The sequence below is a fragment of the Epargyreus clarus genome, unplaced genomic scaffold (assembly GCF_041222505.1).
Source record: "Epargyreus clarus isolate Ecla_fem2 unplaced genomic scaffold, WU_Ecla_fem_2.2 ptg000006l, whole genome shotgun sequence".
Lineage (NCBI taxonomy): Eukaryota > Metazoa > Arthropoda > Insecta > Lepidoptera > Hesperiidae > Epargyreus > Epargyreus clarus.
In genome coordinates this window covers 7,115,610-7,187,698 of record NW_027332214.1, presented here as the reverse complement: position 1 = coordinate 7,187,698, position 72,089 = coordinate 7,115,610, and the positions used below count along the sequence as shown (strand labels likewise).

The 72,089-nt window shown below is 37.6% G+C and overlaps 1 protein-coding gene across 1 annotated transcript; it reads right to left on the bottom strand.

The window, feature by feature from the left end:
* Window positions 1-36,118: 36,118 nt before the first annotated feature.
* On the bottom strand, window positions 36,119-66,970 carry LOC140742558 (uncharacterized). Its single transcript, XM_073073461.1, has 3 exons — window positions 65,132-66,970; window positions 62,693-65,021; window positions 36,119-36,207 (listed from the first exon to the last, which is right to left on the bottom strand). The coding sequence occupies exons 1-3, from the start codon at window positions 66,968-66,970 to the stop codon at window positions 36,119-36,121; spliced, it is 4,257 nt and encodes a 1,418-aa protein (XP_072929562.1).
* Window positions 66,971-72,089: the final 5,119 nt, after the last annotated feature.

Sequence of the window (72,089 nt, the reverse complement as noted above, 5' to 3'; positions counted from 1 at the left end):
AAATATAGATCTTTCTTTTCATATTTTTGTAGCCTTGAGGGCCCGATCTTCATGATAAAATCATAACCATAAACATTTATGTTCCTAGAACATTTTTTTTTCTTCGTGGAAATAAAAGTGGGCGTTATTCTATAAATCCTGAGTTCTTGCAATCTCCCGGAGTCAAACTACGGGCACGTGCTTCTATCAGCGACTGCATTTGACTGCCGACTTTATATAGTTGAAGTAATACAGCTCCTCTGATGGTTAGTGGTGAACATATAGAACCCTACCACCATTCGTACATACATTGTAACATTTAAACGTACCTGTTACAGTTAAATTGAACAATTGTAAAAACAATTGTATAGAGACAGCACAACTTCTTTTTTAATTATTAGCTATGTACCTATTCTAGTATATTTTTGTACTAGTATCTATTATTAGGTGCTATAGTGTATATCTAAACATATATAACTCAAAAGTGACTGACTGACATAGTGATCTATCAATGCACAGCCCAAACCACTGGACGGATCGGGCTGAAATTTGGCATGCAGGAAGATGTTATGACGTACGCATCCGCTAAGAAAGGATTTTGATCAATTCTACCCCCAAGGGGATAAAATATGATGAAAATATTACTTCGTAACGCGAGCGAAGCCGCGGGCAATAGCTCGTTACATACAAAGTGCATATAGCATTTTGTAAAACATTCATGTATCTTTCTACTTCTATTTTTCAATATATAGAGCAGTGACAGATGAATAGACTAGAAGACATAGAAATAGGGTTCAATTTTTACTTTTTGGATACGGAACCCTAAAAAGCAAGGAACGTTATTTCTAAGAGCAGCGCTTCTTCTATGCTTTATCACGTTATAAAAGTGGTTGTTAAACTATATATCTTCTGAGTCTACCTCGCATGCCCTACGAGTTCAAACTGTATGAACGTGCTTCCATCAGAGATCTCATCTCTTGTATGTACTGTTTTGTTTTTTATCTTTATGTATACCTGCTGCTGGCAATTTTTTACCGCTGCCTGCTGACCTGGCAATTTTTTACCGCTTCAAAATCTATTTATCAAATATATTTCATATAAAATATAGCCTATGTTACTCGTGGATATTGTAGCTATCGAATGGTGAAAGATTTTTTAAAATCGGTCCAGTAGTTTTTGAGCCTATTCATTACAATCAAACAAACAAACAAAGTTTTCCTCTTTATAATAGTAGTAGACAAGAAATCATTGCTTTCCGTAGTTAAATGACTTACGTGCTTTGTTTTTAGAAACACGAGATGCCCTTTTAGAACTACCATAATTTCTATCTATAAGTCCTTTGATAAGTAAAATAGTAGATTGTATTTTAATGATAGTTTGTCCTGAAGTGTTAAGTACACTTCTTAGGCTCAACCAGTATGGGTTTGGCCGGTGACATATACATTTCTATTGCCATTCCATGAAACTTCTTGTGAGGAAATGAGGAAAGTCTCATTTCCTATCATGACAGACCTACCGGCACTAACTTTGAAATGACAAAACGATAATATTATGAATATATAACAATTAATCTTTAATTAAGCGTTGACACTTAGTAGTGGAACCATTAGTCTAATATGACCTTTAAGTCCCAATCGTATCGTGATGCGTATCCAAATCTATAAACAGATAACCCATAAAATACTTCAGAACCTATAAATATACTTTAACAATAAGTTATTAGTTAGTAAACTAATGAAAGTGAAAACAAAAAAATAGTAAAATTATTAGTCAAATTATATCGTCAGTACCTCATAAAAATACGAAATTTTATTCTCAAATGTATAAAATATTCTTATGAAAAGATGTGAAACAATAACATTTCTTTTTAAGACGAAACAATCGAGACGGGGTCTATTAACTTTGATTGCAGATAAGTTCACCCTTAAAAATATTTAGCAAGTTTAATGGCAATAAATTACGAGATATAATATTAGGCGGCATTCCAGCTTTGTGTCGGTGCGAAGAGATAAGGCACGCTCCCATTGCGAATACGCCACAGTAGGGGTAGAAAAGTAAGTTATTATAACTATTGCGCCGAATTTGGGAAGCGGGCTACTGTGCCGCTGCCTCACATGAGAGGGATCCCAACAATAGAGGAGAAAATTGATGATTTAGAAACTTTCATGTTTTTTGTCCAAACAGTATTTTTCCGCATTTTTGCCGACAATACTTACTTTCGTACAATCATCAAAAAGCCAAGCTTATTTCTATGCAAATTACACATAAGGCTCTTTAAAATGGAAACATTGAATAGTTTAATATTATAAGTAAACCTAAATTCAATTTGTTACTTATTAGAGACATCTCAATTTTTATAACGTTAAATACTTAATATTTAGTAATATTTAGTTTTCAGAACTTAAATATACACGGAAGTAAAGAGGGATTCCATATACAGTGTAAGGGAATTACTTAAAACGATTCGCCCATTAAACATATATTAAAAATAACTTTAAAAGTAAATAACTTACTGATCTTCTTTTACTACATTTGTGACAGATATTAATACGACCTTCAACTAAACACTGGAATCTCCTAAGGCCACCCTTCATAGTGGACTCGCTTTAAATAGTTATTACCTTGATAATTCAATAGATAATTTATAAATGCTTCACAATCACCATTACTTACAAAAAGTCAACTTTTTGAGGCAATTAATGAATACCCATGAGAAACGACTGACAGATTAGCGTCGGTTATTTATAATCAATATATTTTTAACACGCTTTTATTAGCTTGGGTTGTATGTATGTATATAACTATGTAACAGAATCTTTGAACCCGATTTCTATCCACTTTGAACGTTCAGTTTAATTCAAAATTTTTAAGAATTATTAACAACTGATGACAATACACGATTTTAATAATTTTGTAACATTGTCCTTATTAACATCCTCAGGATTAACGATTTTCGAGGCGAAACTATTCGAGCGCCTTAGAGAAAGTTCATCGCAAAGTTACGCATTGCAAAAATTATTGCTTTTTAGTTTCAATAACTGTTATAGCGTGATTTTTAGTTTTTAAAATAATAATGTTATTGCATATCAAGGATTGAATTTTTGTTTTTTTTTTTTTTGTAAATTAGAATATACCTTTAGATCTTTGATAGGCAAGAATTGGATAGATCAATTATTTATTAATAAGAGGCGCAGATGGCAGTCGTAAAATGTGTCTACTTCATGTTGTTGAAGTTATGTAGCAATTGTATTACGTGCTTGTAAACTCATTTTTTACAGAAGGTTACAGAAGGGAAGGGTGTTACAGAGTACAGACTCACTTAAAGAAAGTACACATTTCTTATCAACATAAGAAACTTGATTATTGTTCAAGTCTTGTCTGAATCTACTCTTAGTTAAGCGAAAACGTGGCGAGAAAACTAACATACCGGAGAATTTTTCACAACTTTTTCAAGGTATATGAACTACACTGACAGCTAGCTAGTAGGGCGACCTATAGCTGAACCCTTTCTTGTTTTTTAATAAAGTAGCAATGAAGCATGCAGTCAATTCCATCGGATTTACTGCGTGCTTCATTGTGGTAAGTGTTGCCTGTGGTCATCTGCAATCATCTCCTGATAAAATTAGAATTGTACCTAATCGCAAACGATTTGCTAAATCTTAATTCCGATTTGGAACGCCTCGGATAAGTATGTATTTCTTACTATACCCTTCAAACCAACACAGAAATGCTTCCCCATTGTTAAATAAAAAACGGTGTGGTCGTGGTGCATACGGAGAAGAACTAGAAAGGGTTCTACTATTTTTAGAATACATTTATTACTGTGGGGGAAGACATGTAGCTCAGACGGACGGTAATTGGTTGATTAGTAAACATTTCACTGGATACATTAACTGAAGTTTCCATTATAATTTCCTCTATATGCACTGGTCTTGACGTAGTTCTCCACGGTTCGATGTACACGATAGATTTTATCAAGGATGCAAGATATGAAATTATCTTCCTCTTCCGATATTGCACTATGGTCACATAGATCTGTTCAAAATATACAAAAAGAGCTCTTTTTTAAAGCCAGCTATATATTGGCTGCTCTAGTGTTGCAAATGTCAATGGCCGACAGACACTACTTTCCATAGGCGGCCTTGTTACTGGGTTCAGTAAAAAAAGAAAAATATAAGAAATCCCTCCGAATACCACAATCGCAAGAAATCGTCCAACATTTTCCTAATGCAATACAAAAACAACATATCCTTCGGTCAGAAAATTGGATCGTGCGAAACAAAGGACATTTAAGTCACATATAAAAGTTACTAACAACACCCAAAGTCGCCCTTCGGATCACACCTTTCCAAAACATTTTATATACATAAATACAATTGAACTGTCTGTTTGTAATATCAAAATAACACCTTTTTACTAAATGCATATGAAAATAAATACGGAACATTTACCAAAAAAAATATATATATATATAACTAATTTTTTTGTCTGTCTGTCTGCGTGTTTGTTTCGTCTAATCTTGAAAACGGTTAGACCGATTATAATGATACTTTCACTGATAGTCCGCTAATATTATAAGTAGTTACTAAGGCTATTAGAGTTAGGCTTTTATTTTAGAAAAAAGAATTAGTATTCCGCGCAAAAATATTGAAACCCATCACATCTGTACAGTATTTAAAATTAAATGCCGGTGAAACTGCGGGGCAAGGCTTGTTTTGTGTAAACTAGGGATAGGCGAGGGATTGCAATAAAACTAGCTACGTAGTCTCAGGTTTGACTCTGCAACAATTTTCTATCATCAGCGTCACAGTACTATTGGAAAAGTTTTTCGATCAACAAAATAGTGTACGCTGCGGGTGCCAAGAATTGGAATGTATATAATCGCACCTTGTTTCGCACTAGGCTTCTTTTAAGATGGTGACGAAAGGTACTAAGATTGACTTACCCTTCCGAAACGCCTTTAATTGTATTACGAATTATGCAAGTTTGTAATGCCCAAATTTGGTATTTATAAAATCTGATATTTTCATATTTTATTTATACATGAATGTTATGATTCAAACTTGAAACCTCGTTGAAATAATATTGTTTTAGCATCATTTGGCCTCTATCATTATCATAAGGATAATTATGTAAATATAATCTTGGTCACCTAGCTTATCTTTGCTTATGAAGCTGCTTTACTCTCTGCTCTGCTCTGCTTGTTATATTCTTGATCATCAACCGTAATACGAGTAATCTGATGTCGAGATAGCTGATGTAATGCTAGTACCACAATATTCTAATATTAGATAATATTAGAATATTATGGTACTAGGATTACATAAGCTATGGCATTAGTTTGCGTATTTTTGAAATGGTGCATTTTTTTATAATACACTTAGAGTAGCAGACGAGCCGTCGGTGGTAAGTGTCGACTGCCGCCCATGGAAATCTGTAATTAACCCCAGATAATATTAAACATCTACCTGTGGTATGCGATACTAACACGCGCCAGTATCCCTAAGGACTAAGCTGGAACGCGTAGAAAATCTACACCTCCGTTACCCACCCCTTTATTCCTTCACCCTTCAAACCACACAATAGGTGTGGCAGTGGTGCCACCTGAGTCGAACCACAGTGGGTTCTATCAGGTGTAACTATTATTCTAGTAAATTAATTAGTACTTGTATAATCCCAAAAGGTCCTTGCCCTCTCCACGTATACAAAATGCAATAAATTCAGTTAAGGTCGCAACAATTTTCTATCAACATCGTCACGAGCTATTGCAAAAGTTTTTCCATCTACTCCACAGTGAGACACGTAAACGGCAGATGGACTTCGCCTTATTATTCCATACACGTTTAGAAAACCCGGAACAGTTTTATTGCATTTACCCTTACAGTATCTAATTAAAGTACGTAACATAGGACATGCCTTAAGGCAACCTTTTTGATGTAATAGAGGCGTATCCATTTGATGTTGTCACTTCGGACAATGAACATCTGTATTCCAAATAGAATAGTCCTGTTTGAAGTCGATCTACTTCAATGAGTCGAAATGACGAGTTTCTTATTCTGGGAACTGGTGTGGAGAAGTGTTTATAATATGTAAGTCTGCTTCACAACTCTTTAATTAACAGCAGTATACTCGTAAGTTGAAATTAAAATTTAAATAATATTCATTCGGACGAATTCTTGTCTTCTCTATTTTTAAATATCTATTTTTATATTTTTAATTATCTACCGCAAAACCATTGTAGGGTATTCTAAATAGGTATTTAAAATAAAACTTGATTACAACAAGCTTACATTTTTATGATGATGTAGTAAAATCGTACTGTTTACTAATCGTACTTTTTATTAATTTAATTAACTTACTGAAGATAATTATTAAAATTTATTTGTATACATTTATTCAGAGGAACTAAAATACAAATGAAAAAAATCAATTAAACAATATTTAAAGTAAAAATACTAAGATTAACATGAAAAAATTATAATTAAAATAAATGAGCCAAATCGCTGCCCCGAGGAAGTGTACCCAAGACTAGCAGCAATACCTCGCTGACTTAACAAACTAATTTGCTGGCCGAGGTAAGTTCCAGCCGGATCACCGGAGGCCTCAATCAGGCGCGAAGACAATTCTTTATATTAATTTAATTAATTAAAGTTTAATATGCCTTGTAAAAATAGTTTCATAACTCTTATGTTAGATACATTTTAGATACTATCGAGAAGTAGAAATAATTTTAACTTCACTTTGTAGTGAAAACAGTTCCTTCCATAGAAACCAAAAATACATAAATTTTTACTTACAAAGAGTTTAAAGCAAAAGGTTCAAGGTGGACATCAAAGTATAAAGCTCGATGAAAATGATGTAACTTATACCGTAGCGTAGAATTACTCGTTAACTGTACCGACCGATAACTTTGGATGAGCGTCAACGTTATCCTGTTACTTGTGTAACTTGTTGGACTTTCAAGTATTTTACGTATTTTTTTATAAAATAGTAGTAACAAATGGCTTAACGATCATGCAATCCATCTAGTGGTAAGTGACCACTGCCGTTCGTAGCTCGTAATCGACCTCAGGTAAGATTAACCGCATAACACCATAGGGAGAAGGGGGTGACTGAAAATCAGCGCTGCACAGGATAACAATCTATGTCAGTAAAAGCTGAGGCACTTCCTTTTGCCCAGTATTAATTTTAAGTTATCTTGTAATGTGTATTTTTTTATTTTAATGGCAATAAAAGTTTATATTATTATTATTATTATTAATGGCTGAAATTGGTGTAGTGGTAGTACGTACGGAGATGAAACACAAAGTGAAAACGGAAATAATTTTAAAACTTTCTGACTTTAATGCTTTCTAATTTGCAGAATCTAGTTATTATCAATCAATGACCTAACGTAATGATAAAGAATATTTGTTTTGGACATAATTCTCGACAAGAGAACTAGATCCAAACTCAGTCAATATCGTATGACGTTGTATCCCGATACGAAGTATAGAGTATTATGTATCTTATCACATAAACATAAAGGTGAATGTTATGACTTCATTACTTGTAGGTGTAGTGTTGGATTGTATTAATATGATATATTCAGGTAGTTTATGTAGGTCTTGTAGTCAACCATTATTGTCCCACTGCTGGGCATGGGTCTCCTCTTAGTGTGAGAAGTTTAGGCCATAGTACATCGCGCGGACCAAATGCGAATCGGTAGACTTCACGTACCATTGAGTATTTTTTTCTTACTCTCAGGCATATAAGCTTTCTCACGGATTTTTTCATCATCGTTTAACCAAGTGATAATTTATTTTTAATAAGCACAATTTTGAAAAGTCAAAGGATTTGAATCTCGGCCCTTCCGAATGAAAAACTGAGTTTTATAACCACTAGGCTATGATCGCTTTTGTCCCATCTAAAAAAAAAGTAACATTGACTCTATTCCTGACTTGTATGGGTGGCTACTAGTGGTCCACCCGCGCTTCCTTGAATTCGAATCTGACATGTTTGCCACAAACCCATATCTTCCTTCAGCAATTCCCGTCCTTGTTGAGTTTCCTCCAAGTCTGCCTCAGTTATGGGAAGAGATCTATGGCGTATAGTATAGGAAATTGGCAAACATGGTGTAGAATTTAAATCAACATGTACGCGGGAGACGTATAAAGGGAGTGGGCCTAGTGGTTTGAAACACGACCTCTCAATCGATGGGCCAAAGATTTAATGTTATGTACCTGTTAGAAATTAATTATCAGTCGCTAAAACGTTGAAGGAAAACATATTTAGGAAAAATATAGTTTTAGTAGGAATCTATCAATTCGTATTTGACCAGCGCGGACTATAACATACTAGTAAATACCCACGGCTTGCCTCACAGACAGACATTTTAATTTTTTCTTCATTTATACTTTTTTCGGGATAAAAGGAAAACTTTGTCTTTTTTTAAACCTCTGACAACGCGAGTACAAAATTCGATGACAATGCATAACCGTAGCGAAGTGAAAGTGTAGCAAGCAAACGCATTTGTAATATTAGTTAGGATTAGGTTAGGTTCGTTTAGGTTGGTTATTATGAGAGGAGCTCATACCAGCAGTGGGACACATGTATAGACGATGCCTCAGTACACGCAAATGTCGTCACGATGTTCTCGGGCGTGCATATTGTTCTAGCTTGAATGGCTCAATCAACATACTACGCTCAATACACAGGCTTATTTCGATTCTCTGATTTCATGCGTGGTACAAAGGGACCGTGTTTGTACGAGAATAGACACATGCACAGACAAACAGCGTTATGTACGCATAACAGATTTGGCTATCGCATTGTTCTTTAGTTGAAATATCTTTAACAGTTAGTGGAATTTAAATCCAATCTAAAATAATGGTTGTCGAAAGAACTATTAAAACGTTATAGGTTTATGTTATAAAGCAGTGATAGCTTAGTGGTTAAGAAACTCCGCCTCTCCATCGAGGGGTTCGAGTCCAAGGTTCCAATCCCAGGCACCTCTGATTTTTCAAAGTTATGTGCGAATTAAAAAATAATTATCACTTGTTCAACGGTGAAGGAAAACATCGTGAGGAAACCTGCATGAAACCTGAGAGATTTATAAAAAAAAAATCTCAAAGGTATGTGAAGTCTACCAATACGCACTTGGCCAGCGCGGTGGACTATGGCCTAAGCCTTCTCATTATGAGGGGTGACCCGTGCCCAGCAGTGGGACAGAAATGGGTTGTTGAGGTCGATGTTTGCTGTCGGTAAAATTCCTCATAATATTTTTCCATACAATATTTGAAAGAGCAAGGGCCATATCTGCGCTTTCGTGTTACGAAAAGTATAAATAAAGGTTGAAGGTGGTAGAATCCTGTGTGGTTCGACTCCGGTGGCACCACCGCTACACCTATTTCTGCCTAACAACAGCAGTATTAAGCGCTGCTGTGTTCTGGTTTGAGTGGTACGGGAGGCATACGTTCCGAGGCGTTCCAGCTTAGTCCTCAGGGGTAGAGGCGCATCTCTGACCGACCTCAGGCAAGAAAATCTAATCCTTTTTGGGGTTGATTACAGATGTCCATGGGCGACAGTAGCCATTTGCCATCAGATGTACTGCAAGCTCGTCCGCTACTGCTATAGTAAAAAAAAACATTGTATAGAGGATTTTATTTTGTTTCGAGATGGACCATGTCTGTCAAGTATGATGTTTTTTAATATAAATGCACTATAAAAGTAAAAAAAGCTTTTTTGTTCTTATTATCAATATTTTTTGTTATAATTATTGTGGGAAATTGTGTGTAATCGTTCGTTCAATAGTGTGAGTATTGCTGTGCGGTTCAATAAAGCAAGCACAATTGAGAACGGGTTATCCCGATACGGGATGCTGTGCGGAAACACAAAGGGTAGATCGTTGTCTCATAAATATTGAGACACACAGACTATATTATGTGGAATCAGCAATTAAATACTTTTTTTTACTTTAAATTGCATGTATTTAGTAATTTTAATTGTAATGAATTGTTTCTTTTTACTGTTTTAGTTTTATTATAATTTTTATATATTCGTTATTAATTTCGCAATGTCAATATGTTTTTCTTACATGACTGATGCATAGAAGATCTAGAATGATCTACAGAGTTAAACAACGTCAGCGATGGCGACCCCAAAAAAAATAATATAGTTTTCTTTCATAATATAGGATTAGCAGACGAGCATGCACATGGTAACTGGCATCTTCCGCCCATGAACATCTGTAATCAACCCCAGATAAGATTAGATTTCTACCTGAGATCGATCACAGATACCTTGGAAAAATGTATGTGTCTCTTACCACACCCTGTACACCAGATTATAATTATTATCCCGACAAAGTTTACAGCAGTGTAAATTTCCTCACAAAATCAAAACATCGTGCGACAGGGCAGAACAGGGCGCTGACCGGGAGGGCAATTTGTCTTTCTTTACCCTAATTATGCGAAGAGAATTTATCGCAGTCACCGGACCCGGGTGAACGAGTGCGAAATGTTTGCGGCCGCCGCTACCCGTGTAAAGTAGTTTCGGGACTTAAATGACGATTATTTTAACTAGAGTTTACTATCTCTACCATAATTTGCGTTGTTGGGTAACTTTGGAGAATAGCAGGATGAATATATCTGACATGGGTTAGTCACTAACTCGCACTTTCTTCCCTTCATCCACATTGGAGTAGTTTTGTGTGGTAGGTATACTCCCGCCCAAGTAGAGAGCAATCCATGGCAAACTGGAGAAATAAGTAATTAGCAATTAAATTGTAGGTTAGAAAATTAACACTAATATTATATGCAGGTTTTAACGTTAAATATTCGGTCAAGCATTAATATGTCTAAATGAATTTAGATATTTATAGTAGCATGTACAACCTTAAATGACGAAAGCATTAATAATATATAAACAAGTTAACAGCAGTTTAAATTTTGCTGACAAAATCAAAACATCGTGCGACAGGGCAGAACAGGGCGCTGACCGGGAGGGCAATTTGTCTTTCTTTACCCTAATTATGCGAAGAGAATTTATCGCAGTCACCGGACCCGGGTGAACGAGTGCGAAATGTTTGCGGCCGCCGCTACCCGTGTAAAGTAGTTTCGGGACTTAAATGACGATTATTTTAACTAGAGTTTACTATCTCTACCCGTAATTTGCGTTGTTGACTTACTTTGAAGAATAGCGGGATAAATATATCTGACATGGGTTAGTCACTACCTCGCACTTTCTTCCCTTCATCCACATTGGAGTAGTTTTGTGTGGTAGGTATACTCCCGCCCAAGTAGAGAGCAATCCATGGCAAAGTGGAGAAATAAGTAATTAGCAATTAAATTGTAGGGTAGAAAATTAACACTAATATTATATGCAGGTTTTAACGTTAAATATTCGGTCAAGCGTTAATATGTCTAAATTAATTTAGATATTTGTAGTAGCATGTACAACCTTAAATGACGAAAGCATTTATTAAAATATAAACAAGTTAACAGCAGTTTAAATTTTGCTGACAAAATCAAAACATCGTGCGACAGGGCAGAACAGGGCGCTGACCGGGAGGGCAATTTGTCTTTCTTTACCCTAATTATGCGAAGAGAATTTATCGCAGTCACCGGACCCGGGTGAACGAGTGCGAAATGTTTGCGGCCGCCGCTACCCGTGTAAAGTACGAGTAGTTTCGGGACTTAAATGACGATTATTTTAACTGGAGTTTACTATCTCTACCCATAATTTGCATTGTTGTCTAACTTTAAAGGTACTCTTTGCTTGTCAGGCATACCTATTTAGGAGTTGTAGCAGTAGTGTAAGTTTTTTTTGTTTTAAACTTAATTCTTTTTGTTATTATACCTATATGAAGTAGGTGTCATTAATTAATTCAAAATCATTTTTAAAACAAAATATTTTTTGTTCGATAAAAAAAAAACATTTAGGTAAAGATTTATGTTTAGGAAATTAAGAAGACTTCATTCATTATAATATTTATAAGATGTATTATTTTTAGTTAAAGAAAAGGAAATCTTCGTTTAATATCACATAATAAAACCTACCTACTAGAATAAGCTTACCTTAATATCAATAAAAAAAAACAGAAATCAATCAACATGTATAGATTTCGTTCAAGCTGTAGGTATCTAGGAATGATAAAAGCGAAAAAATAATATCCGCTTCCAGTAACGTAATTTATTCAAGAAACTCTATTATTGGAACATAATAGAGTTAAAGGAATTCCGTTGTTTACTCCCAGCTGAAAATAAATGGTGGAACATTTTTTCGAACTGATTTAATTAAATTATGCGAAACGAAATTGTATTAATATGAAATGACAGTAAAACACCACTTTTTATAATACAGGATTAGCAGACGAGCATGCAGTTCACCTGATGGCAAGTAGATCTGCCGCCCATGGACATCTGTAATCAACCCCAGATAGGATAAGATATTCCTGCCCGAAATCAGCCACAGATGCGCCGATAGTCCTGAGAACTAAGCTGGGACGCCTCGGAAAAATATCTCCCTTACCACACCAAACACCATCTCCCACGCTAGAGGATCTGGATTTAAATCCTTATCGACATATTCTAATTAATAATGTTTACACTTATAATACTTTAATTTTTTTTATAGTAATTTGATTTATTTTTATAATTTGAATTAACAAAATAATTTCAAATTAACTATTCACTTCATTCACAAAAAAAAATGCTCAGTATGATTCCAAGAACAAATTAGTTCTGAAAGGCATTTAAACGTTGAATAAATAGCAAGGTATATTCTCAGAAACAATAACTACCAAATCTATAACTTGAACAAGACTTTAAAATACTTGTATATACATTTTTTTCTCTCTTCAGTTATACAGGTGGTAGATTCGTGGTTCGGCTTGGGAGGCACCATCGCAATGGCCCGGCTTCCGTCTTATAACAGCAAAATTAAGCACTGCTGTATTTGGGTTTGACGAGTGTGATAAGGGAAATCGGATCACTCTTATCAAAAGCCAATCCAGTTTATACCTCAGGGGCGGACCAACAGATTTTTTCGGCATCCAATCCTATAGTGGACCAATCCAAATCCAATTATGTAGTAGCTACCTATCATCAGATGGACTGAATGGGCATTGCTCATTGGCTTCTTTCATAACATAAAAAGTTAAAAATTGAACTCGTGACACCCGTCTGGTACAATTACGTAAATACCAGGTAGAACAAAAGCTAGCATGTGCCTCCAACACTTATATAAACCCCTAGAAAACTGTAAAACAATCAAAACTCAACAAACAAGCAACAAAACATTTACCGTAACAATGTTTTTCAAAAGAAAAATCAAAGGATTTTTGTGAATACGAAAAGTGCGTTTGATGTTTTAATTAAAAACTCAACACGAAAAATATATTTTACATCAATGATGTTTTATATTACAGATGGGTTACCTGTCCACTAAACAACTCGAAAAAGTGACAGTAGAGAAGCGCATTGACACACACATGTAAATTTTTCATGTTACTACTTACATATTAGTACATAGATAAATATTCTATAAGGGACAGAGCTATTAGAACAATTATATAAAAAGACAACTTGTGTTTGATACTGCGTTTCAAGTTTCATTCAGTCATAAATATCGACGTAAATTTTGCGTCTCTGTCACTTGACTTGTGGAAGGAATACGTTGTCTCTTTCTTGTCAGTTTCGTATTACTCAAAACCCTTTAAGAGACCAAACACTAAAAATAATAAAAATTGTTCTCGATTACTTGTGATATGTGATTCCATGAAGCTTGATTATTTTTTTTGCATATTTTGAACATTTACGCATTGCACAAGAAGGCATTTAATAATAATAACGTTTATTCACGAAAACAAGGACTACAGCAATCATTATGACAAAATACAAAATCACATAAAAACACAAAAAAAAAAAATAAAAAAAATAAAAAATTTCGACTTATAAATATACCTACTATTTTACGGACAATGTTTTACATACCGTGCTGCAGGCCAAGCTCGCAAAAAGGTTACCGGAACTCAGCGTAAGTCGCGAAAACATGCCTATTTTGATGCCTAGAAGACTAAAATAATGACGTTTAACGTGTACAGGGACATACGTATCAATTACTATCGCGTAGAGCGACTGTAGTCGACAAACACCAATTGGTCTATTTTGTATCTTTCGAGTTTTTGCCGCTAATAACAATAGCTAATCTATAGTTATTATATCAATGTTTTACACGTTTTTCAAGCGAACGAGTAAAATACGATACAAAATCAGGCTTTGAAGATTGGAAGAACAAAACATCGCTATTAGAAATTTTTCCACAGCAAAATGCTCTGGAAATTCCTGGACTACGGTTAACAGACTTTTACTGGACCTTTAATGCAGGGTCCGTTTAGACTGCTTATACCTTTTCGGCTATTTGCCGCAAAATAATAGTTTTCGCATTGCAGTGTTTTAGTTTGAAGGGCGTAATAATCCGTGCTACGTTGGACTCGTTTAGTTGTCTATTCTTATTCGTAGCTACTGTCTTTTAAGAAAAACTTCTTTTTAAAATGTATCATAATGCTTATAGGATATATTAATATAAAAATACGTTGTATAGTCGTGGAATCTTTTGGATTTCGACTATAGAGTAATAGCAGCTGTGTTAAGTATACAATAATTAAAACTTATGATTCATTTCAGAATAATAATATTTAATTTCGTATCGTCAATAAATAAATTGAAAGAAAATAAAAAATGGGTACTCTCGTCATTATATCATCGTAGCATGTATAATTTGCTACTTTTAAAAGTGTGTTTTTTTTAAACTAGAATTAACAATCGTGTCTACCTGATAGTAAGTTGCTACTGAACATCAGTACCCTTACCATGAGTTTTTACGTTTTGACAAATATGACTGTCATATTTGTCAAAACGTAAAAACTCATGGTAAGGGGTCAAATCAATACGTCTTTTATCGTAAGGGTACTGTAATCAACGATGCGCCGCTAGTCCTGAGGACTAAGCTGCTGATGGAATGCTTTGGAAAAGTATGTCTCTTTAAGAACTTAGCTGTTATTAGGCAAAAATAGGTGTGGCAAGGTCCTACTAAAGGATTTTACCAAAACTTTCAACAATTCTATTAAAATCTTCTAAATATAGAATAAAAAAAAATTTCCCTGAAAGCATCAACGGTGACGCACAAAGTTTTACAGAAATATATACGTCACAATTAATTCACCTTAAATGTCAGACATGTAAAAATAGATCCCCTTGCCGTCCTTTTTCCAACAACAAGCTTTAAGTGGTACTGGTTACGGTAACGGTAGAACCGGAGTTCATCTGGGCATTTACCACTGCCACCTTTGCCGTCCCATTTTTTTTTTGTTCACGAGGGGGAAACCTTCAAAAGGTACCCGATACCGTGAGAGCGACCTTTAACCTTTGTTTGTGGTTTACCATGTTTTGTCTATAAATAGCCACATACCTTCATTTTCGCCGTCGTCAACTCAATATAATCCCACTGCTGGCTACGGCTCTCCTTTCAGAGTGAGAAATTTGAGAATTTATTTGTAAATAATTTTTACACATGCAAGCATATACCAAGGGATAAACAATTTAAAATACGCACTAGCATTGAAAATTCAGAGGTCCTTTGGATTTGGACCCAAGATTGAGAGGTTGAGTTTAAGCCACTAATTTTCTATCAAAATAAAATAATTCATTGGTTCGACTAGTAAGCACACCGTAAACATCCGTTGAAAATAATTAATTCTTTGTATACTTACCACTTTGCCAAATGGCCTAGACAATGATAACTTTTTTCTAGATACGGCTAGTGGGTTGTTTTATGGCCTAATCTTTACTAAGGTCAAATACTCGTACAATAATTGTGATGATAACAATGATTTATGGTTTATCACTTTTTTTGCAACTTCATATGCAAATACTGAACTGATCAGTAAGTGAATTAAACCTTACAGATAGACACTTTAGTTCAATTTTGTTGATATTTCATGCGCTAAATAATGCGTTCATGATTTTTTTTTATATTGTTATAGATAGGTATATCTATACTTACACGGAAAGGGAACGACACCTTCAATAAGAAAGTTGCTTACGTATTTCGTAGTTACATTTATGGAGTTCATTTTTAGGGTTCCGTACCCAAAGGGTAAAAACGGAACCCTATTACTAAGACTTCGCTGTCTGTCCGTCTGTTCGTCGGTCACAGAGCTACTCGTATATCTCCGGAACCGTAATAGATAGATAAATGATTTTTTTACAGAGGATGCATAACGGTGGCCACTATAACAACAAATACTAAAAATAAAATAAAGTTGAATATTAAAGGGGTCTCCATACAACAAGCCGGATATATTCGGCATTTTTCGATCTAACTGTTAAACCGTACTAGGAAGACAGTTAAAATTTTTACAATCCGTTTACTACTATATAACTAATAAGTGGTATAATAATAAATACAAATAAGAACCATAAAACATTTTTAATACAGTTATTTTAATTTTATTATACGTTGTTTACGTATTATTCATCATCACCCCAACGCCATCTATTTTTGTATCATATAACTAAGTATTGGTGACAATAATAAAATGAGTAAAGAATAATGAATGGTGGTACGGAAGCCTCCATGTGCGAGTTCGACTCGTACTTGGCGATTTTTTTCAAAATTTCACTAGATCATTATGTAGCGGTTCATAAAACACGTCTACTTTCCAAGGTTAATTTTTAATGGCAAAAATCTTCGTTTAAGCCGACTCTATCATAGGTACAGACGAACATATAATATATATATATATATAAAGATAATTATCCTTTCGTTATAAAATTAAAGGTGGTAGAACCCTTTGTGGCTCGACTCCGGCGGCACCACCGTCACACCTATTTCCACCTCATAACAGCAGTATTAAGCGCCGCTGTGTTCTGGTTTGAAGGGTAAATGACCTCAGGTAAGAATGTCTAATACTCTCTGGGGTTGATTACGGACGTCCATGGGGGGCAGTAGCCACCTACCATCAGGTGGACCGCATGCTCGCCTGCTACTACTATATTATAAATAAAAAACAGTAGTGTAAAGGTACCAGTTTTATTATTTAACATATAAACACCGATATTACGTACTGGTACGCTCATTTTTAAGCTAGTCTCTTCCAGCACACTTATATCCAGAACAATGATAATACATACGAAATTAATATTTTTGTTTGTTCAGGTCACAGTAATTTACGAGGGTGCGGGTTTTAAGATAGTAGCACTAAACTTGTTTGAAACAAGCTAGAACAAACGTGTCATCCATATTAATTGGTTCAGCTATTTATGTAATGGAATATCTTTGTACATAAAATAGTGCAATTTGTGTGTAATTATGTATCCCAAATATGATCTATTAAACTTTTGTACATGTCAATTACGTAATCGTACCTAACATGTAGGAATAATTATACCAGCAAGAGCCAGTTTTATAATAAACGAGCATGTCCGAACGATGCCCGAGCGAGGCGGCAGTAACTTACCGTCAGGCAGTCCGCCTGATGGTAAGCTACTGCCGCCTATGGACATCTGTACCCTTACCAGGAGTTTTTACGTTTTGACAAATATGACTGTTTTGGTATTTGTTTACGTATTTGCCCATACAATTTCCAATCAGCGTCCCTAGCGGATTGTATCAGAATTATAGTGCCAGTAACATAACATTAAATGTCTAAATTGACATAATGAATTTATGCTTTGTTTCTCTTTTTTGCGAACATGGGAGGTAGACAAAAAGATTTACTTATTGTTACGTTTACTCAGTCTACTGAAGCAAACAGAACAGAATAATGGATTGAGTAATTCTGGGATGTTTTGAAAAGTCATGGTAAGGGTAGATACTGACCTGTTTCAGGAGTTTCAAAATATCCATAGTATAGAGTTCCTAAAAGATTATATTCATGTCTTTCGGTCTGTACGTCTACCAAACTGTTGTGACCGTATGAACTGTGTCAATTCTTGTAGAGTCATGAAATTAAAGTCACATAAATTAATTTAAAATAATTAATTTTGAAATAATGGCAAACAAATTTATATTAGCTAACTAAAATACTCCGACAAAAAACTACACACAAAGTAGCGATATGAAGTTGTTTAATAAAGGCAAGTAACTCACAAACATCCTTCATGATATTTGTACAGATATAATAAAAGAAAGCAGTAAACTTCCGCGAAATTTAAGCCATAAAAGTAGTGAATTCTGGTGGCAACGTAGCTTACTGGGCTCATACGTTACGTGATCCAAGTCTTGAACCGGTGGGGGAGAAATACGACACACTATGAATAGAAAGGGAGCCGTTTGCAGTGTTGCATTGTTTCTTTTTTTTATACATTTAGGGTATTTTTACTACTCGTGCACACTTCTGGCCTGGATGTGTGATACTCAAAGTCTTTAATTTTAACAATACTCTAAACCCATCACCTGGTATTCAATGTTTGCCTAGCAACATTGAAAGTTGCAATTTCTGCCTACTAGAATTGAGAGATTCGATGTTTGATAGCCGAAGAATCTGATATATAAGTACTAGCTGACCCGGCAAACGTTGTGTTGCCATATAAATGAAAAAATGTTAAGGGTGAATCACTTAGGGGTATGAAAAATAGATAGTAGCCGATTCTCAGACCTACTGAATATGCATATAAAATTTGGTGAAAAACGGTTAAGCCGTTTCGGAAGAGTACGGTAACTAACATTGTAACACGAGAATTTTATATATAAGATTGATAATTGCTATTGGATAGTTGATATCAGAACGATAGATTAGGTGTTTTTTTTAAGTTTTGATTTCGTATTTCATTTACATAAAAAATTAACACCAACAAATAGAAAATACATAAGGACTGCCTTTTAAGGAGCCCATCAATAAATTCATAAACGCAAAAAGACGAGACGAGTATCTAATTTAAAAACACGGATAGCATTCCCAAGATAAATATTCCATCAAGTGACAGGTGTTAAAAGTATTGACAACATCAAGTAGCTTTCCGTCGTAAAGCGAGTGGGAAGAAAAACTGCCCAAGTGCGAGTCGAACATGTACACGGAGGATTCCGTACTACCAATTTTAACTATGTACCTATTATGGTTCAAGAAATAAAGGCAAAAGCTCCGAAAAAATAGCGGCTTATGTATGGCGACCACTATTTGTAATGAAGCTTATTTTAATACTTACTCTTTCATACTCTGTAAAAAATTCAAGTGTCTATTTTTTATAATATAGGAGTAGCAGACGAACATGAAGTCCACCTGATGGTAAGTGGCTACTGCCGCCTATGGACATCTGTAATCAACCCCAGATAGGATTAGATATACCTACCTGAGGTCGGCCACAGATGCCCGCCTAACACTGCCGTTATCTATATTTTACGATTTAAGAGATAGATCCCTGTGACAGACGGACAGACATCGGAGTAATAGGGTTACGTGTTTACCTTTTAGGCACGGAACCCTAAAACAGGAGTCCCCCTGATTGAATTGTACAGATGGTGGCGTCCTTGAATTATTTCTATTGGAACATTTTGTTCGGCGTCAAAGTTAAATTGGATTTGTTATGGTGGAAGTGTCTCCAAGTGGCGAGTGGGCTCGGTGGGTGTTTTACGTATATTATGATAGGCATGACGTAATATTACGTTTTAAATTGTGGAAATGAAGTAATAAGTCTCTTGGAAAGTCTGTCTGTAAATTAGCAAACGCTCGCCGTTATTTCATGATTTAATTATTTTTAAATTGATTTATTATGTGACTAATTCATGACTTTACCGGAATTGACATCGAAAATTAGATCACAATAAAGTGTGGTAGAGGAATGAACCGAGAGACATGAAAGTAAGGAAACAATTATTGAAGATACCCCTTGTGATTCGACTCCGGAAGTACCAACCCCACATTTTTTTCTGCCTAATAAAAACAGTGTTCAGCGCTGCTGTGTTCCGTATGACAAATATGGCAAGGAACATCCGAGGCGTTCCAATTTAGTAGTAGGTTCTACACACACAGTACCACTAAACGGTTCTGTGTGGGTGCTATGGACACATACATAGAAGAATGTACAAACACCCAGACCAGAACAGAAATTTAAATGCATTATTTTATAGATAGCTTCTATAAAATAATGCATTTAAATTTCTGATATTCTATAGACTGGTCGGCAATCGAACCCTCGGCCTCTGCGCGTCAGACCGGTGACCACTCCGCGACGCGGATCGTAAAATGAAAAAAAAAATGTTGATTGAAAACATATTTTTTTGCATTTATAATCGTTTCAGTATTGTTTTTAGGCGATGATAATTTATTTTAATTAATTAAGCTGAAAACTAGCCTATTTTACTCTTTGTATCTTTGCATGAAAATCCTATCACAATCGATTCAGTCCCGTCTTTTATAAATCATTACCTATACACAGATAACGTTGTCTGTCTTTTGGATAAACTGAATTTAGTTACTCGTATATTACCTCACATTTATTTACTAAATATTTATTACTCAACTTACAACCCTAGTCAACAATCTCTTAACAATCCTACAAATGAGCAAAGGTAATTTTTAGAATTCCACTTCAGTGTAATTAAATTACACGATCTCACAAATCTGATATAGTCGACTACCCTTTGCCTAAAGTTGTGAGTTATTTTGACGAAACTGGAGTATTCGTAGAGTCACCTGGGGCGTGATTCGCTATGACATGAGATTCCTTGTGTATAAGGTGACGACATTATATTACGACATAACTTGCTCAAAACTAAAAATTAAATGTCACAAGAAAGAAAAACACATAAAATACCTGTTTTTTTAAATGATAACCAATTAAAACTGGATTTAAAAAAACGATTACATACTTGTTTGTCCTTTACATTTAGTGTCAAGGGACTGTCATAGACTTTTTGGCCACATTTGCTCAAACGGACAAGTCAAAACACGTTATTTTGACAAATCAAAGCAGTCAAATAACGCGGGTCTCCTTTTTAAATTATGAAAGTGATATAAAGAATGACATTTCCCATAGATAATCTAAGATTCCTCTGCTTAATTGCTAAGTTGCATTACAATAAGAAACAATTTTTATGTATTTTTTTTAAACTGATTTATAAAATTTCTTACAATTACTTGCGGCCGTATCTCTATAGACAAATTCCCGGAACTGTATTAATTTAAACATTTCTAACTTTTATGTTATTATCAACATATTATCAACATAGAGACTGTGATCTTAGGTTATAAAATAACACGACTGGCGTTTCATGTCGTCATGAATCAAACCCCTTTCTGTTATTGTGAAACACGCGTCGCATTGAATAGATTAAATCGTAACTTTTAGATTCAAAGACCAGGTTGGACATAGTTGTGAAACAATATTGAAATAGGAACGTAAAGGAACTATTACGGCTAAATTAGTTTAAAACTGAGCGAATTCGCTTTCAGATGGCGTTTGAGATTAATCTATACAAGCTAACTAGTTTTAATCGGTTTGTAACTGTTTTGTTGAATTGGGCTTGTAATATGTTTTATTGGTTTTTATTAGCGGTTAAATAATATAATTGCATTATCTAAGGCCTGTATTGTATTTGAATATTCACGTGCTAAGGGGGGTTTTCGCGAAGAGTATTAAGTTAGGAAGGTAATATACGATAATAATAATATGACAGTTTTGAAGGTAGTAGAACCCTTTACGTGTCGACTCCAGCCGCACCACCGCCACACCTATTTTTACCCTAGATTAGCAGTGTTAAGCGCTGCTGTGTTCTGGTATGAAGAAGACATACTTACATTTTCCGAGGAGTTACAGCTTAGTTAGGAAACTAATCCTATCTGGGGTTGAGATCCATAGGTAAAGTCATTAACACACGTGCCTACAAAACATGACTTTTACACTAAACAAAAATCTAAATTCCAAAAATTACTTGTCTGGGAACCAACCCGGAACTTTATGAATCGTCACCGCTCCGTCACACATACCTACCATACATCGGAACCTCTCCCAGTCCTCTCAAGTCAGGTCAGATGACGCCGCGATAGAGCACGCCCGCCTCGCTGTGACGTGCTGGTCGGCACGCTATGAATATTAATTTGTTTATGGTGTTTACTTAGTGATAGTTGATCTTTAATTAATAGTGATCACTTGGATGAGATTTTGGGGCGCTTCAAATTAAATTTTATAATGTACTTTGGTTTTAAGGAAAATAGAAGTAGCGATGATATACAGTCTACATGTTGGTAAGTGGTCACTGCCGCCCATGGATATCTTCAACCTAAAACGAAAATCGAAATAATTGTAAGAAAGAAAGACATATTTTATTCGGATAATTGCAACACAAATGGAATAACAGAAAAAGACGAAAAATAAAAATAACATAAAACAAAAGAAAAACGACAACAAAAGGACAATAGAAATGTACAGTTGGTAAGTGGTCACTGCCGCCCATGGATATCTTCAACCTAAAACGAAAATCGAAATAATTGTAAGAAAGAAAGACATATTTTATTCGGATAATTGCAACACAAATGGAATAACAGAAAAAGACGAAAAATAAACATAACATAAAACAAAAGAAAAACGACAACAAAAGGACAATAGAAATGTACAGTTGGTAAGTGGTCACTGCCGCCCATGGCAATTTTCAACCTAAAACAAAAATCTGAATAATTACTAAGATGGCTGCTTGAGATAGAAATTGTAAAGAAAAGTTAAGTTGGATGGTGGGATAATACTTTTTAGTTCGACTCAGGAGGTGCCACCGATCATCTATTATCAATAACAGTAGTGTTAAGCGCTGCTGTGTTCCGAGGCATTACACTTAGCCCTCAGGACTAGCAACGTATTTGTGATCAATCTCGGGTTTCTGAATCTAACCTCATCTGGGGTTGATTACAGATCCATGGGCGGCAGTAACTGCTTACAATCCTGTTGACAACGTGCTCGCTTACTACTACAATATTATAATCAATGAACATATGGATGTATACATACATTTTTGTATACATCAATTTAGTAGGAGTGATAGTCTAGTGGTTAAGAAACTCGGCCTGTTGATCGAGGGGTCCGAGGTTCAAATTCCAGGCAGGCAACTCTGATTTTTCAAAAAGTTATGTGCTTATTAGAAATTAATTATCACTTGCTTAAACGGTGAAGGAAAACATCGTGAGGAACATCTGCACACCTGAGAAATCTTTAAAAATATCAGCCGATTTCAGGTGGTTAAATCACACTTGTTCAGTACTTACTGATATAGTCCAGAACGTTTAAATGCCGTTTAACGTGGTGTCATTTAACTGAAAGGTATTTAAGGATTTCACTTTTAATCCTGGTCTCCATTAGTCGCAAAATGTCACATAAATTGAATCATCCAATGAAGCAATGTTCGTGGTATTTTTATTCGGAACTCTTCGTGAAAACGGGAATGAATCCGATTATAAATGAAAATCAATTGCATTATTTAATTATTTAATTTATAGTTTAATTCGTTCTTAGAATCTATTTTTGTAATTTCAGTTGCAGATTTAAATTCAATTTAAGTTAAAGTCACCTAATGCCGAGGGGTTCTGAAATTGACACCAAATTCCGTGGTATTTACAAAAACGGCTCTTATAAACTATTTACGAACTCATTTTTACTGAAAGGTATTTTTTTTTTTTTTTTTTTTTTATAATATAAGAGTAGCAGACGAGCATGCAGTCCACCTGATGGTAAGTGGCTACTGCCGCCCATGGACATCTGTAATCAACCCCAGATAGGATAGATATTCCTACCTGAGGTCGGCCACAGATGCGCCGCTACTCCTGAGGACTAAGCTGGAACGCCTCGGAAAAGTCTGTCTCCCTTACCACACAAATGTATGGTATGTTATTTAATAAATAATTTCTCAGTCTATTGTCATATGGCTATCGTAATAGTATTATGTGTATGTTTGTTTTAATAATCGCATAGTTTTGCATTAGTGCCTACATCAAAAGTATGTTTCATACATTTTGGGCCTTTTGCACGTGAATGTTACGTTTTCTTAAATAGTGATTTTTTCAATAAATTTGCATGTGTGTGATAGTGTTTCGATGAAAACATTATATTGATTATATATGGAATCGATAACATTTAAATATTTTGCTTATTTATAACAGATAAGAGTAAAAATAAGTTTAAAAGTACAGCGGCATTAAGTGCTAAATATTTTGGGCTGTCCCTTAAAACGAGGTAACCATGGAATAGCAATTTCATAGACTTGTTTTTAACTTAATTTTTGTAGTTATTTTTATTAATTAGTATTTTTTTTAGTATTTGTTGTTATAGCGACCACCGTAATAAACTTTATAAAAAAATAGTGTCTATCAGTTTACAGTTTAAAAGATAGAGCCCTGTGACAGACTAATAGACGGCGGTGACTTAGTAATAAGGTTTCGTTTTTACCTTTTGGTTATAGAACCCTAAAAAAGCTGATGAAATGTGCAGCGAATCTTCAGTCTCAACATGCTCGAATTTAAATTGGTGACCAGGCTTGAACCTATTTTTCCACTCAGTTAGCCGTTTTCTTTCCGGATTAACCCCACTCTCAATCAGAAAGGCTGTTTCGTGTGCCTTTGTTGGGAAAGAAGTTAATTCCCTTACCGATTTAGATTTGCGAATAGGGATTCTTATTTACGGTTCGAGATTCAGGTCTTCAAATAAGTAGATATATTTTGGTTGTACGTTTTCGATTACGTCAATATGTTTTCTTAAATTGCTATTTTGTGTTTCTATAAAGTTGAAGTAAAGAAAGGGCATAAAATCCACTTGATGGTATGTTATTGTTAATATAAAACTGCATTAACAAAACTGAAGTTTAAAGCAAGGTTTTTTGCAAAATAGAATTCAAGGGTAGAGCATATTTCATTTAATCCTATTTCCGCTCAATAGGGGTATAATGTGAATTTTTCAAATTCATGAAGTGTGTGGTCTTACTAAATACCATCGTTTTCATAGATTTAAAAAAATAAGTTATAAGAATTGTAAAATTTTCACCAAAAATTATCATTTTAATGATTTGGTATTCTATTACAATAATAACCTGAGTATTTGCTTTTAGTACAAAATTCATTAAATACTTTCCACGAAACACGAAACTAGTGATTAAATACTAAATCCGGTAACAACCGGATAGTCAGTAACATACCACAAGTAAGTTATCATTTATATGTTTTTTTTTATAATATAGGAGTAGTAGACGAGCATGTAGTCCACCTGATAGTAAGTGGCTACTGCCTCCCATGGACATCTATAATCAACCCCAAATAGGATTAAATATTCCTACTTGTGGTCGGCCACAGATACGCCTCTACCCCTGAGGACTAAGCTGCAACGCCTCGGAAAAGTCTGTCTCCCCTACCACACCCTTCAAACCGGAACACAGCAGGGCCTAACACTGCTGTTATTAAGTAGAAATAGGTGTGGCGGTGGTGCCGCCAGAGTCGAACCACAAAGGGTTCTACCACGTTCAAAGAGTATCCTTTATAATAGTATACACTATGTTACATGCTTATTTTTAACATACAATAAAAATATACTATTTTTAAAACAAAATTCATTTAATACTTTCCACGAAACACGAAACTAGTGATTACATACTAAATCCGGTAACAACCGGATAGTCAGTAAAATACCGCAAGTAAATTTAACCGCATCGAATGTGTAAAAAGAGTATTTTACTTGCAAATGAATGGTCACTACAACCGAGCTCGAATATAAATTGAAACAGTTAATTAAATCGAAATACAAGTGTGGCATCAAATACATAACTTTTTTTATATATATTATAGGAGTAGCAGACGAGCATGCAGTCCACCTGATGGTAAGTGGCTACTGCCGCCGTTGAACATCTGTAATCAACCCCAGATAGGATTAGATATTCCTACCTGAGGTCAGCCACAGATGCGCTGCTACCCCTGAGGACTAAGCTGGAAAGCCACGGAAAAGTCTGTCTCCCTTACCACACCCTTCAAACCGGAACACAGCAGCGCCTAACACTGCTGTTATTAGGTAGAAATAGATGTGGCGGTGGTGCCGCCGGAGTCGAACCACAATGGGTTCTACCACCTTCAAACATAACTTATAACACTTATAACATAACTTGTTAAAAAAAGTAAAAGTAGTAAAAGTTCTTCTACCGTAAAAAGTTGTGAGATCCATGTAATACCAAGTCGATTAATATATGCAGTCCCTATTTAAGGGACCTTCTGTTTTAAATTATTTCAGAATTAGCTAACCTAACAACATCTTATGAGACCACATCAATATTCAAAATATTTTATGTTTTAAATAGATTGAAACAGTTCATTAAACAGAAATCCAAGTATATTAAACGCTTTTTTAAGAAATGCGGTTTTAGTAATTAATATTATTAATGTAAATAAAAATACTGAAATCTTTTTTCAAATACTTGTAATACTGGAAAAATATCATCTGTAGTAAAGGTTGATTTATCTGTTCTAAATAAATATTAGCTTAAATCTATTTGTATAGTGAGCTTGTAGTATGAATTTTACTTACTCGTATTACATACACTCAGACGATGTAAATATTGGTATTTTACTTTTTACACTTTAACAACATACTGTGTACCGTAATTAGGACCATTCTAATTTACTACATCTATCCTAGTTAGTTTGTTGAAATAAATATCACGAACATAATATATTTTGTAATAACAAATTTTACAAATAGTATTTATTATTTTTAACGGCCACAAAGGGTTCAGAAATCGTAATTATTTCATTATTAAGGCTTAACTTATTAATAAAATTATTATTAATAATATTCTTATTATATTAGCTGTAATACTTCAAACTTTAAATAATGTAACATGTTGGGGTAAGATAGATATACTTTTCCGGCATTCCTGCTTGGGTGTCAGGGGTAGCGGCACATCTTTGGCCGACCACAGATATCTAATCCTATCTGGGGTTGATGACAGATGTCCATGGGCGGCAGTAGCCACCATCCGGTGGACTGAATGCTCGTTTGCTACTCCTATATTAAAAAAATACTAAAAGTAAGCAAAATCAAAAAGCCATCTGAAACATGGTATCGTTATATTTATCAGATAAACGACTTACGCAGCATCCCTAGTCGTTATCGCTCAGTGATATACACGCGCCTATCTCTCGAGAAAAATCGGTGGTCCTGTCGCAATCGCGCGAGGGGACCATTTCTCACTCGTAGCTTGGCTACGCGGTATTAGCTCGTTGTAGACATGCTACGAATGGTCTACGAAAATTATGTAACTGCGTAGCACTGGCATGGACATTCTCATAGGTGAGTGTAGTAATTTTTGTATGTTTATAAACGTTGTAATTTTACTTTTATTTTGTTAATTTGCCAAGGGTTTAGTACCCAAAGGGTAAAATGACTAAGCCTCCGTCTGTCCATCCGTCCGTCTGTTAGTCGGTCATACCCTTACCATCTCTTGAACCATAATAGACTGACACTTTTTTTCATAATCGATGTACTTTTGTGTGCTGTTATAATAAACATGAAAATTACTATTTTTTTTAAATTACTATCGTATTACGTTTTTTGATTGTACGAAACCCTTCGTCGGACCGCTAGATCGGCACCGAGTTTTTGACGGGCCGATGTGCCGGCAACGTAAAACACATTGGAACTTGTACGTACACATCCGTCACACGAGTGACAGCTGGAACAAAATAAATCACCGATATCGGTCGCACTGGACAAACTATCGCCGTCACGACATAATTAAAATCGGCCCAAAATAATCTTGTTCTCGGTATCGTCTCGGTGACGGTGCAGTGGACAAACACCCTTAGACTCATTTTCAAATGTTCAGTGTCCCATATTTTGGATATATAAAGCCTATACACACATTTTGTATACTTTTCAAAAAGATAGTGAATAGAGGACAAACATTAGAAAAATATAGGTCGAATGTGACTTATGTAAAGCGACGACGACGAATACCTTTATTGCTTTAAATACCTCACTTAACTACGCCAAACGACGTGCATCTTGGGTTTGTGTAACAAGTTAAAACTAATTTTGGGATTCTGAAATTATGTAGAGGACACAACATTTGTCTATTATAAGAAACACAATAAAACAATGATATCTTAATGTTAGAAATACTAACAATATTAAACTATAAAGCTTTGACACAAAACACGTAACTTTCTTATGTAACAAATTACTTAGTATAGCGAAACTCTAAAGTTAACATGCAGACTGCACTTAATGTCAGAGGTCGTGAATAAGGTTTCAATGTATTTAATGTATGACTTTAGGTTTAGTTTACTACTCCATTTATTCAATTTAGGAAGCAATGATTATAGAACATTTATGGTTCCTTTTTAGATGCCTATGTCTGAGGTTTTGGTTCTGGTGAAGATGGGATTACTCCCATCTTGGGAAATATACTTGTGGCGACCTCCCGCTACTCGTCAAGAGATGGCGCCACGAGTATTCTAAATCACGCTATCGAAGTTTTCTAAATATCTTGCATATATACAATATTATACAAGCTCCAAACTGAGACAGTTGGAGCACGGCCGCTCCCCGGACATGATCACCTAGCCCGGCGGGAGATCTCCCTTTGCCAAATACTTATTCGAGGAGTTCCAACTTAATCCTCAAGACCAATTTCAGGTAAGACTGATATTATCTGGAGTTCATTACAGATGTGCGACAGTGACCATCTACAGTCAAATGAAATGCGTGCTCATGCACTACTTTTTTATGAAAAGGTTTCCATAGGAAGGGATTCTATTTGACGCCACGCACAGCTCTTGCTGCTCAAAATCATATATGTTACAGGTTCGTTTCCCGTTTATGTAGACAGTTAATGACGTATTTAGATTGTTGCTCTGAATCTGAATCTGTGTTAGTCTTGTACTACCAAGGTTCTACTACCACTTTTGAATATGGCAGAACCCATTGTGGCGGCGGCGGCTCCGGCGGCACCACCGCCACACCTATTTCTGCCTAATAATAGCAGTGTTAGGAGCTGCTGTGTTCCGTTTTGAAGGATGTGGTAATGGAGACACACTTTTCCGAGGCGTTCCAGCTTAGTCCTTAGGGGTAGCAGCGCATCTGTGGCCAATCTCAGGTAAGAATATCTAATCCTATCTGGGGTTGATTACAGATGTCCATGGGTGGTAGTAGCCACTTACCATCAGGTGTACTGCATGCTCGTCTGCTACTCCTATATTATAAAAAAAAAAACCAAAAGACCCAGACTTGAATCGTATAGACATAGAATCGTGAGGTAAGATGCGTCATCATTATTACTTATCTATTCATAACAAGTTACAGATATACATTCTTCTATTCGTCTACATAGACGCCTTAAAAGACATCGAATAAGAAAAATAGTAGCAGAATTTATAAATTTTAAGCAGCTCTAAAATACTTTTGGACAGAGCGAATACATTGAAGCGCCATAGATTTTAGTAAATATCGTCTTGAAAGGGTGAGACTAATGAACGGCGACTCGGCGCATATTTATCTTTGGAAGCTCCATTACTCATGAAGACGGCTATATTTCTTGTCTTTAAAGGCTACTGACCTAGATCAATGTAGTGTTATAAATACGCGTGATTTGTAAAAACTAAAAGAAATAATGGAACTAATAAATAGATATGAAGGTGGTAGAACCCTTTGTGGTTCGACTCCGGCGGCACCACCGCCATACCTATTTCTGCCTAATCACAACAGTGTTAAGCGCTGCTGTGTTGTGGTTTGGAGGGTGTGGTAAGGGAGAAATACTTTTCCGAGTAGTTCCAGCTTAGTCCTCAGGGGTAGCGGCGTATCTGTGGCCGACCTCAGACAGAAATATCTAATCCTATCTGGAGTTGATTACGGATTTCCATGGGAGGCAGTATCCACTTACCATTAGATGGACTGCGTTCTCGTTTGCTACTCCTATATTACAATAGAAAGATATTTCAGGATTACTTCACACACTCTGATGATATAACAATTTGTACATAAGCTGTAATGTGTATTTCTCATGTTAAATGACTTGTATTCGAATGAGAAGTAAATAAAGACAAGTAATTAATTAAAAAATCAAAAAACCAGACTGCACTATAAAAGCTGAAGTAGAATTTCCAAAAACGGCGAAATAGGCGTTTTCATATTTTTATCCAGAAAGCCAAATACAAAGTTTCATAGTAGGTATCTGCTTCAAAATCAAGAGACGTTCAAACAATATTATCCTATTTTATCCTCATAGTGCTCATTTACGCTATATAAAGAACCTATGAGTAAAATTCCAGAACTCTAAAGTTCAGCGGTTTCCCCTTTGCGTTGATCTTTATCACACCAACACTACTCATGTAGTCAGACAGTCATCTCGATGAGTATATATATGTATATATTATATAATGTATGTGTAATCTCTTTTAAGTTCCTTTATTTTGATATCCTACTCGATAGGTTTGGTTAACTTTTTTAAAACGTGTTACTATTTCGCAAAAACAATCCACCATTTACGCTCCATAAAATATATAACTTTAGTAATTCAAAGTTCCGGTCATTATTTTACCTCGTAATGGGTAGAATTACATTATTTTTATCCAACAAGCCAAATACAAAATTTCATAGTGTTTGCTTCAAAATTGACGATTGTTTAAATGAACTTTTAACCCTTATTTTACCCTCTACGGGGCAAATTTTTCGGATGGGGAAAAATATGTGTGTCCTTGTTCGTATCCAGAAAGCCAAATACTAAATTTTGTAGCAGTTGCTTCAAAATTAAAGGATTTCAAAAAAACTGTTTTCCCCCATTTTACCCTCTTAGGGGTAGAATTTCCAAAAGGCCTTTCTTAGTACTTATTTACGCTATATAGCGAACCTTTGTCCAAAATTTCAGAACTCTAAGTTGAGCAGTTTTGTCTGTACTTTGATTTCTAAAAAATGAAAAAGTCATTTAGTTAGTCAGTCAGTCAGTCACCTTGCTGTTTTATATATATACAAATATGTTTTTATAATCTCCGTTTCTTTTTCTTTCATTTGATACCCTATTCGATAGGTTCGGTTAGCTTTTTTTTTAAATGTGTTACTATTTCGCGCCAAAAATCCGCCATTTTATTTATTTTTTTCTAACACCTATCTAAGGACACTCGGGTCATTGGGACGTATGTAATGACATCTTACCTGTCGAAATTCATCCAGCCGTTTGTTAGATCGGATCAAATAAAGAAAGACAAACATACAAGATACGCGCGAAAAACATAACCCTTCCTTGGCAGTCGGGTAAAAACGACAGCAATTTGGATGAAGCTTATTATATTTAATAATTTTTTAAAAGTATTTTAAAACTTGTTTATATATATTTTTTTGTATTTTTTCATAGGTTAATATTGTAAATAGTTTAATATGTAATTAAAAATAAAGAAAATATATTTAATTTGATGAAATATAAATGAAGTAATTAGACTTATGTTTAACTTTTAAGCTCGTTAAGTTTGCTTTGCAAAGCATGAAAATTTTATTAATTATAAAACGAGGTTAATCAGCGTAGAAGATATAACCGATATTGGCTTTATACTTTACACAAATAACAAGTATAACAAATTATTTTAGTATATTCATTGGTTTATATTACTGAAATATACAAAAATGGTAACAGATTTTTTTGTTGTTCCAATACGGTCTTTTTATGAGTTAATCCAAATGTAGCGATAGTACACTACTCTTGACAAGTGTAGTTTAGTAAACTTAATGACCTCTTAGAACATTTTTCATAATCATTCAATAATTCGCCAAGTACGAGTCGAACTCGCACATGGAGGCTTCCGTACCACTAAATGTTCAATATATTTTATTTATTTTTATAAAATAACCATATTAAAATATGTTTTATTGTTCTTATTTGTATTTATTATAATAACAGTTATAGTCGTGAGCGGATTAAAAAAATATCAACTGTCTTCCTAGTACACTTAGTTAAGTTAGAACGAACAATGCTGAAAAAATCCGGTTTGTTGTACGGAGACCCCTTTAATCTTCAACTTTATTTTTAATTTAGTATTCTTTGTTACAGCGGCCATCGTTATGCATCCTCTGTAAAAATTTCTAGTGTCTGTCTGTTACGGTTTTAGAGATAGAGCCCTGTGACAGACGGAAAAACGGACAGATAGCAAAGTCTTAGTAATAGGGCCCGTTTATACCCTTTCAATAAATAAATTAATAGTAATTTTTGTGTTTGTCTTTGTGTATATATGTGGCACCCACGATACAAGGAATCCTAATGTGGGGCCTTGAGTGTAGCAAGCGTTTTTCATATATAACAGTAGAATGCACAAAAATACTGAGTAAAATTTTCCCTTAAAAATCTTCATTCAAAATAAGCTTAAGTAATATTGGGATTATTTCCAAGAAGGATCATCCCCGAAAAGGCCCTTAAACAATTTAATCCTTCCGTTAAAAATCAACGCTCGGTTGGAAATTTTGAGATAGTGTCGCAAGTTCCTGTAACAGGAAGTACGGGCCATAACCACGGGCTGGGTGATATTAAATTGTCCTGAAAAAAACATTAATAATAAAATAGTACATTTCTATTGCAAAAATATGATTGTAAGCTTCAATATTTTTGAAATACTAGGAATAAGTGCCCTTTCCATGAGTTTTTATGTTTTGACAAATATGACTGTTTACGTTTTGGCCCATACGATTTCCTAGTTCTGACACAATCCGCTAGGGGCGCTGATTGGAAATTGTATGGGCAAATACGGAAACAAATACCAAAACAGTCATATTTGTCAAAACGTAAAAACGTAAGGGTAAAGAATACAAATTCTGTTATGTTTACCAGACCGTGGATGGTTTTCCGGTGTATGTATTTATTTACGCGTGTGTCTCATTTTGGAATGCTCTACAGCCCAAATACCTTGTCGGATTTAACATATGAGGTGTCGTTGGATTCGTCTAAAAAGTGGCAATAGTACCCTTAGTATGAGTTATTACAAAAAATGACTGTTTTGGTATTTGTTTACGTATTTGCCCATACATTTCTAATCGGCGCCCCTAGCTGATTGTATCAGAACTGATTGGAAATATATGGGAAATACAAAATACAAAAACATAAGAAGTCATTTTTGTCAAAACGTAAAAACTCATACAGGTCACTTTAATAATAAATCTCTATTTTCAATTAGGATGATAATAACATTATATAAAATGAACATCTACTATAAATAATCTCATTAAATTGATAAGGTGACATTTCACCGTAGTCCTAGATAACATCGCCTAGTAGGACTGCATATCTTTTTAATTGGTAAGAGATGGTTCAAACTCGGCCTGTCAATTGAGAGGTCTGAGGTTCAAATCCCAGGCACGAACTTCGGATTTTTGTAAAAAATTCTGCTTCATAACAGCAGTGTTAAACGCTGCTGTTATGAAGCAGAAAAAGGTGTGGCGGTGGTGCCGCCGGAGTCGAACCACAAATGGTTCTTCCGCCTTCAAACCTACCTACGTATTTAATCACATTTTGCTCACAAATTTAATCTAATTAAAACACGGGCGAGTTTCAAATTCACGGACGGTGAACCAAAGCGACAAATTTGATGTATTTAAATCGGGCGAGCGGGTCGCGGCCAGCAAATGTGATCAAAGTGTGTTTGAGCAACCAACCGCCTGATTTGATGAGGAGTCCCTACAGTTACATTTCGTTGTTTATTAACTCGACCTCTCAATCTACGGGTCCAAGGTTTGAATTCCAGGCACGTGCCCCCATTTTCCAAGTTATCTAATTATTATCACTAGCAAAACGGTGAACAAAAATTTAAACCTACATGCCTGAGAATTCTTAAAAAATGATCTCAATGGTGTGTGAAGTCTTACCAATCAGCACTATATCTATTGAAATAGCTTATAACCTAGAGACCACTCACTTTGGAAACCCATTCCCTGCAATGGAGCGGTAATAGGTTGACGAATGTCTAAAAAATCGCTTATTACCTAAGCAATTGTTATTTTAAATGTCGGGACAGATTTTAATTTTATTGACTCACAATAAAGTGCGTTAATAATGTACTAAGCATTTAATCACATTTTGCTCAAACTTCATCTAATCAAAACACGGGCGAGTTTCAAATTCACGGACGGTGAACCAAAGCGACAAATTTGATGTATTTAAATCGGGCGAGCGGGTCGCGGCCAGCAAATGTTATCAAAGTGTGTTTGAGCAACCAACCGCCTGATTTGATGAGGACTCCCCAACCGTTACATTTCGTTGAGTTTACATTGATCTTGTAATTTGTAGTATTATACGTAGTGAGGTTTGCTCTGTGACGTAACGTAACAATATTTCATCGAGCTCTTGGTGTAAAATTAGAATTAGTAGTGTCGTGAAAGAAATGAAATGTAGTATGAGTATATTTTTGTTTTACAATAGTAGGCTTCATTGAGCGTAAGTATACTCGAATTACTTTTTTTCGATATCCGTCGCTAATAGGGCTGATAGTAATAATATTCAGTCTCCATTCTATAGTAAGAATGTAGTGATAATCATGTTATAATGACAGTTACTTTACTTACTAAAACGATATGTATTTAAATTAAAAATAAAGCAACACCTATTTCTAGCGTAAAGTAGTTCTTGCTTTACGGTGGAATGATGCGAAAGCCAACTGACTTGCATAAGAGGCGAACATCTTTGTCTTCGTACGTGGGAACTTATATGTATTATCCGCGTCAAACTGCTAGTCCGCTCTGAATATATAAATTAATCGCGTCGCCACAGCAAATTGTATGACTACACCTGCTTGCAACAACTTCAGAGCGGACTAGCAGTTTGGCGCGGACTAATCTTGAGTACACATAGAAAACTTCTGTCCTATAAAAATTGTTCATCTTCATACAAAAATTGTTCTTACATGATATTTAAGGCTTTGTATTTCACATAAAAAAAAATCACAGACGAGGGAAAAAACTAGACTTAGAATAAAAAATAAGAACTCTACAATTAACGTAACAAATAAACAATTATATCTTAATTCAAACATCATTTTATATGCTGAAATAAAAAACACACTTAACGATGTTGTTTTATAAATTCTTGGGCTTGACTCCTCTCGATACTGTCACTTGACCTCCTCGACTGCAAGGATACTCGAGTACTGAAAAATTCTTGACTTCACAGAATACGACCTTACGACACTTTATCGTTAGCATTTTATGTATGTAATTCGAGTCTGAAGTATTCGATTTCGACCGAAGGTCATTATTTTAAATTAGAAATTCATTTTGCAATTATAATCAACTTTGTAACAGAATTTATTTAGCGTTTTTATTACAGTCCGTAAATCTTGAAGGTGGTAGAACCCTTTGTGGTTCGACTCTGGCGGCACCACCGCCACACCTATTTCTACCTAATAACTGCAGTGTTAGGTGCTGCTGTGTTCCGGTTTGAAGGGTGTGGTAAGGGAGAAAGACTTTTCCGAGGCATTCCAGCTTAGTCCTCAGGGGTAGCGGCGCATCTGTGGCCGACCTCAGGTAGGAATATCTAATCCTATCTGGGGTTTATTACAGATGTCCATGGGCGGCAGTAGCCACTTACCATCAGGTGGACTGCATGCTCGTCTGCTACTCTTATATTATAAAAAAAAATCATTAAGTGAATTATTCACAATCGAATGTTATTGTGCAAGTTTATTTCTCATTATTTTAAACCAAATACTAAATTATAGTTTACGTAGATTTAAAAAAAATAAAAAGACGAATGGAAATACAAGAACAAAAAAAAAAGGAAAAGTATGAGTATATTTTCACAACATATAATAAAGAACTTTAAAAAAATGATGTTAGTTCATCGTTCTAGTAAGCGTAAACCTCGTATATGCATTATGCATGTGACTAATCAGTTTTTACATTTAAAATTTTAAACCTGGATCTCTAATATTCATGGCTGATAATTACGCCACTGAGCTAAACCTACTCCCTATGAGCTTCAGGAATGTTTTTGAGTTTTCCAATCAGTTCTGATACAGTCCACTAGGGACGCTGATTAGAAATGTATGGGAAATACGTAAACAAATACAAAAACAGTCATTTTTGTAAAAACATAAAACTAATACTAAGGGTATTGCAATGCAGCAGTGTTAAAAAACGCGTATTAAGCCATCAAATCTTTACACCACGCGCTAGGTCCATAAGTGATGTTCTATCACCTTCGGGGCGTTTTCGGCTGTGTTCTCGGGCGAGTTAGTGGATACCGTCGTTTTCAAACCCACTGACGCAAATAACATTAGCATAGTTATCGAACGCGTTGGGATGAGACCTCCGTAAAGGTCCCGTTGGGGCAGGGACGGCTCTTAAACCCGCTTTTCCGATAATGACTATCGATGATTCCACCCTCAATGCGAACCCGAGCACAATATTATTACGTAGTTTCGACGTTGTGGGGAATTGGGAAATATAACATGCGTGGTATTCAGTTATTTGCGGAATTCCACGGTGTATTCCACGGTGTATGAGTGGATTGATATTGATATATTTATTTAGGAAGATGTTTTGGTCGGATTGCGTCTTGTTTGTCGTCTTGTTTAAGCTGGGCGCACACGATAAAGATGAAATATTGAAAATTAAAGTATTTTACGAAATTTAAATTCATATATAGTATAATAAGTGGCTTCAATAACCCGTCTATCCAATGTTTTTCCTGCCAAAGATTGACATATGAAAACTTCTTCATACTGGATAATATTCTATCTTTGCTTTGTAACAATTAGATTAATAATTACTTGTGTAAAATAAAAGTTACCTTCCTGAGGTCGGTCACAAATACGCCGCTACCCCTGAGGACTAAGCTGGAACGCCTCTGAAAAGTATGTGTCACTTACCACACCCGTCAAACCAGAACACAGCAGCGCTGGACACTACTGTTAATAGGCAGAAATAGGTGTGGCGGTGGTGCCGCCGGAGTTGAATCACAAAGAGTTCTACCACCTTTAACTATGGACTTTAACTATGGACTACTACATAGTCCACCTATTCTTTAGGCCATAGTCCACCGCGCTGGCCAAGTGCATATTGGTAGACTTCACATACTTTTGAGTTTTTTTTATAAATCTTTCAAGTATACAGGTTTCCTCACGATCTTTTCCTTCACCGCTTAGCAAGTGATAATTAATTTCTAATACGCACATAACTTAGAAAAATCAGAGGTGCGTGCCTAGGATTTGAACCTCGGACCCCTCGATCGAGAGGCCGAGTTTCTTAACCGCTAGGCTATCACTGCTCTTGTACTTGCACTGTCTTGTAGAAGTCTTGTTTAACTATAGTATCTATCACTATTGTGTATCAGTAGCTTACACAAACGGCGTTTAAGATGTTTGTGTAATAACGCTTCCGTCTTTAATGCTCGCAAATTGTTAACACAAATAATGTATTGAAATTTGATGATTAAACGACACTTCTGTTTCTCGACGTCTCTGTAACTTCCGTCTAGTTTTACTACAAGAGATGGAGTGACGATATTTTGATAATATAACGTTTTATATCATTGCTTTGTATTTACTGATTTGAAAGAAAGGGAAAGTATTTTATTTTTATATTCACTCTTGATAAATAGTCGTGTGTTAATAGGTAATAAATAATGTATTATGCTAAATTAGAAGAATTAAATAAGAAATATTCTTTAGTATGGTAGAAATATGTCCTTTAAGTTATCATCATCATCAAACTGAGGACTGGTCTGCCTTTTCCTTCTCACTCTGAGAGGCAGAGTGACAAGGATAAGGTCTACCGCGCTGGGCAAATGCCTATTGGTAGACTTCATATACCTTCGAGACTTTTTTATAAATCTCTCGGGTGTGCAGGTTTCCCCGTGATATTTTCACCTTCACTGTTTAAGCAATTAATAAATAATATCTGATACGCACATAACATTGAAAAATCGGAGGTGTTTCGGATTTGAACCTCGGACCCCTCGATTGAGAGGCCGAGATTTTTCACCACTGGGCTATCACTACTAAGCCCCTTAAGTAATCCTAATTTATTTTAGAATTCAAGGCGAGATTTTGTAGTCTGATTTACCTTATTAGTAATCGGTGAAGCAAGTGTCTTATCCATATAAATCTATTGCAATCCTATGATTACTACATCTATTTACGTCAGATTTAAACCATAATCAGTCAAGTTTTCCAAGTTATTAAAACGTAAATGAATAATTTATTTAAACAAAGGTGGGGGCTCGTTTATTTAACAAATCAAAATAGGGTCCCGACGTTTCTGTAGATGGAAAATTTTCGATTAATAATCATCTCGTCGCATTAGGGAGCGATGAAATAAAGGATTGAACGGGCGTGAGATTCAATTTGTTAGAATCCTGAGGAAATGCTGCCAAATGAAACATTTTGTATACTCCGAGCAAGTTAAATTGTATTTCTTACAGGAATCTTATTGGTCTTGTTTGCGCCGCGGATCAAACTTAACGTATACCCCTAACGCCGTACAAATACTTCAAATATTTTCCCGGGAAATCCGGAAAATGTCTTCATTATGGCAACCGGGTCTTTAAATAAGATGACAGTGTAACTGGGGTATATCAATGAGATTTCAGGAGTTGTTCAAGTATTTCTTTACAAGATTTTAGAGGGTAAAATATTTGAGGGTAAAAGAGTCTTTTGTAGTTTCATGAAAAGTTATATCATTGTGTGCGAAATCCATCAAAATCATTGTAGCGATTTTCAAAATTAGCGCGTATCGATAGACATTGTTTCAAAAAAATAATAATTTCCGTCTGTTCCAGTCCTCTCTTAGTGAAGGGGACCCGTTTAACAGTTACCTGGGATATTAAGTAGGCATTGCAGGTACCTTTAAATAGGGAACACCTTTTTTTTCTTCTCGAGGTGGAAACCTTCAAAAAGTACCCGGTGCCGTGGGAGTGACACGGGGTTATGTAGGATTTTTACCGCACTAAAACCCCCCGTAGCCGTCCTCAGCGCTGCATAGAGGACTCTGGGATCTCCAAAGGAACGCAACCGAAGTCCTCTCAGCGCATTGCCCCGTCGGGCTCCGCCCAGGTGAGATTGAATTTAACTTTCCGGTCCCGGAATTATAGGGACATAATTAAGGTACACCGTTTTTTTTTGTTTTCGAGGGGAAAATCTTCAAAAGGTACCCGACGACGTGGGAGCGACGCTGGGTTATGTGGGATTTTTACCGCACTAAAACCCACACTAAAATTGCTCACGTAACGAGAAAGTATAACCAGTTATGAAAATTGGAATTGTGTGCATAAATTAAGTGTTGCCATGTCTCCGTTCTAAAATGTCCTTAAAATGTTTAAATTACTTATTTATTACGTAAATCACACAGTATTAGTTATTTATACAATATTTTTATTTAAAAAGTTTCTTTATTTGTACATTAAATGATAAAATCATCCTTTTGTTTCATTGAATTTCAAGGCGATGAAGTATCTTTATAATTTACTTATCCAAGCACTCCGTATACAATCCCTACAAGAACATTAAAATATAACAATGCAATACAGATGCTCTTATCTCGAATTGAAGACGTAAACGCTGAAATAAAAAGGATCTATACGCGTTAGACGACTTGTTTGATTAAAATGCGAACACATTTGCGATTCAAATGTTCCTTTTACTGATCATAAAGTATTCAAATGCCTGTGTTAATATTTCCGACACGTTGGCGCGCCGTGGCCTTTTTAACAGGCCAAAATGGGTGACTGGGATTTATTTTGAAGGAGTTTCCGCTTGCGACGACGTCCGCGTATTTTGTTTTTTCACTTTTTTGTAATATAGGAGTAGCGGATAACCATGCAGTCCACCGGATGACAAGTGGCTACTGCCGCTCATGGACATTTGCGATCAACTCCAGATAGGATGATTCCTACCTGAGGTCGGCCACAGATGCACCGCTACCCATGAGGACTAAGCTGGAACGCCTCGGAAAAGTATGTCTCCTTTACTACAAACTTCAAACCAGCTCTGAGTATAGCTGTCAAAACACTAATATTTGTTATTTTTGTAAAGTCTGTTAAAATTGATGTTAGCAAGTGCATCGGTTTAATATGTCCGAAACGAAGAATGAAACTACACATTTACCTTCTAGAATTTCAGAACTCATAACATTTAATGGCTAAGAAATGTATATGGAAACGAGCTTTACTAAGGAACGGTCGTACCAATCCTCTCTGCTTATTAAATAACCGAATTTTTAACACGCTTTTATTAGCTTGTCCATGCATTTTGGTGTGCATTTTACTGCGGTTCATATTAACCATTCTCTCATAGATTATTGGCAATAGAATGATTGTAACATTTAAAATATTAAGCATCCCACGCTTTTTACTGCGAATTGAATTATTATTTTGATTACTTAAATTTTATTATAATTCATTATCATTATTTTCTAGTTTTTAGTTCGATTAGCAATAAAAGCGTGTTATTTTAGTTATTTTTTTTACTATTTCGATTTCGATTCTCAAAAGTGCAGGTTACAAAGTTTCAAAATATACTAAAATATCAATTCGTTAGGAACGATACGCGCAAGTTAATTCTGTGTTATCGTTGAAAAATTTAATCGTTAAACCAATATTAGCATAGTAGTATATAGCATAGCGATAGTCAAAATTGTATATATTGTACCAACATTTATGGACATGCTAATTTAGTAAATAACAATCTGCAAAGTATTCACGGTTGTACTCGTAGATTATATTTATTTTGTAAATGAAATAGAAATGTTAAAATCATATTCCACCACACTGATCAGCTACAGGGTGGTAAACTTCACACATAGAATATAAGTTTTTCATAAATAAATACATAATTTGTATATATTTACTATTTCTGCCTAATAACGCCAGTGTTGAGCGCTGCTGTGTTCCGTTTAGAAGGGTGTGGTAAGGGAGACATACTTTTCCGAGGAGTTCCAGCTTAGTCCACAAGGATAGCGGCGCATCTGTCGCCGACCTCAGGTAGGAATATCTAAACCCATCTGGGGTTGATTACAGATGTCCATGGGCGGCAGTAGCCACTTACCATCAGGTGGATTGCATGCTCGTCCGCTACTCGTATATTATAAAAATAAAATAAAAAAATCACATCGTTAACACAAGGAATAGTTAATTAATTAAATTTTATAAAATCGGAGTAGCTTTCCTTCTTCGAACCTGCACCTTCAGAGTAACTCAAGGAAACTTATACGACTAGATTTCCTGTTTTATAACTACAACGTATTATCACGTATTTCGACAAATTTTATAAGTTTCACATTTCATCACAAATATTTGTACACCTCAAAACAAACATTTGTATCGTAAGTAAAAAATACAATAGCACTCGACACTCGCAAGCAAGCACTCAGGGTTATTGCCACCCCTGATAAAACTACGGTGGTGTAAATATGACCCTTAGGAAATGACGAGAGTAGTTCACTATTAGAGGGTTGGTAGAGTGAAGTCAAACACCAATGTTGTCGATACCGTGACGTTTTGATAAGAGATCAACTACTTTTATAGTTTTGTGAGAGTTTTCTATCATACTTTCTTCGTCGGCGACAAAATGTGCGACAAAATGTACTTTTATTTAAAATTCAAAGCCTTTTTATATTAACTGTTTTTTTCATAGATATCTCACCGCCTTGTAATTGAAGGAAGTCATTAAATGAAGGTTGAAGGTGGTAGAACCCTTTGTGGTTCGACTCCGGCAGCACCACCGCCACACCTGTTTCTACCTAATAACAGCAGTGATATGCGCTGCTGTGTTCTGTTTTGAAGGGTGTGAGGGAGACAGACTTTTCCGAGGCGTTCCAGCTTAGTCCTCAGGGGTAGCGGCGCATCTGTGGCCGACCTCGGGTAGGCATATCTAATCTTATCTGGGGTTGATTACAGATGTCCATGGGCGGCAGTAGCCACTTAACATCAGGTGGACTGCATGCTCGTCTGCTTTTGTTATATTATAAAAAAAAATAAAAAAAAAATGGCGGACTGTGTGTCGAGCTGACATGTGCAGTTATGTGGTGCAAAAACACGAAATCAAAGAAAGTGCGGATAAATATCGTTTCATTCGTAAATGCTCTAAAAACTACTTTTTTTTATATTTTTCAAACACGAAAATAGATGACAGTGACAAATTCGATTGTCAAAATTGGTTAAATTTTCTTGTTAGGAGTGAGTAATCTTTACTAATCTATGTTTTTTTTCCTCTAGTCCATTTAGTCCACCTGACGGTAAAAGCACAATGGTGCTTATGGAGTTTGGGCATCTGTTACAAATACTATATTAAGAATGAAGTTCTATCTGAAGCCATGATAACACATGCATTGCCTCTCCTGCTGGTCGCTTCATATATAAATCAACTGATATGCACATTCTTCCCCGAAATGCAAGTTTTGCTTCACGTTAGAAATAAGTGTAGCATCATCAACCCAATATTGTCCCACTGCTGGGCACGGGTCACCACTCAGAATGAGAAGTGAAAGCCATCGTCCACCAAGTGCGTATTGGTTGACTTCACATACCTTTGATATTTTTTTTTATAAATCTCTCAGGTATGCAGGTTTCCTCGCGATGTTTTTCCTTCACCGTTTAAGCAAGTGATCATTAATTTCTAATACGCACATAACTTTGAAAAATCAGAGGTGCGTGCCTGGGATTTGAACCTCGGAGCCCTCGATCGAGAGGCCGAGTTTCTTAGCCATTAGGCTATCACTGCTTCTGCTGCTAGAAATAAATGTATTCAAACCATAAACATCAATAACTAGCTCACCCGGGAAACGTTGTGTTGCCATATAAGTAAATAAAAAATAGATAGTAGCCGATTCTCAGACCTACTGAATATGCGTATAAAATTTGGTGAAAAGCGGTACAGCCGTTTAGAAAGAGTGCGGTAACTATAATTGTGACTCGAGAATTTAATTAATATTTTAAGATATTAAGTCGTTAGTAAATATTTTTTTTCCAACGACATATCATATTTGGCAAGTAAACACAAATGTCATCGAATATTCGTACTGAACGTTACAAATTGCGGTACCTCTCAAGTAAGCGCTCACTCAAGGTTATAGCGATCCTTCCTAAAACTACTTTAGTGTATATAACCCTCAGGAAATGATGGAAGTGTTTTCCGAGAACTAAAGTCAAATAGGAAAATTTGTCACCTTCTTGACGTCTTAACGGATCAACAACTTATAGTATTTTATTCCAGGCAGGCCGGCAGGGGTCTCCTCTTAGAGTGAGAAGGATTAAGAAATAGTCCACCGAGCTGGCCAAGTGCGTATTAGTTCACATACCTTTTAGATTTTTTATATAAATGTCTCAGGTATGCAGGTTTCCTCACGATGTTTTCCTTCACCGTTTTGCAAGTGGTACGTGTCTAGGATTTGAACCTCGGACCCCCATTTCGAAAGGCCGAGTTTCTAAACTACTAGGCTACCACTGATTTTAGTAATTTATTGTTAAGATTAACCCTATTTTATTATCGCTATCTAACTATAATTTGAACCCTAACCTTAGTATTTTATTATTAAGGTTAAAATTATGGCAGTGAAATTCTAGTGGTTGAAACTCGGCCTTTTAACCACGCAGTCCAAGGTTCAAAACCCAGGCACGTGCCTGTGATTTTTGAAACTTATGTGCGTATTAGACATTTATTGTCACTTGCTACGACGATCAAGGACTCCTCGTGGGTAAACTTATATGTTTGAGATTTTTTTAGTAAAAACGTGAGAATTCTATTAATTCTAACTTAGCCAGGGCGGTGAACTTTGGTCTAAACGCCAACACAAGGACGACACTAATATTCAAAGTCATTCCTAGCGAAAGTTAATTACGGACATCATCTAATTTTGGAAACAAGAGCTGTCGTAAGCGAATTTTTCTAAGTGTTCTACTTAAAATCTAGGAGAATTATTCACTCTAAATATAAAACCACTCCTTTTTTCATTTCACCGACCATGTATTTTATAATGACCAACCTAAATTTGAAAACTTTACCTAGCTTAATGACAGTATTACGTCCGTCGAGTCACCAGTACCCTCAGTATAAGTTTTTACGTTTTTACAAAAATTACTGTTTTGGTATTTTTTATTTATTTTCCCATACATTTCCAATCAGCGCCCCTAGCGGATTGAATCAGAATTATTGGAATATGGGAAGTACGTAAACAAATACCAAAACAGTTATATTTGTCAAAACGTAAAAACTCATACTAAGGGTACATTATCCAACGCGTCAGAATTCAGCCCGACATGTAGTAGGGCGTAACTAATTCACAAAGGGGATGTCAGCTTTAATTTCCATTTAACTAATTGACGTGGCTTCTAAACGCAATATGGAGATGCCTTATAGCATCAAATTAGCGTCTTGTTGCAATAATTAAACGCCAGCACCCTCTAGCGGTGAAACTGTTTCACTGGTTCAAATTAAGCCAAGTTGTAGGAGTTCGGTGCATGCTAAGGGATCCAGTGGGGCCGTCGCTTGTATTTAGTGTAATTATTAACGCTTGGGGGTGAGTGTAAAGTATGTACAATGTTCATGTAAATAGTGCTGTTTGGGGGAAATTGGGACCCTCTGCGCGTCAGGCCGGTATGGTGACCGCTCCGCCACGCGGGTCATCAATTAAGCAATGAAGCATTAAACCACCCCAAAAAAAGATACAATATTTTGACTATCAAAGATTAAAATTGGATAATTTTTACTTACGTTATTGGCTTTGTTAATTTTTTTCTAGAACAAATGGTATAGAACCAAAGTGGTAGAAAATTTAATTTGACCATATTTGTGCTTACAATTTTTTTGTGCTTCGAATAATTTACGTGATATAGCGTGACAACGATTTGTATCCCTTTTTCAAGATAGCGGCCAAGGGACAAGAGTTGCGATCCTACAAGCTTAGATTTAGCTTCACATAAACGTTTGGCATCCAAAAAGTAAAACTGTGTCCTCTGGCGCTAAGAACCAAAAAAAATTTGAAACATTTTAATGGACTCGATCTTCTGTAATAAGTAGTATGTGAAAAATATAATTTTAACACGACACACTCAAGGTCTGTAGAGGCTTATGGAAATAACGATTTAATCATATAAACAGACAGCTCAACGCTGATAAAATTATATTAGAGAAGTTACACACAAATCTTCAAATTATGAATCGCAACGTCAACAAACATGTGAACACGACAAACAAACATTTGCATATAATCGCGACCTGGTGTTTGCGAGCCAAAATTACATGTTTTGAACAAATACATGGTATGACTAACGTTTTATCTAAAACGTAGAACTGTGTTATGGCTTATTTGTATCAGTTTACTATTCTGTATTGCATCTAAATAGATTTAGGTAAATGGGCTGCCTGATGTTAAATAATTATCGTCTTTGTTATATATAACAACACATTGCGTACGTTACGTTTGTATCGCCAATGACAAATCAAATCTTTTTTTTTTTAATTCAAAACTAGTTTACCCGGCAAACTTTGTACCGCCTTAAAATCTATTTATCAAATATATTTCAAATAAAATATAGCCTATGTTACTTGTAGATTATGTAGCTTTCGAATGGTGAAAGAATTTATAAAATCGGTCCAGTAGTTTTTGAGCCTATTCATTACAACTAACCAAACCGTTTAATTTAAAATGACATCACGATAGTTTCAAGTCAAAGGTTGGTATTGACTGCTTTATAATTCAGTTGAAAGATTTCACCCTCACATACTACAAACGAATTAAGAAGGTAAGTTAAAGTAAGCTTGTAAAATTGATTTTTTAAAAGTACAATTGTATTTAAAACTGTGTCCATAAATCTCTGAACAATAGGTTTATGTCTTTCTTTCTTTAACACAAGATAACATCGATACAAAAAATAAACGAAAAATACCTTAACATACAATGTAAATCCACAAATGTTACCTAGATTTGTAAAATTGATTATGAAGTGTAACACAGTTCTATTACGAGTCATACTCAGTAGTAATAACGTAGATAATGTACATATTTTAACACCACGTGTGTTAATTAAATGTATGTGTCAATTAGGTAAATGACGCCGGGTTGTTGCTGCATTGCTGTTGAATTAACTTAATGGAGTGCCCAGGATTGTTTTACGTGTATTTTGTTAGAAGTAAAAAAACATGATAAATTTATTATGACGTGTTTTTTTCGTTTTTTGGTTCTGTATTATTACAATGTTATCATTACAAAGCCGCTTTCTATACTTAGACTTATAGTCCCATATTAGGATTTTCTGTGTCGTGGGTGCTATGGACATATACATAGACAAATACACCAAACAGACCCAGAACAGAAATCTAGATTCATCATTTAGATATCTGTCTAGCCGAGGATTGAACCCGAAGCTCTGTGTATGTCACACCGGTATCTGCTCCGCTGGGTGGTCGAGCATTAGTGGGTTGGATACTGGGCAACTGGGTGCGGTCTTCTCTCACAGTGAGAGGGCTTAGGCCATAGTCTAACGTCTTCTCACACTTGAGGTTGTACATTTTCCAAAAATACAATATATTCATAATCATCAACATTTAAAATAATACATACTTATCCACTTATTTATCACACTTCCATTTTTGCAATGACATTGCTAAAATCAGATAACATTTCATATTTCAAAACAAGACTGTATATTCCAAAAATAAAAAAAATAGAAAACGTATTCAAATTCAAAAATGACGTAAGTTTTATCAATAACCAGAAATAATGTGGTCTGTAGACGAATCAGTGTGATGGGACTGTAACACGTGTTTCATAAAATATTGTAATACCTTCAATAAACTTGACGAAGAAGAATTTACCTACTAATTTATGATTTTTCCATAACAAATTCAAAGCAAACTGAAGATCAAAGTTAATGTTAAAATGTACCAAGGTATAATAACCTTATAGAAGCTTAATCTTATATCTCTGATAAGATAAAATGAAGCTTCTTTTACCTTTTAATATCGTGTTACAATTTTAACAACAAAAACTCGATTGCGTTTTTCATGTGTAACGTGACGTACCATGTTGGTGTAGCGTGTCTGTTTTGTGTGTTCGTAAAGGAAGTTGGTGACACGTTCGACATCGTTATATATTACGTGACGTTACCGTTCCGTCGGTCTTTCTGTACCCTTACCATGAGTTTTCAAAACATCCCACAATTTTACGTTATGTTTATTCAATCCATTATTCTGTTCCGTTTGCTTCAGTAGACTGAGTAAACGTAACAATATGTAAATGCTCAAGTCTTTTGTCTGCCTAACACAGAGAGACAAAACATAAAGGGCCATTTTGTCAATTTAGACATTTAATGTTACGTTACTGACACTAGATCTGATACAATCCGCTAGGGGCGCTGATTGGAATAAACAAATACCAAAGCAGTCATATTTTTCAAAACGTAAAAACTCATGGTAAGGGTACTGTTACTAAAGACTAAAAGGTCTTTGGAAGCTCGCTGCTATGTTGTTGGAATTTTCGGTAGGTACGTAAATATTTTCAATTTTTGAAGTTAAATCTTTTATTGGGTATTAGAGTCATTTTTACTAAACCTACATCTAAATCGACACCAATAAATTGGCTAGTAAATATTATGCAGAAATAGTAAAAGTTTTGCAGAAACGGGTATGGATACGGCTATGGATACATGGGTACGATTCGATCTGATCTGATGGTTTGATCCGGTCTGATCCGGTTCGGTCTAGTTTGGCTCGGTACGCTCCGGTTTGGTTCGGCCCGGTATGCATTGCACATTACACGCACATTTTAAAATGAAATACATACCTCAAAGAAGTATAACATTTATTTGAAGTAATTACACACTCAAACTCTACCCACACACATGCATGTTCGTCTTCACAATGACGTCCTTTTGTAACTATGGATTCGGTATAGGTATTTGTGTCACTAACCAAAATCCTTGAACTCGTGGGAGGACACCAGACAATACAGTACTTACTCGACCCGCTATTACGTATTGTCCGAATCACAAAAGAAAACATTTTACTTGACAATAATCCTAGCATTATGTGTATTTGGAAATTGCGCACATATATAGTGGAACCGTTAGCTAGTCATATAATGTATATTTTACCCAAGTATCATAATCAACCCATTATTATCCCAGTGCTGGGCACGGGTCTCCTCTCAGGATAATACCCAAGTAGAAAAGCCTAATAAGAATTGTCGCTGTAAGACGGTGGTACAAACCTTTGTGATTCCGCTACACCGCTACATAATATGTATATATTCTGAATATTTTTTAAAAATATTTTTACACATTTGTATTAAATGTACTCCGTGTTTACAATTAATCAAAAATGACAGATCGTGTTAACGGGCATGCTACGAACTCAAGCGCGAATTTCATATTTAAATATTTCGAACAACCAATAATATGACTGTCAGCTTTATGTTTGATTTTTTTTTTATTTTAACTTTTACTTTTCTTAAGGGGCGTTCGGAAAAAAATGCTCATCATTTTTTTGCTCATTGTTTTTTTTTAATCGACCCCATGAAGTTGATTGCAAATACAATATTTACAAGCCAGTTATATAATGCGTCGGGATCATCAGCCAGGATACAGAAAGACCGAATTATATATATATAATCCTGAACTTACCACTGACTGACTGACATGCCGTTCTCCATGATGCCGGCGAGGAGCGACTTTGTTGTCTATGGCGGGTTTTCTCCTCTCCCCCCCGAGGCAAAGGGAAAAATATGAGATGCCATAGATTCAAGATGGCGGCCGATTTAAAATTTTTAACTTTTTTATTTATTGACTTTACGCAGATGTTTGTTTCTTTTTCGAATAATATTCGGGTGGGCGTTACGATGAAATTGGAAAAAAATGAAAAACCAAGATGGCCGCCGAGATATTTGAGTTTGAAATTTTTCAATTTTCGAGGTGTTTTTGGGAGGTCGTATCTCTTGGGATTTTTAATATTTTGTTGCCATTTTTTTAAATTTTCTCGGATATATCCTCAATTTTGCCAAATCGGATTTATTATTTTTTTTCAACAAGATGGCGGGTCGTCTGTTAGGCGATTTGTAAAATGTATGAAAAAACGGATTTTTTGAAGTGAAATATTCGGAGGTTGGCAACGTTTGAGCGATTTGCTTTGTTTGGGGCGGTCATGGGGCTCGGTCCGAGGTGTTGCCAGGTTCGAGTTTTTTTCTCCCCACTCTTACATTTTTTCAAACTTTTCATTCAAAAATGTGAAAAGTAGAAGGAGAAATATTTTTGATGAACTTTTTTCACAGGAATATTTTTTTTGGGTGTCGTAATGACATTTGACCATTTTCGTCGATGTCGACTGGCAACACTGGCCGCAGGAATTTTTTTTCAGTTTTACGAAAAATCGACTTCCTCGACCTGAAGGAGTGGTGGGGGGTGGGTTTGATGTATGAGTGGAATTTTTTATTTGCTTCCGTGTCTATGGGAAAAATCTGAAACTTTCAAAATTCAAGATGGCGGCCGAGCTGGATTGGGCAACTTTTTTTTTTATTTTGCACCTATCCAAGATCGGTATCGTTTCCGGCTAACTTGAGGGCGACTGATACGATGAAATTAGAAAAAGTTTGAAAAAACAAGATGGCCGCCGAGATACTTGAGTTTGAAATTTTTCATTTTTCGAGGTGTGTTCGCGGGGTGGCACTGATGTGTTTTTTTAAATATTTTTTTGATTTTTTTCGTTTTTTTTCTCGGATATATGCTCAATTTTACCAAATCGGATTTATTTATTTTTTTAACCAGATGGCGGATCGTTCGTCAGGCAATTTGTAAAATGTATGAAAAAACGCATTTTTTGAAGTGAAATATTTTGAGGTTGGCAACATTTCAGCGAATCGCCTTCTATTGGGCGGTTGTGGAGCGTGACTTGAAGTGTTGCCAGGTTTAGGTTTTTTTTTCTTCGTTCATACTTTTTTTGGAACTTTCCATTCAAAAATGTAAAAAGTAGAAGGAGAAACATTTTTAATGAAAATATTTTACATGGGTATTTGTCAGAGGGGTCGTAATGACATTTGACCATTTTCATCCAAATTAACTGGCAACACTGGGAGCTAGATTTTTTTTTTCACTTTTTTGACATTTCGAGTAGCCCAGCCTAAACTATTGGTGGGGGGTAGTAATAATGTATGAGATATTATTTCGGTATATTATGGTGGTTATAGGAAAAATGGGAAACATACAAAATTCAAGATGGCGGCCCTCCTGCGATTTTCAACTTTCTTTTTATTCTGCGCGCCTACCTGAGATTGGTATCATTTTCGCCTAATTATGGGACGAATGTTACGATAAAATTAGAAAAAAATGGAAAAACAAGATGGCCGCCGAGATATTTGAGTTAGAAATCTTTCATTTTTCGAGTTGTGTTTGCGGGGTCGTAGCGCGGTGGTTTTGTTGATATTTTTTTGATATTTTTATTTTATTCGCCGGTGTGTATCCTCAATTTTATCATATGGCAACATTGTTTTTTTTAAACCAGATGGCGCACCTTGTGTCAGCCATTTTGTAAAATGTTCGAAAAAATGCATTTTTCGAAGTGAAATATTTTGAGGTTGGCAACATTTGAGCGAGTCGCTTTGTATCGGGCGATCATGGAGCTCGACTCGAAGTGTTGCCAGGTAAAGTTTTTTTTTTCATCGTTCATACATTTTTTGGAACTTTTCATTCAAAAATGTAAAAAGTAGAAGGAGAAATATTTTTAATGAATTTTTTTCACAGGACTATTTTTTTTGGGTGCCGTAATGACATTTGACCATTTTCATCTTAACCAACTGGCAACACTGGGATACAGAATTTTTTTTCACGATTTTCACTTTTTGAGTACTTGAGCGGAAACCGTAGACAGAGCATATAAGTTATGTATGGGAGATATTTTTTATTTCAAATGGACCCTATGTAAAAAATCGAACATCCAATGTTGCCATATACAACAAAAATGTTTTCATACAAATGCATTTTCTACAGGATTATCGAAGATTTCAAGCTGTTGCCACCATTTGACGTCATTTTTTTGTATGAGGCGCTTAATGGCACTTATAGACTGTACGAATGTGTAAAAAAATATTTCAGTGTTGCCATACAAAAAATAATAATTTTCATACATGTGCATTTTTGTATGTCACATTTCAAGCTGTTGTAATTTTTTGACAACGTTATAATGTATGACGCGTTTGTATGTACTTATAGACTGCACATTTTGGTAAAAAAATATTTTAGTGTTGCCATACAAAAAATATAAATTTTCATACAGATGTATTTTTGTATGTAATATTTCAAGCTGTTGTCTTGTATTGGTAACATTAGAATGTATGAGGCGTTTGTTGGTACTAATATTGTGCACATTTTGATTAAAAAATATCTTAGTGTTGCCATACAAAAAATAATAATTTTCATACATTTGTATTTTTGTATGTGGTGTTTCGGGCTGTTGTCTCCCTTTAAAGACCACCACCATCATGCCCAGCATCACTTAACGTCAGTTTTCTGTATGAGGCGTTTAATGGTACTTATAGACTGTACATATTGGTGGAAAAATATTTCAGTGTTGCCATACAAAAAATAATAATTTTCATACATGTGCATTTTTGTATGGCACATTTCAAGCTGTTGTAAATTTTTGACTACGTTATAATGTATCACGCGATTGTAGGTACTAATAGACTTCACATTTTGGTAACAAAATATTTAAGTGTTGCCATATAAAAAATAATAATTTTCATATATATGTATTTTTGTATGCAATATTTCAAGCTGTTGTCTTCTGTTGATATCATTAGAATGTATGAGGCGTTTGTAGGTACTAATATTCTGCACATTTTGATAAAAAAATATTTTAGTGTGGCCATACAAAAAATAGTAATTTTCATACATTTGTATTTTTGTATGTGGTGTTTCGTGCTGTTGTCTCCCTTTAAATACCACCACCACCAAGCCCAGCATCACTAAACGTCCGTTTTCTGTATGAGGTGTTTAATGGTAGTTATAGACTGTATAAATTGGTGGAAAATTATTTCAGTGTTGCCATATAAAAAATAATAATTTTCATACAAGTGTATTTTTGTAGTGTTTATATTTCAAGCTGTTGTTTCCTTTTGATGTCATTCCAATGTATGAGGCGTTTGTAGATACTAGAAGTATTAACATTTGGGTAAAATAATATTTCAGTGTTCCCGTACAAAAAAATATAATTTTCATACATATGCATTTTTGTATGTTATATTTCAAGCTTTTTTATATTTTTGACAACCTTATAATGTATGACGCGATTGTAGGTACTAATAGACTTCACATTTTGGTAACAAAATATTCAAGTGTTGCCATACAAGAAATAATAATTTTCATATATATGTATTTTTGTATGCAATATTTCAAGCTGTTGCCTTCTATTGATATCATTAGAATGTATGAGGCGTTTGTAGGTACTAATATTCTGCACATTTTGATAAAAAAATATTTTAGTGTTGTCATACAAGAAATAACAATTTTTATAAATAGTTATTTTTGTATGTAATATTTCAAGCTTTTGTCTCCTTATTATGTCTTTAAAATGTATGGCTTATGACAAAAAAATCACGACCCAAATTCTTGGTATTTTGCAAATATTAACTCATATCTTTTCCAAACAGCCCCAATCAGAATTAATAAAACTTCAATATAGGGGAAAAAATGTAAAAAAAATTTGCACGCAAAACTAAAGAAGACAACCGTTTCGCGAGCTGCTTTAGCAGCGAGCGCACACAAGCGATACCTAGTTACTTATATATACACGTATTTCATCAAAACAGAATATTACATGTTTTGGATTAAATCTAACCCAAATTAAAACTAACTATCCTAAGTGACTTGCTGGGGCAATGTTAGCGCCCAGAGTGAATTCCCACGTTCGGGACTGTACGATGGAAACGGAGCGGTGGTGCGGAGTCAGCGTTCCCACGGCACGGCGGCGGTGCAGGATCGGATGTCTTTCTAGTAATTTTGTTTAAGGCGAATTTCTAATAATGGTGATTTAGGCCAATAATATAACAAGCCAACTTCATGTTTATAAATACCATATTAAAATATACCAAGTTCAGGTACCAGGATAGTATAAGCGTAGATGAGTTTTTTTTTTATTTTAAGTCATAAATTATCATATCGCCCGTCGGGTAAGATGGTGATGCAAACATTACAACTAGAAGACAAAAATAGTACATACAGCTACATTTATATACAATTTGAAATAAAATGAAAACACACTTTGTTATTTTACAAGTTATCACATTATTATTCAAATACTTACGAGCTACTTCCAGAAATGTCTGCAACGTTCACATGACGTAAGCTTAATGACGTCTCACGTGCAACAAATTGTTGTACCATTTAGTAGTTGAACTCGAAAGTTCTCCTAACTACTGAAGTGAACTTGGTCAATTTACTATCTGTAGTAAGTTTAAGAGTAATTTTCTTAGTTCACTTCTAAACAGTGCTGGTCGGGTGAAAAATGTTTTGAAAATCTGAAAATAAATAAGTTAGTTTTGAAGTTGTGATAACGATAATATGAATAGGTACTCTGGTAGTAAATTTAAACGTAGAATATTTGGATTTCAATCTAAAGGGTCGTCATTCATTCAAGTATATTCATCCACATAGTCCTTGAATTATGAGAGTGTTCCAGTTTTTTTTAATATTGAAGTAGTAGAGGAGCATGCAGTACATCTGATGTTAGGTGGCTACTGGATAAATAGTCATACCTGAGATCGTACAGATGTGTTGCTAATTCTGAAGACTAAGTGGAAACTCTACATTAATATATCCTTCTAGAACCAAGTCAAACCACAAATATTCTATCACCTTCAAGTGTAATATAGGAATAATTTATTTGTTATTTCCATCCTAGAAGTAGAAGCAGTAGCATGTGGTTCGAAAGGCACCGTTTTACACTATATCATCAACATCTTACACGACTTGGCTATTAATTGGTAACTTTAGGACAGCGGTGGAACATAACAATGTTGAATAATAATAATAAACGCTTTCTACACTCACAGCCCCACACTAGGATTCCCTGTGTTATGGGTGCCATGGACACACACATAGACAAATACACAAACAACCAGACACAGAAACAGAAATCTAAATTCATCATTTAAATATCTCTCTGGCCGGGGATCGAACCCGGGACCCTTTGCGCGTCACCAGTATGGTGACCGCTCCGCCACGCGGGTCGTCGCGGGTTAATGTTTAAAACCAGTATATAGAAAAACACTGTTGTAAAAGTAAACAAGGACCTATTTCTCTTTAATTAAAGCAGACACGATACGGCACAGACTTCGCGGGACCGCCACATGATCCCAGTTTAATTACAAACATTTTCTTGTACACGTTCAAATTGGAACACGTGTAATGGGAATTTTATTTGATGTGAAAACAGAATTTTACATAATATCTGTTTTGTACAGTTGTAAAATATTTAAAGTAAGTTAGTGGTTAAGAGAAACACCGCAAATAAAGATACATTATTAGTTTTATCCACAGACCTGTATTTGTAATGTATCTAAGTTATATTTATAAAAGATATAGAAAGATTAGAGTTCCACACCCAATGACGTCTATGAGCATTATCATCAATACCATTGTCCCACTTCTGGAAACGGGTCTCCTCTCAGAATGGGAAGGATTAGGCCATAATTTATCGCGCTGTCGAAGCCTCATGGAAGTGAAAATTAATTTGTAATACGCACTTAACTTTGAAGAATCAACGGTGCGAGCCTGGGATTTGAACCTCGGACCCCTTGATCATGAGGCCATGATTAACTACTAGGCTATCACTGTTGTGCAAAGTCCTTAAACATAAATTATGATACGACAATTGTACTGTAGCAATACATTTAAATAAGAAGCCACTTGGCTCAAAACCAAGAACGAAGCAGTGAGACCCTCGTACGCCACTGACTGATCCCGGTTTAATTAGAAACATCTTGTTGTTACCATTGCCAAATTTGTATGTTTAAAAATACTACTTTGTGACTTTTTATAACATACTCGTATAAGTAGTAAACGTAAAGCAGTGATAGAATAGTGGTTAAGAAACACGGCCTCTCGATCGAGGGGTCCGAGGTTCAAATCCCAGGCACGCACCTCTGATTTTTCGAAATTATATGCGTATTAGATATTAATTATCACTTGCTAAAACGGTGAAGGAAAATATCGTGAGGAAACCTGCATACGTGAGAGATTTATAAAAAAATAGTATCTCAAAGGTATGTGAAGTCTACCACTTGGCCAGCGTGGTGGACTATGACCTAATCCTTCTCATTCTGAGGGGAGACCCGTGCCCAGCAGTGGGACAATAATGAGTTGATGATGAAGTAGGGTTTGCAGTCCAACTGATAGTGGAGTTCAAAGCTGAAACACCTCGGATAAGTATGTCTCCCTTAGCACGATCTTTACACCGGAAGATAGCAGCGTTTAACAGTACTCTTAAAGGCAGGAATGGATATGGCGGTGGTGCCTCCGAAGTCAAATCACAAAGGATTCTTCATCTTAAAAATTATTAACACAACTTTTTTTGGTTAAGCAAATAAGTATGTCTTTTTATTGATCACTAACGGCAAACTTTTGTACCACCTTGAAATCTTTTTATCAAATATATTTAATATAAAGTATAGCCTATGTTACTCGTGGATAATGTAGCTTTCAAATTGTGAAAGAATTTTTAAATTAAGTCCAGTAATTTTTGGGCCTATTCATTACAACCAAACAAACAAACAAAGTTTTCCTCTTTATAATATTAGTGTAGATATTTCTATTTACTAAATATTTATTACTTATAACCCAAATAACTGATACATCTGCTTTATTTCAATCAAAGTTATTAACGAAGATAAACAAAGGTTCTGGATCATACAAGCCTTTCTCGGAAACCTTGGATGTTTGGATAACCTTAAGTAGCAAATTAAAAAAGCAGTCATAGCTTAGTAGTTAGTAGTTTAACCTCGTTAAATCGGAGTCCGGGGTTCGAGTTCCAGAAACTCAACTCGGATTTTCCGAAGTTATGTATGTCTTGGATATTAATCATTTGGTAAAGAAAATCATAGCGAGAAACCCATATACCGGAGTGTATAAAATTTCTTAAAATGTGTGAAGTATACTTATTCGCACGTAAGCAGCGCGGTGGAATATGGTCTAAGCAGCTCTTGTTCTGAGAAGAGACACATACAATGTATGGAACGTCCGTATTCTTTCACTTTGAGAGGTAACCTGTACCCATCAGTGGCACAATAATATATTTTCAACAACAACAAGCCCTTGCAAACAAATCGCATGTTTCGATTACTCTAGTTTGAATCTAAATAAAACTTTCGTCTTATTTGCAAATTCTGCATTAACATAACGGAACTGTGAATTGAAATGTAAATTTGCGATCCAACTGAAGGGTGATGGGGGCGCTGATTGATTTGTGATCACAAATTACCTCCGTAATGAGCTCGTAACTTTATTATTGAATAAGTTATGGTGATGTTGTAGGAGCGAGGAAATTGCGTTGATAAATGTCGCACTGTTCCTTTAGTGATCGAAGCACTGTTCGCAAGAAATTAACTTCGATGTTGCTAAGCACGTGATTTAACGGCAGGCAAATGTTTTGAAAAATTAAACAGTACTGTTTCGAAGTTACGAAATCTCTTTTGAGGAATTTTAAAGTTATTTTTTTTTTGTATTTTCGTACATATATTTTTGTCAAAGTCAAAAATTTTTATTGAGCATCTAGTACATCCGATCTTAAGAAAGCTGTGCCGATTATTTACATATACGAGTTTGGCTAACTTGAAATAAAAGGAACTTCTACCTGAAGTCGATCACGAAGACTGGCGACGTGTCTTCGTTGGGGCTTTTTTCATTGGTACGACACGACACGACTCGGCGATGTTTTGAGACAGCGTGCATTACAATTTCATAAAATTTTGAGTTGACTGCTATCGTTGCCGTTGCCGTGTCGTTGTCGTCTCCTGCTAATGAAAAAGACCCAATCTTAAATAAGCTTTCATAGTAACAGATGAACATAGTATATAGTAAAAGACAATAAGTTGGATTTTCATCTAATCGAGTTTAAATTTCAATTTGAATATCGCATACTTTACAAGCGGTTGATAAAATAAAGATTAAATTTTTTAACCGACTTCAAAACAGGAGGAGGTTTCTCAATTCGACCGTATACATGTTTTTTCTTATTACGTAGATATTGCATTGTAGTGAGTGTAATATAACTACAATTTAAGGGAATGTCAAACAACGCTCCAATGTATTTAAGAGTACATGTAGCCTAACAAAATGCAGCATGCTCTCTGTGAAGTAATACACCGACTGCTAATTAAACTAGACAATAAACTGTATAGTATTTATACTGGTGATAAGCATTTTAATATATAGGAAACATTTACAAAGACCTTCATTGCAATATTTACGTAACAAACACTTAATATATATTTTTTGTGTCCTGTGTGATGACGAGCTCGTAGCGGAGTGGTCACCATACCGGTCTGGCGCGCACAGACCGGATTCGATCCCCGGCCAGACAGATATCGAAATTAAATTTAGATTTCTGTTCTGGGTCTAGATGTTTGTGTGTGTCGATGGCATCCACGACACCGGGAACCTTGGTGGGGGCTGTGAGTATGGAAAGCGTCAAAGCTTCAGCTTCAATGTGATTTTATAATGCTATCATGGAAATAGAAAAGCAATTAATACAAAAAGAGGCGCCCTTATTTATTCCTCAGGGATAGGTCAACAACAGTTAGGGCACTTATTTGGTTACAGATGTCAGTTGGTAGCTAATTACCATCCTCCAGTCCATCATCCATCAGTCCATCTGTTCGTTGTATTTAAAAAAAATAAGTATTTAGACGTGGAACTAAATATGACCAAAGTTTCTAACTAAAACGTACAAATCAATATAACGAACAACATATATCTTATTATGATTTTATTACCGGCTTTCCTTAATAAAGGGGTTATCTATTAGAGGGTGAATAATAAATAAGCAATTCCTCGGTGGTAAGTAATCCACATAAAACTAATGGTTCGAAAACGCGTTAACTGAAGCGAAAACTTGCGATAAAAGTTATCAAAGTGTCGTTAAATTAGGTGTTTTAGTGTCTCGTCGGTACAGAAAAACTGTTAGATTAAGTGATTGGTATGATTTACCTATAAAATGTGATTAATTATTATTATTGGAATTATAGGAAGGTAGAAGCCTTTGTGGTTCGACTCCGGTGACATCACCGTTGTATTTATTTCTGTCTCATAACAGCAGCGTTAAGAGCTGTTTTGGTTTAGGGTGTGGTACGGGCGACATACTTAGCCTCAGGGGTAGCGGTGAATCTGTGGACGACCTCAGGTAGGAATATCCAATCCTATCTGGAGTTAATTACAGATGTCCATGGGCCGCAGTAGCTACTTACCATAAAAACAATAGATTAAGAATAGATTACCCGCCCTTAATAATCTAATTACATATTTCCTTAATTTTTTGCGAAATTATACAATTTATGACATTTGACTCGCTTAGTGTTGTGCCCGAGGGACTTAACCTGGAATGGACGCGGCGGAGGAAAATATATTTCCAAGTTTACTGGATCATAAATAACTGTGGAGTGACAGCGCGATGATAAACTCGCCAGAGTTCATCTCGCGCTCGCCGAATATCGAGCAAAAGCGCAACTATTTTATTATTTTTAAAATATCTACTTTAAACAGTGCAAAGTTTACGTGTGGTCGAGTAACTTAAATATACCTACCTATGGATTCTGCAAAGCACGGCATTGTTTTTTTTGTCTAAAAACCTTTTAGATTAGTTTTCCTTGACCTAAAAGCATTTTTAAAATAACTTTTGATAATTCGTAATAAGTCACGAAATTTGAATAAAATACAATGTGTTATAGGTACCTATTTATCTACAAGTGGGATATAAGAAAGGTAGGTGCGAACAACAAAAGGGCAAGATTAATATTAGTTTATTTTACATTACCAAAACTTTAAAGTACTAGAGTAAGTAAAGTATAAGTACAAGAAGAGAAGCAAAGACTACTTCGTTTAATGACACCGATCGCAATATTATTATTACAGTTTCCATATGCGATGCGATAGATGGGGTTATAAGTTCGTATAGAAGAATAAAATCTAATCTTTTTTAATTTTAAAAAATCGGGTCTTAATAAAAGTTAACGACTTATTATTTATATTTTCAAATAACAAAACTTTTTAAAGTATACTATTTTCAATCGGTAAATTTTAATCAAAGTCAGTTCTGTACTGTACGACTAAGGAACGTAACACACGAGCGACAGCCCGCGCCACCGGCGACCGGCGATGTTCGGCGACAGTCAGGGGCGACCGACGGCGCGACAGTTGATGGTTGTCGCTGGCGGTCTGTTGAATTACTGCCGCATTCGGTGACGGTTGTTAGCAATCGGTGACCGTCAGTGCCCCACGGGCTGTCGCTCGTACCTATGTCAGCATCATCAACCCATTACTGTCTCGCTGCTTGGCACGAATCTACTCTCATAATGAGAAGGATTAGGACATAGTCCACCGCGCTGGCCAAGTGCGTATTGGTAGACTTCACATATCTTTGTATTTTTTTTTATCTAGGAGGAATGGAGGAACGGAAGGAAAATATCGTGAGGAAACCTCAGATATGCAGGTTTCCTCACGATATTTTCCTTCACCGTTTAGCAGGTGATAATTACTTTCTAATATGCAAATAACTTTGAAAAATCAGTGCGTGCCTGGGATTTGAACCTCAGACCCCTCGATAGACAGGCCGAGTTTCTTAACCACTAGGCTATCACTGTCGCTCGTATATCAGCTCCCTAACAATATTGAACAATAAACGGGTGGAACTTTCATAAGCAACGCCGTCGCTCAGTCAATGAGCACACATCGATACGGTACAAAGTTTACGAGAACACCTGCGAACGGCTATAAATTCCCTAGTAAATAACGAGTGCATTTATTAGGACTAATAAAGTAGTTACGCTCTGACTTTGCGAAGTTTGGTTCAACTTGTGAAAAATGTATTTACTTCAATCAATGCTGTATATGTTTCTAACGAGCTTTTGCCCGCAACTTCGCTCGCGTTAAGAAGTAAATATTACTATTAACTAAGAAGAGTCATACAAACTTTCATCCCCTATTTTATCCCCTTGGGTGTAGAATTGACCAAAATCCTTTCTTAGCGGATGCCTACGTCATAACATCTACCTGTATGCCAAATTTCAGTCCGATCCGTCCAGTGGTTTGGGCTGACAAGATTTATACTTATTGACAAGATTTATATTTATTTGGCTGGACAAGATTTACACGACATCTAGATGCAGAATTTTCATATATTCAGAATTGTTACTAACGGTCACCCATCATCTGACCGCGCCTAACGTTGTCTAACCCTTTAAATCCCTTTAGATCCACACAATCCGTTCATTACGCGCTTCAACGCTGCTATAAATACCTTAACCAATTTTATTCGTTTTTATTTTTATAAAAAATGTAGTTCCCAAACAGAAATTCCATACATTTTATTTTATGCAAAATACAAAAACTATTCCGGATTAAATGCGACTACTACAAAACCACTAACAAAAGAGAATTCAACCGAATTCCGTAAAATACAATACAATTTCTATTACGTATAAACGCTAAGTCTAATGAGGTTAAACTGTCTCGTTTCTGCTTGCCAAAAGTAAAAAGGGTATGGAGAGAAAACTGGAAAAATCCATACATATGGCACATTGGCGAGCGTAGATTGTAGCTACTTAGAGCGCAGGTTACGGCCAGCCAGCTGCGCCGAATTCCCACATTCCACGAGAAATACGAGGTGCCTTATTAGTTCACGTGTGTTCAACTCCTTTCTATAGATGAGACTTACTCCGCACAACGCACTTACCTGTTAGCGATTTTCTATGACATTTCCATTGTTAATCTTAATACCATTGTCGTTTGCTATATTTTTTTAAAGACATTTTCAATATACACAGTCTAAATTCCCTGTGTCATGGACACATTTGAAGGAGGTAGAACTCTTTGTGGTTCGACACTGGTAGCACCACTGCCACGCCTAATTCTTACCTAATAACAGCAATGTTCAGGAATGCTGTGTTCTGGTTTGAAGGGAGACATAGTTTTCCGAGGCGTTCCAGCTTAGTCCTCAGGGGTAGCGGCGCATCTGTGACCGACCTCAGCTAGGAATATCTCATCCTATCTGGGGTTGATTACAGATGTCCATGGGCGGCAGTAGCCACTTACCATCTGGTAGACTGCATGCTCATCTGCTACTCCTATATTATAAAAAAATACAATCACAAACACCCAGACATAGAACAGAAACCTAAATTTATTATTTACATCTTTTTTTTTTTTTTTTTTTTGGTTACGAGGGGGAAACCTTCAAAAGGTACCCTATGCCGTGGGAGCGGCACGGGGTTATGTGGGATTCTTACCGCACTAAAACCCCCCCGGTGGCCGTCCTCGGCGCTGCGTAGAGAACTCCGGGATCTCCAAAGGAACGCAACCGGAGTCCTCTTAGCGCGTTGCCCCATCGGGCTCTGCTCAGGTGAGCTTGACGCTCGCCACACCGTCTGGTGGGCACGACGGTATGCGGCCACACATACCGCCGTCCTTCCCGGGGTCACTAGCCGGGCAGTTCGAGCTCCCACTCTTGCCGCCCGCAACCCCGGAAGCCCCTTTTAGTCGCCTCTTACGACAGGCAGGGGATACCGTAGCCCTATTCTGGTCCCGGAACTACAGGGACACCGCGCCGGTGGACGTTATCTACGCCCGCGGCGACTCCTCCTCCGAGCGGGTTCAGCGCGCTCCCTAGCTCGCTCGGCGTCTTCCTTCGCGGACATGACTATGTCGCAGAAGGTGATCATGCCTTCCCAGGCTTCGCTGCGCTGAACCATCGCTCCAACAATGGCGGCTGGAGACAGGTCCGGTCCCACTTTTGACACGAGGATCCGCCACTGAGACTCCCACGCTGGGCAGTACTGCAGCGTGTGCTGTGCGGAATCCTCGTGGTGCCCGCAATGATGGCACTGGGCAGTCTCCTCCCTCTGTATCCTGTTCAGATACTCACCGAAACAGCCATGTCCGGTGAGTATCTGGGTCAACCTGAAGGTGACACGACCTTTGGCAATGAGCCAAGCCCGAAAGTTCGGTACGATAGCATCGACCACCCGTTGGCGTATGTTACGCGGTTCCAATAGCCGATCTCGCCAGCACCTCAGAGCGCGCCACCTGGCTCTCCTCCGAAGCACTTCGACCGTTTCTTCCGTGAAGGGTTCAGTCCTCTGACGGAGGAAGCGGATCTTATTAAAGACCCGAGCATCCATATCCGCCAGAATGTCTAGGGGCGGAAACCGCCCCAGGACTGTCGCCGCCTCGTACGATATGGTACGATATCCCCGGGCGACTCTGATCGCGATCGTACGTTGCGCGGAGTTAAGTTTCCGCGCAAGACGCCGGCAGCCAGACAACCTGTCCGACCATACCGGCGCCCCGTAGAGGGCGATCGAGCGTATCACACCCGCGTAGAGGCGGCGGACTTCTTCCCTTGGTCCCCCGAGATTTGGCAGCAGTCTGTGCATAGCACCCGCTACCTTATGAATCCGGGGGACGAGACGGTCAAAGTGCTCGTTGAAGCGCCAGCGGCCGTCCAGTGTTAGGCCAAGGTACTTCATGTACCTGCCTATCCGGACGTCCGTATCACCGACACGCACTGAGGTCTCAGCTGGTACGATACTCGGCCTGCGGCCGTGGAACCACATCGCCTCGGTTTTATGGGACGCTATCTGGAGGCCCAACCTGTGGATGTTCTCTACGACGCGTGCCACCCCGAGCTCTGCTAGCCGAGCCGTCCTGCTGAAACACTCCCCTTCGGTGAGGACGAGGGTGTCGTCGGCATAGCAGACGATGCTCACTCCATCCGGGAGCACCGTTCTCAGCACCGCGTCGTAAGCGATATTCCACAGCAATGGCCCCAGTACCGAACCCTGCGGTACCCCGCGCACGACGCTCCTCCCGCGAACGCTCCCATAGCGGCCTGGGAAGCTGACGCGTCTGTCCGACAGATACGCCTTCAGGACATTCCGCAAATAGGAAGGCACCTGATGGACAGACAGCCCGTCCATAATCGCACTCCAGGGTAGAGAGTTAAAAGCGTTGACTATATCAAGGCTAACCGCCAAGACTACTCTACCCTGGGAGATGGCCTGCTCTGAGAGCGTGCGGACTCGGAGGATCGCGTCGACAGTCGAGCGCTGCTGCCGGAAGCCGAACTGGTTTTCGGACAGGTCCGGGCCGTGGCATACAAGATGCTGGCTAATCCGGGCGGAGATGATCCGCTCGAATAGCTTGCCCGCCTCGTCCAACAGGCAAATGGGTCTGTACGCTGATGGAGAGTCTCGAGGCTTGTCCCGTTTGTGCAATAGTACTAACCTCGCCCGCCTCCACTCTGACGGAAAACTTCCGTACTGGAAGCAGGCGGTGAACAGTCTTCGCAGCCTCCCCTCCAGCACTGTCAGCGCTAAGACCCAAGCCTGCCATGGGATTCCGTCCGGCCCCGGCGCAGTATTTCGCTTCGACATGCGCTTAACGGCACCGTCGAGCTCGCTCTCCGTCACCGCCAGCTCCTCAGACCAGGCGGGGAGATCCGGCAGCGCCGCGGAGAAACCCGACTCGTCAGTGGTTCCTGGGAACAGGCTGTCCACCACTGTGTCGACGAAAATCGGGTCGAGGGTTTCCGTCAGTGGAGGCACCCATGGACGTAGCCTACCGAGCACCATCTTATAAGGGCGCCCCCATGGGTCTCGGTCCAGCCCCTCCACGAGTGCGCTCCAGTTCCGGGCCTTGCTGTCGGCGATAGCGCCCTGAAGCAGTGTTGTTGCGGCCCGGTACTCTACGTACTTCTCCTGCCGTTCCGCGGCGCTAGCCGTTCGGCGTCGTCGAGCCCGAGTGTACTGGCGTCGAGCTTGCAGGCAGGCTGCGCGCAACCGTGCGATGCGCTCCGTCCACCAGTACACAGGGCGTCTCCAGCCAGGTCTGACCCGCGGCATCGCGGAATCGCAGATGGCCGTCATGTCATCCCTGAGCCGGATCGCCTCCTCTTCGGGATCGACCTGGGTATCCCCCTCAGCGGTGTTGGACCAGTCCACGACATGGGCAGCAGCGACGAGCAAGTCCCGGTTGAGACGCTTTCGTGCCCACCGACGTGGATGGTCGTTAGCCTGGCGGCGTGTGTCAGCAGCCGGGAGCTGCAAAACTACGTCTAGCAATATGTGGCGATGGTCAGACAACGTGACGAGATCTTCGGCCACTCTCCAATCCGTGACCAAGCGCTCGGCAGAAAGAGTCGCCCACGAAAGATCAACAATCGACTCTCCCTGCCAGCGCACACACGTGCTGACCGAGCCACGATTAAGCAGACGCAGGTCCAACCCGGCCGCCCACTCGAGCGTTGCCCGTCCTCTGACGCTATCGCGCCTGTTTCCCCAGGCCCTCGAATGAGCGTTAAAATCGCCAAGCACGATCACAGGGCGGGGAAGACAGGAGCGTACACAGCTTGTCAAACGGTCGAGAAACGTCTCGTATGCCGCCAGACTACAATTGGGGGAAACATAACACCCCAACACCGCGAGGGGACCCCACTCCACCGCGACTATGCCCCGCTCGGAGTGAAGTTTGGAGCATGGAGGATCACCCACGCCACCTGCCCAGTACACGGCGACGGACTGCACATCGTCTCCGACCCATCGCGGATGCTCTGGAACTCTATAGGGCTCCGCCACCACTGCCAAGGCAACCAAACGGTCCACGAGGCATTGCTGGAGCAAGTCCTGCGCCCCGCGGCAGTGGTTCAGGTTCCCCTGGAGGATCTTAAGTGACGGAGACCTATCCATCAAGAGTCCATCGCTTCCACTGTTGGACAATGGGACGAAGCGCTTGAACGCGCAGGCCCATCTGTCCGTGTTGAGCCGGCAGCCATGACCGCTGTCTCGCTCACTCCGATGCCCCGGCGCCTTCGCTTTGGCGGCGTACACCTTCTCCCACCGAGCCGATGGTCAGCTGGGCGACCAAGGTCAGCACACAGGGCGCATTTTGGCGACTGTGCTACGCATTGGCTCGCCTTGTGCCCAGGCTCACCACATACATAACACAATGCACTCCTGTCTTTCGTGCTGGTGCATTGGTGCCGTGCGTGACCCATCTCAAAGCACCGGAAACATTGGAGCGACCTAGCAGGCAGCACCTCCACTCTCGCGGACACCCAGCCGACGAGGAGTCGCTTGGCTGCAGCCAGCTTGTGGATAGCCGTAAGGGGACAGCGTATCCAGGCCGTCCCCAACGCCGAAGGTCTTCTCCGGATCTCTCCGACCCTAACGTCGCTAGCAATGCAACCGCAGGCCTCGGCGACTGCGTTGGCGACGTCTTGTTGGGTGACGGAATCGTCCAGATCCATCACCCTGGCCTCCCCTTGCTTCGTGGGCCTGACCACCCTGACGCCTAACTCCGCGACAGCCTCCTGCAACTTTCGTGCCAGGGCGTCGGCTTTCCCAGCGCAATCCTCGCCAGAAACCTCCAGGAGAAGACCGCCGTTTATGGCCTTCTTCTGCCGCAACGCAGGAATGCCTAGGTCGGCAAGTTGGATCTGGCCTTTCGCGGTCTTCATCACCTCCGCATAGGTGATGTCCGACCCCTCAGGTACCGTGACTGCCACGGCCGCCGACTTCGGAACTCGCGGAAGCCTCTTAACCGCCTTCTTTTTGCTGGCCCGCGCTGGCTCGGTTGCTCGGGCTGCTGACGGCTGTGCTGGTTTGGTCACAGACCGACGCCGTCGGGTGACGTTCCTACCTCGTCCGAGGCTCGGGAATTGCCTCCGATTTGGTTGCAAATGGGCCGAGGGTCGCTCCTTTGCTCGGGATTTGCGCCCCACGACTGTGGCCCAGGTACCCTCCTGCGCGGCCGAAGTCGAAACAACTGGAGGCCGCACCAGCGTTGAGGCCACTGGTAGGTGCGAAGGCACAACGGGTGTGGCTTTCTGCATCAAGGGGGGCCGGACCGCTCTGCCCGGGAACAATTCGTCCCTAAAGGAGGCCAGCTTCTGGTCCATTATGTGCCCAATCTTTTCCATTAGAGCATCCTCTCTGGTTACGGCTCTCCTCGTCTCTGAGGGGCGAGGCAGCTCTGGCCTATTTGGGGCGTTCTTACGGCGCAACTCGTTCAGCTCCGCCGTAAGGGCGTCAAACTTCCCGTGCAGACCAGCAAGCTCGGAACGCAGCATCGCATTCTCCTGTTCCAGGTGTGCAGTGGTTGCCCGCTGCACTACCTCTGTCGTTGCTGCCTGCACGTGGCGTACGGCCAAACGGATGGTTCGCACCAAGTCCCCTTTTAGATTGCGGGAACTGTTTGCCGCCTTTTCTATTACCTCTAGGTTTTCGATTATTCGAGAACCTAGGTCTCCAGTAGGCTGCTGGGTCATATCTTTACCTAGTTCCTCCGCACTAGGCAGGGAAGCCTTCAAATTGTTCTTGGCCATTGGGATCCTAAAATCGCCATCTCCTGCCGACTGGGTTTTCATCGGCTTCTTAGTTGGCCGTTCGCTTCCGCTACTTGTCGCCGTAAGCGCCCTTTTACGGGCACCTGCCGACATGGCTGTGGACTGTTCAGATACTCCTGACAAAAGAGAACAGTCCGACAACTCATCTGCTTCTGACGAAATGGCTGGTGTAGGTGGAGCTACTGCCCTACCGCGCCGCGTTTTCCTCCTCGCCGCTTGTGTAGCAGGCAATGTGTTCTTCTCGCAAGCTAATTCGGAGTCCAGTGTGGGAATGCATGGGTTGTGTTGACGGAGGTCGGCGGATTGCCGACCTACGAGGCAGTTGCTGCCCCCCCCAGAGTACGAGGGGCTGCCCTCCGCCGTAGCAGAGGGGTGGGATTCTCCCTTTCGGGTACCCACCTGGGGACTACTTTTACAACTAGCCTTATCCATTTTCGCATCTTTTTTAAGGGGTGAGCTCCCCTGGGCCGCTCTTAGTCTGGTCCTTCACCCTTTGCCTTCCGGTATGAGTAACTCTGCCGTATAGCCTCCGGGATCATTAGGACACACAAGCCCCCCCACCACGACAAGGTGGCAGCCCGTTCGGGGGGGTTATTATTTACATCTGCCTGCTCGGGGATTGATGCCAGAATGCTCTGCGCGTTAGACCGACGCGGTTACCGCTATTGGAGACTATTGCTTCTTCTATCATCGTAATTCAACAGCCAAACGCAATACATCCAACCTTCTACACTCACGAGATACGTTGCCGAAGTGTTATCTAACACGTAACGATACGTCCGCGGCGACGTAGACAAATGTATTTGCGACTCGACGCCGCGTCATCCACCCCAGTTTGTAGACGAACAATCACCAATGCTCTTATAGTAATGTGGTTGCAGACCATTTTCTTTGACCATATATTTTTCAACTTGATGGAACTTGTTTTTTGTTTGGATTAGATGTACCACTACTTATCTTATTATTTCTTTATGGACTTATTTTTTTCTGCTATTTTCTTTTTTTGTAAGTTGTGATACTTTGTCCATTCAACTTGCCTTCATTATACGTCTTAGTAACGCATTTGTTAGTTCGACCAGAACTTTATTTTTTTGGAAAATAGCAACGTTCCTATTCTGTGTAAGGGTGTATAATGAAACATTTCAACTTAGTCCTGAATCCTGAGGAGTAACCACGTATGTGTGATCAAGCTTAGATAAAATTGCTATTCTACTTAAATTTTATAAGTGTTCATGTACAGCAGTGGTCACCTATCATCAAGTGGTCCACATTCACTTATACATCCATAACATGAAAGATATCAACGACCAAACGCAATGGATTCCTTCTACACTCACGAGATAAGTTGCCCGAAGTGTTATCTAACACGTAACGATACGTCCGCGGCGACGTAGACAAATGTATTTGCGACTCGACGCCGCGTCATCCACCCCAGTTTGTCGACGAACAATCACCAATGCTCTTATAGTAATGTGGTTGCTGACTTACCTTTGACCATATATTTTTCAAGTTGATAGAGGACTTTGTTGTTCACTTGAGTAGGCTATGATTTAACAGTTCGGTTTGTATTTCAACTGTGTGGTGTTCCTGTGTTTTGTGTAAAATAAAATTCTATAGGTTAATATAGATTCAAACCTTCAAACTTAGATCTAATCTGACTTGTAGTATATTTCAGGTAAAACTACTGTCCCTCTTAGATTTAATCTGGATTGTAGAAACAATCTAAATTTGGATTTGAAAGTAATTCGTGTACATTGTGTATCACTTGTTAGTATCCATTGGTGACCAATTGACCAAAATTGGTCACTTAAAGCATCGACGGTAAACAAATTTCATGAATGAAGTAAATCGTCTTCTTCAAGTCATCAGTCATCAAACTATCAAATTGTCCAATATTAAAAGTAATAATATCGGTATTTATCTAAAAACTGTGTGTAACAAAGCTCACAAATAAATAAACCCTGATAAGTACTCAGGTTCCTCAATACCGTCGGTAACAACTCGTAACTGGAAGTTTTGCAACGAGTGAAGTTAGTGCGTTATTGTAGATAATAAACTAGTGTTTACCCTCACCGGGTACCGACAAATGGAAGTACGGTAGATCGTATTAGCTGGAACTACTATAGTTTTGAAGTAGTACATTGAAACAAAACAAGTTTCGAACTAACGCACGAGGTGGAAATACTTCAGCGGATAATTTGATTTGGTGACGGAAGTTGTGACGCAAGAGCTTTTAAGAAGATAGAAAATATAGTTTTTATTCCTCTGTAAAAAATATTACACATATTAAATACAATAAAACATTAAGTGTGAGAAATATTTAGATACAGAAGTATTAAACCAGCTTTGTTTAGAGTTCATTCGAAGGTAATGGAAAACTAACTTGTGTAGTTGTATACTTTCTATATAAGGGGGGTATCAAACGAGCGTTAGTAAGCTACAACATGAGCGGCAGGTATCCACGAGTGTCGCCGATTGTCCCGTGTCGTCGACGATAGTGTGCGACGGTCCTAACGACAGGCGGCGACAGTCAGCGACGCTCATGTATTAGCTATTTTAGCCTTCAGAGTACGCAGCACATCTGTGTTGATAATCAATTGTAATGTAATTGTAATAACTACTTACCATGAGAATAAGATTCCTCATTTTGATTCATAATCCAATTTCCTAAAAAGCTGCTTCGATCAAACTGCGACGTCGCGTCATCTTTAATTACTATGAATAAGTGGATAAAATTCCTCCCAGACACCTATTCGTACTTGTAAAACATATAAAGTTCAAAAGTCTGAGAAATTGCTATATTAACAGCCAGCCGTAAAGAAAATTGTGCACTTTCATTTGATCTCGAAATTGCTATAAAACTCGTATGGCATTGCGACTCAAGTGTCTACATTGCATTCTACGTTTAGTTGACATATTGGGTTTTTCTACATAGACACGACACCGGCACGACACGGTGACGGCAACGGTTTCAGTGGTCGCAAAGTTATGAAATTGTACTGCACGCTGTCTCACGAGCCCGACGCAACATACCGGCATCGGCGCTGACTGTCGTCGACGGCATGCCCATGTCGTGACGTATAAATATGCCAGATCTTTATTTATTATGGGCTGTGCAATGTGCATTCGTGAGTTTCTATGTTTGAAAAGATTAATTGACATACCAATACTTCTTCCTTTACTTAAGAAGTAACTTAAATACTAAATTATTTTAAAAGTAAAACTGCCATGTCGTGTCGTTGTCGATCAAAAATGAAACAAGCTGGCGGTGTCGTTTCGTGTCGTCCCATTAAAGAAGACTCCATAGAAGGTATGAGACGGCGTCAACGTCCCGACGCTCTTTGACGATCTTCTCTTGAATTTTAATGCATTTCGGTTTCATGAGCTTTATATATTTGTTGACGTATCAAATATGATTCGGGATTCGAGCTTAATCTTGTAGCCTTTATGTTCGTGTTTATTTAATTTTTATATCAAAAAAGTATTGCAAATATTTTTAGCTCTACAAGAAATTGATTTAGATTTTAATTATGTTTTTACAAGTCTTATAATATAAAGTAGCGACGAGCCTACAGTCCACCTGATGGTAAGTGGCTATCGCCACGCATGGACATATTGCACATATGTAATCAATTCCAGATAACCTTTGATTCCTTCCTGAAGTCAGTCATAAATGTGTAGTCCTGTAGCCTTGTAGCCTGTACCTTTGAGGACTATGTTAAATTGATTTAAATAAGTAGATACCATACCCTTATCATGCCTTTCAAATAAGAATATTATTGGGCAGAAATATGGCGATGGTGTCTCCGAAGTCGAAGTTTGACTTCTTCCAGCTTCATAAACGACATCAACTACACAATATAGATAGGTTAAATTATTTGCAATCTAGTAACTTGCGATGAACTTTGTCTAAGGCGCTTGAATAATCTCGCCTCGAAAATCGTTAATCCTGAGGATGTTGATAAGGACAATGGTACAAAATTATTAAAATCGTGTATTGTCATCAGTTTATGATAATTATTCAAAATTTTGAATTAAACTGAACGTTCAAAGTGAATAGAAATCGGGTTCAAAGATTCCGTTACTGTTACGTACATATATACATACATACAACCTAAGCTAATAAAAGCGTGTTAAATTACACTTCACAGGTAAATATAAAAACATTATAAGGAAACACAAATAGAAAAACGTAACCCACATCCTTAGATATAAACAAAGAGATGAGTTTAATAATGGGTTTTCGAACCTTACTGTGGATGTCGGGCATCCATCAAGAACAATTCCGGTGCCTTGTCATGTCATTAAATGGTGATATGGGTCCAAACAAAACGGGCTAGTTAGTGCCAGTCATTGTGATGTTGGACGGCATCCGACTTGTGATTCAGCGGTTTTAGTTTCCGAAGACTAACTAGGAAAAAGTTATACAAACTACTTAGTGGATAAATAGGTTTTTGGAGATTCGGTGTAAAGTTATCTAGTAGGTAGTTATTATAAAAACAAAAGCTTGTACCTTTTTATAATGTAGGAGTAGCAGATGAGCATGCAGGACATCCGATGGTGAGTAGCTACTGCCGCCCATGGACATCTGTGCAACCCCAGATAGGATTAGATTCCTACCTGAGGTTGTCCAAAGATGCGCCGCTACCCCTGAGGACTAAGCTGGAATGCCTCAGAAATGTATGTTCCTCTTACCACACCTTCAAGCCTACCACTAGCCTACTACATACTAACAAGCCTACTTTCTGGTTAAAATAACTTTGTTACTCTTACATCATCATCATCAACAACCGATTACTGTTACTGCTAGGCACGGGTCTCCTTTCATAATGAGAAGGATTAGGCCATAGTCCACCGAGCTGTCCAAGTGCCTATTGGTAAACTTTACATACCTTTGAGATATTCTTTTTTATAAATCTCTCAGGTATGCAGATTTCCTCACTAGGTTTCCTTCACCGTTTAGTAAGTGATAATTAATTTCTAATACGCACATAACTTTGAAAAATCAGAGGTGCGTGCCTGGGATTTGAACCTCGGACCCCTCGATCGAGGGGTCCGAGGTTGTGACACGAGTTGTGACACGACACGACAGAAAGATCACTCTTTATTGTAATGAAGTTGGTAAATAATATAGAAAAGTGGCAGTCAAGTGGCACAATTGTGGCTTCTCCGCTAGGAATCCAAGAGTAAATCTCTGATACCTTAATTTTCAAAGGTATGTACGTATTATAAATTTATCATTTACTTAAACGATAGAGAAATACACCGTGACAAAATGTAATCCTTTTTTTAAAGTTCGCCAAAAAAATGACCTTAACTTTTTCAGTCTAAGATCTGTCCTTAGCTGTGAGATTATAAAATATTCATCATAAGATTGGTGCCCAAATTATAATTAAACAGACGGGTGTCCTACAAGAATTTTGTACCTGAAACTTTTCAATGCTTTAATTACATTCTACAATAAGGCTTTACAGATTCTAGGAAACCTCGCAATAACCTCGTAATTATAATCAAAAAACAACCAATAAATTCCAACCTACCATATCTCATA

Coding starts and splice junctions, on each gene's coding strand:
- LOC140742558 (XM_073073461.1), bottom strand. CDS start 66,970: ATGGATAAGGCTAGTTGTAAAAGTAGTCCCCAGGTGGGTACCCGAAAG. Junction 65,022..65,131: donor ACAGGAGTGCATTGTGTTAT/GTATGTGGTGAG, acceptor CGGTGGGAGAAG/GTGTACGCCGCCAAAGCGAA. Junction 36,208..62,692: donor TGAGACCTCAGTGCGTGTCG/GTGATACGGACG, acceptor TATTTGCGTCAG/TGGGTTTGAAAACGACGGTA.